The 54,053-nt window shown below is 60.3% G+C and overlaps 5 protein-coding genes across 7 annotated transcripts; 4 read left to right on the top strand and 1 right to left on the bottom strand.

Moving 5' to 3' along the window:
* Nucleotides 1–2,967: 2,967 nt before the first annotated feature.
* On the bottom strand, nucleotides 2,968–5,173 carry LY6H (lymphocyte antigen 6 family member H). Its single transcript, XM_036281302.1, has 4 exons — nucleotides 5,047–5,173; nucleotides 4,415–4,542; nucleotides 3,614–3,733; nucleotides 2,968–3,403 (listed from the first exon to the last, which is right to left on the bottom strand). Coding segments are annotated over exons 1-4 (486 nt in total). The 5' UTR covers nucleotides 5,049–5,173; the 3' UTR covers nucleotides 2,968–3,167.
* Nucleotides 5,174–14,495: 9,322 nt separating this feature from the next.
* On the top strand, nucleotides 14,496–16,558 carry GPIHBP1 (glycosylphosphatidylinositol anchored high density lipoprotein binding protein 1). Its single transcript, XM_036281311.1, has 4 exons — nucleotides 14,496–14,582; nucleotides 15,097–15,240; nucleotides 16,016–16,129; nucleotides 16,232–16,558. The coding sequence occupies exons 1-4, from the start codon at nucleotides 14,531–14,533 to the stop codon at nucleotides 16,456–16,458; spliced, it is 537 nt and encodes a 178-aa protein (XP_036137204.1). The 5' UTR covers nucleotides 14,496–14,530; the 3' UTR covers nucleotides 16,459–16,558.
* Nucleotides 16,559–19,459: 2,901 nt separating this feature from the next.
* ZFP41 (ZFP41 zinc finger protein) lies at nucleotides 19,460–27,218 on the top strand. The gene is made up of 4 exons (XM_036281241.1): nucleotides 19,460–20,291; nucleotides 20,575–21,889; nucleotides 23,470–23,585; nucleotides 25,232–27,218. Exon 2 carries the CDS (start codon nucleotides 20,752–20,754, stop codon nucleotides 21,346–21,348), a length of 597 nt encoding a protein of 198 aa, XP_036137134.1. The 5' UTR covers nucleotides 19,460–20,291; nucleotides 20,575–20,751; the 3' UTR covers nucleotides 21,349–21,889; nucleotides 23,470–23,585; nucleotides 25,232–27,218.
* Nucleotides 27,219–28,361: 1,143 nt separating this feature from the next.
* GLI4 (GLI family zinc finger 4) lies at nucleotides 28,362–33,224 on the top strand. 3 transcript variants are annotated; one of them, XM_036281237.1, is made up of 5 exons: nucleotides 28,362–28,392; nucleotides 29,466–29,534; nucleotides 29,657–29,815; nucleotides 31,243–31,362; nucleotides 32,223–33,224. In XM_036281237.1, the coding sequence occupies exons 3-5, from the start codon at nucleotides 29,695–29,697 to the stop codon at nucleotides 33,116–33,118; spliced, it is 1,137 nt and encodes a 378-aa protein (XP_036137130.1). In that variant the 5' UTR covers nucleotides 28,362–28,392; nucleotides 29,466–29,534; nucleotides 29,657–29,694; the 3' UTR covers nucleotides 33,119–33,224. The 3 variants fall into 3 exon arrangements, with proteins under 3 accessions (XP_036137130.1, XP_036137131.1, XP_036137132.1); XM_036281238.1 differs by lacking the exon at nucleotides 29,466–29,534 and having other exon boundaries at nucleotides 28,375–28,392; XM_036281239.1 differs by lacking the exons at nucleotides 28,362–28,392; nucleotides 31,243–31,362 and having other exon boundaries at nucleotides 28,816–29,534.
* A 4,390-nt stretch (nucleotides 33,225–37,614) lies between these two features.
* ZNF696 (zinc finger protein 696) lies at nucleotides 37,615–41,495 on the top strand. Its single transcript, XM_036281240.1, has 3 exons — nucleotides 37,615–37,668; nucleotides 38,971–39,063; nucleotides 40,326–41,495. Exons 2-3 carry the CDS (start codon nucleotides 39,048–39,050, stop codon nucleotides 41,393–41,395), a joined length of 1,086 nt encoding a protein of 361 aa, XP_036137133.1. The 5' UTR covers nucleotides 37,615–37,668; nucleotides 38,971–39,047; the 3' UTR covers nucleotides 41,396–41,495.
* Nucleotides 41,496–54,053: the final 12,558 nt, after the last annotated feature.

The raw sequence follows: 54,053 nt of genomic DNA, 5'->3' as shown, positions 1-54,053 counted from the left end.
GCATTGAGTTTCTAAGAGGGAGACTTAAAACAGTGAAGACACCATCCTTTCCCAACTTCATATCCAGGCAAGTGAACTTCCCATCAAAGTTCTGAGAGCGTTATTCTGGAACTAGACAAAGGGATTCTAAAAGTCATCTGTAAGAATGAATTGTGAGAAGTAGCAAGAAGCTTTTAAAAAGAAGAGCAGCCCTGGCCAGTTTGGCTCAGCGGTTAGAGCGTCGGCCTGCGGTCCTGAGAGACCCGGGTTCGGTTCCCACTAAGGGCACGTACCTCGGTTGCAGTTTGTCCCCGGCCCTGGTCGGTCGTGCGGGTGGCAGCCACTCGATGTGTCCCTTCACGTCGATGTTTCTCTCTCTCTCTCTGTTCCTCTCTCTCCCTCCCACTCTACCTGAATAAAAAAAAAAAAAATGGAAAAATGTCCTCGGGTGAGGATAAAAAAAAAAGAAGAGCAAGGAGGGGCACTTGCCTAACAGTTGTTGAACCTGCTGACTCAACCAGAATCAAAACGGCAGGAACCCGGTGGCAAAGTGCGCGTGGGATTCCAACAGGCTGCAGGTCAGAAACATGCAGACCCTCGAGGGAGTACATGCTAGGATCACGGTGGCACTTTAAGCCAATGGGGAAATGACTGCTTACACAAAGAAAAATCGGCCATTTCTTTGGAAGAAGTCTCTGCTTCCTGCCACATCATAAACTCCAGGTGGACTGGATGTCCGAATGTACTCACCACCTTTGTAACAATCTTAGAAGAAAATAGAGACTACTTTCATAAGGGCAGAGGTGTTTCTCCGAAGATTTGACACCCAGAAACTAGGAAAGAACAGTTAGATTCTGCCACGTGGAACTGGAGAACATGCGTGTACATACAGAGAAGACACCGAAACAAAGACACATGGGAATATTTGCAAAGCACACACCATGGGAAAGACTGTGCCCCTAACATACAGCAAGGTCTATAGCTCAGTAAGAAAAGGGGAACCCCACAACGGAAGGATGAGCTGAGGAGACTGGGCTGCTGCAGACGAGATGCAGTAGCTGACAGACACACAACATGGGCAAGCTCACGAATAATTTTTTAATTAAAAAAATTTCTTTTCTTTATTGATTTTTAGAGAGGAAGGGAAAAGGAGAGAGATAGCAACATTGATGAGAGAGAGAACATCGATGGGCTGCCTCCTGCACGCCTCCCACTGGGGATCTGGCCCACAACCTGGGCCTGGGCCCTGACCGGGAATTGAACCGGCGACCTCTTGGTGCAGGGTAGACACTCAACCACTGAGCCACACCAGCCAGGCTCACTAGTAATTTTTTTTTTTTTTTTTATCCTCACCCGAGGACATTTTTCCATTTTTTGTACAGATAGAGTGGGAGGGAGAGAGAGGAAGGGAGAGAGAGAGAGAAACATCGACGTGAAGGGACACATCGAGTGGTTGCCACCCGCACGACCAACCAGGGCCGGGGACAAACTGCAACCGAAGTACGTGCCCTTAGCGGGAACCGAACCCGGGTCTCTCCGGACCGCAGGCCGACGCTCTAACCGCTGAGCCAAACTGGCCAGAGCTCACTAGTAATTTTTTAAATGGCAATTTGGTAAGATTCTAGTTTTTGTCTAGCAGACTGGCCAACATTGCTAGACTTGGAGCACATCCACCGCTAGTGAGGGTGGGGTGCGCCAGCTCAGCTCCCACTTCCACGCTGCCAGGTCTGTGTCCCCCACTCTCACAGCATTGGAGTGCCCAGGTCACCGCCAGCAGCGCTGTCCCTGCAGTCCCCAAGCACCAGACACAAGCGGTGGGCAGCACACTTGACTGAGGTTCCGAGGGCGGAGGGGGCACGCGGCGGACAGAGCATTGGAGCCGACTGCAGACGGGGCGGACAACCCGGCCAAGTCCTCGGCCATTTCCAACAGCAGGAAGTTGACACCAGTCTCCAGTGACCTTACTCTCCTCTGCTTCACTCACCCTGGACCCCCAGACCCCTCTCCATGGCTCACAGTGGAACCATTGTCTTTTCCAAGGAGCCCGACTCAGAAGTGACCAGGGCCTGGGTCAGCTACACGGGGACGAGGAAGAACTGGTCAAGGACCTGATCCCAGAGGAAGCCTGGCGTGGCCGCCGAGTGTTACGTGGTAAGCTGGACCACAAGATGAGCCACGTGGCCAGTGGATGCAGAAGGCTGGGCTGGGCTTGGGTGCAGGGATGGGACCACAGGCCCAGGGCTGGAGCAGAAAGGTCCAGGATAAGTGGCACCCTAAGACTTACCTCCAGGGGTCCTCCCCTGCCTCCTCCCACCTGAAGTGCCCAGTCTGCCTGTGCCATCCCACACAGGGGGTGGGCTCCTCAGCCCCTGCTCAGGGGACTGGCCTTCAGGACACTGCCCACAGTGGCACCCACATGGGGTGGCTGGGAATCTGAACAGTTCGCCTGTGAGAGTAAGCATGTGAACACGTGAGCATGGGTGTGGATGCGGGTGTCTCAGGGGCTGTGTGCACAGCACTGTATTTGTGTATATGTACTGCTGTATTTGTGTGTGCACACTAATTACTGCATTTGCGTGTGTGTACACTACTATATTTGTGTGCACACCACTGTACTTGGTGTGCTGGGGTGAGTCTACGCGTCTGTGCAAGGCTGGTGTCCAGTGCGCACTCACGGTCATGAGGTTTCACCGTCAGGCCCACCCTGTGACCTTGTTCATCTCAGCTCTAACCCTCCCCCACCCCCTTGCTCCTAAACCTCACCAGTCCCACAGTCCCCCAGACAGCCCAGCACCCACAGCCCACCTGTTCTTCCTCAGCCCCTCAGCCCCGCTCTCTGCTGGTAGCCCCGCCCCCACAGCCAAGCCCAGACCCAGGTGTCCAGACTCAGAAGTACTTTATTTTTGTAGAAGACACTCACAGCGGGGCTGCTGAGCTGGGCCTGGCTCAGCACGGCTTCCCCTCAGAGACCTAGAGGTCCCAGCCCCCTGACCTCACTCCCAGCCCTCCTGCCCACCCGACAGACGCCAGTGTCCTGGAGATGTCCTGATGGCTGGGACTCAGAGCTGGTGGAGAGATGGGGTGGGGCCAGGCCTAGGCTGCCCCAGCCCCAGCCAAGCCAGGCTGAGGAGGGGGCAGCCACAGGCCCCAGAAAACAAGCTCAGAAGCCCTTTAGGAGGGAGGGGACCTCAGGGCCCAGCCCGGAGGAGGGTGGGCCCCAGGCTGAGCAGGAGGCCCCCAGCCAGGGCCCAGGGGCTGCCCCCCGCCCCAGATGCCCTGTTGCACAGATCCTTCTCGCAGCAGTCCACGTCTACTTTTAAGATCCCAGAGTTAATGAAGCCCATCAGATAATCTGAGAAAAAGTGACGCTTAACGAAGTCACAGGATGAGGCACACATTCTGTTCACCGAATGGTCCTTCCTGCCTGGGGAAGAGGAGGAGGAACCTGGAATGGGGGCCCAGGACCCGGCCCAGGACCCCAGAACAGCAGAGCCGAGGCTCTCCACCCACCCCCGGGTCCCCCGGTGACATGGAAAGGACCACGGAGGGGCCGGCCGGCACCCCCGCTGTCGCTCAGCAGGCCAGAGGGCTCAGACCACCCCAGCTCTCCCACTGGGGCCTGGGCCTGGCTTACTGCTGCTGGGGTCGGTGATGCGGACGCTGGCACACACCGTGTCAGACGGCTGGCACTGCTTCGCGGTGCAGTGGCTGGAGTTGGTGGTCAGGGTGCAGTCCTGGCACCGCAGGCCATGAGCTGGGCAGGCCCGAGGAGGAGGATGACCAGAGGAACTGAGGCCAGTCCGGCCGCCCCTGCACCCTCCCCACCTGCCGGCCGCAGGCACTCCGGGAGAACTGTGTGGCTCTGAGAGGGCAGGCGCCCGCTGGCCAGCAGTGACCAGGTCAGACTGGCACCTGGAGGGCAGGTCCTGGAAGAACCTGTGTCGCTTTCGAACAGTTTACGGGGAGGATCCGGCCACTGGGACTCTGGAAGCCCCTATGCCCTCCCCTCCCCGTGCATGTGCACCTACACCCCCACACCCATGCTGCCCTCAGGCACACTCCCACCCCTCACACAAAACTCGCCCCCTCCCAGAGTTCAGTTGGCTCTAAGCTTCCAAGGGCCAAAGAGGACTTGACGGGCATCCAGATGGGGCTCTGAGGTGAGGAGCCAGACCCCCTGCACTGAGCGAGGGGTCCATGCGGGACCAGCCTGCAAAGCCCAGGGGAGGATCGCTGGGAGCCCCCAGGGGGCGCGGGACCCTGTGCTGGAGGTGGAGCAGCGCCATCAAGGGCCACATGGGTGAGGGCTGGGCTGGGGTCGCAGGGCCCAGAGGGGGTGGGGCTTGATGGGCACCACTGAGGAGGATAGAGGATGGTGCTGCAGCCCGGCTGTCCCGGCGACCTGGACCACCCCGGGGGCTGCCCCCAGACTCACCCGGTGCGGAGCACAGCAGGGCGGCCAGCAGCACCAGGCCGAGGCCCTTCATGGCTGCAGGCAGCATGCTCCGGGCGGGCCTCGCGAAGACGCGGGGACTGCGGGCGGGGGTCCTCTGGGGCGCGGGCCTGGCGGGGAGAAGCTTCGGTCAGCAGACACAGCCCCTGGCCGGCCCGAAGAACCCTCTCCTCTGCTGGTCTCCAAACGCAGCCTCCTGCCGGGGATCCGCCGCCGGGTCGCCCTGGAGCTCGCGGCGCCCCACCCCCAGCCCATCCCCCAGAGCGCCCACCGCCACAGCAGCCTCTCCAGCGAGAACAGGTCTGCCCTCTGGACGAGGCGACCAGCCGAGATGCACCACCCCGTGCCCAGCACCTGTGGGATGGGGGTGGTATCGGGGGCGCGTCTTCTCCTCCCTAGGGAGTCGTAGGTGCGTCCGGAGAGCAAAGGGCAGGGCAAGGTGCGAGCCAACTGTACCTGCCGATAGGGGGAGGGGCGCACTCCATGTCCCCACCCCCACCCCTGGGCTGGGGGGCCGGGAACCCCGCGCTGAGCCCCCTCCCGTCGCACGCTTCAGCGGTCACCGCGGATCGGAGCGTGGAGCGCAGGCCACGGGTTGGGGGGGGCGCACTCACATCCCTGGGGTGTCCGCACTCCGATGCTCCGGGCAGCACGGGCGGCGCGGGGAGCGGTGTCCTTCGGTCTCCCTGCGGACCGGAACCCGGGCGCAGCCTCGTCTTTCGGGGAACGCAGCCGCAGACGCGGACCCCGCGCGAGGGGCGGGGCGGCGCTGGGGCGGGGGCGCGAGGGGCGGGGGCGGCGGGAGATTCTCAGCGGGGGCGCTGGGGGCTCTAGGGTCCGATCCCGGTCGCTGTCCAGGGCCGTCCTGTGCCCAAAGCCAGCGGGCGCTGCCTCGCCCCCGCGCGCCCGCCCTCTCCAGTTCCAGCTCCCTCCACCGCCTCCACTTACCCCTTCCCCGGCGTGGGCAGGATCCCTTCCCCCTCTGCTTGGCTGAGATCCCCTTAGAATTTCTCGGAAGAACGTTTATTGCCAAAGGAAGCAAAACGCACAAAGACGCAGAGAGGGAGGGAGGTAACGAGCGAAGGTGCTGGTGCAGGTTCTGTGTGTGTACAGTTCACAGACTCGCAGCCCTGGGGCCCCTCCCCTCCCCAGCCAGATCCTGGGTTCCAAAAGATGGTTCGGGGCTGTTCTCCCCTGAGCACACCTGACGCAGCAGCCCCGAGTCCAACCACACACACACACACACACACACACACACACACGAAGGGCAAGTTTCACATCCTGAGCAGGACATCGAGGCCGTCTGCCTGTGGGCTGCGGTGTCAGCGTTGTCTCTCACCTTCCCGCCCCACAAAGCTTTTGACACGCTCTGCCTCTGCACCTGCGTCCCCTGGGCCTGGACTCCGTCTCTGCTGGCCCTGGATAAGCCACAGCTACGGTGCAAATGTGGGGGGTCGTTCCTTCGTCCTGCCCTCATTTATCATTATGGACTAGGTACTGTTGGCCGAGCGCCGCCCTAGGGCCCCACAACAAGAAGAGAAGAAGGTTTCTGCTACCCTGAATCTTACACTAGACAAATGATTATCACTAATATGTTGTTGTGAGACGGGCAAAGCACAGCGTTCATTGAGCACATACTATGTGCTCTAAACCCTTGATATATAGCTCATCATAGCCTCACAGCACCCCTACTGGCAGGTGAGAAAACCCTGCCCAAGGTCCCACAGTGACACAGTGATTAGTGACACAGCTGGCGTCAGAAGCTAAGCACTTGGCTCCAGAGCCTGTGCACCTCACCACCCGCTGCTGCTCCGGAAGGATGAAGGCCAAGGAGCAGACAGACAAGTGCAGAGTCAAAACTCAGCAAACATCCAAAGGAAATAAGCCTTCAAAGTGAGACGCCGCAGAAATAGTGACGAGTGACAGTTACACTCCCACAAACTTTCTAAATTAAAGGTATCACAGAGAGGAGATAAAATCCATTTGTTTTACAGGGTTACGCTATTTTAAAGGAACACTTATCAAAACTGACCGTGCTCACCCGAAAACAAACAGAACCTCGAGGAATGAAAAACTTTTCTTTGAAATGAAAAGGTCAGCAGAAACTTTGCAAGAATTATGCTAAGTGAAGATAACAGTCATTAAGAAGCATGTGATTTCCTTTATATGAAATGTCCAGGATAGAAAAATCCAAAAGAGACAGAAAGTAGGTTAGTGGTTGCCTGGGGAGAAGGAAAGAATAGGTAGTTTCTGCTACTGGTTTCTTTTCCAGTGATGAACATGTCTAAAGTAGGTATGGTGATGGTTGCACAAGTCTGTGAATAGGCTAAAAACCACTGAATTGAATACTTTAAACGGGTGAGTTTTACAGTATGTGGATTATATTTCAATAAACTGGCTGTAAAAAACACTCAGCAAATGTGTTAGGAATCAAATTAGATACAGTCAAAGAGGGAATTTGTGAACTGGAATATAAATCTGAAGACATTAGTAAGAATATAGCACAAGGGATAAAGAGATGGAAAATAAAAAAGAGAAGTTAAGATATAAAAGATAGTGTGGCAAGAGCTAGTAAGTCTGGATGAAGTCCCAAAAGACAGAGAGTCAATATTTGAAAATATTATGCCTGAGAATATTCCAGAACTCATGAAAGATAAGTATTTATAGAGAAGCACAATGTATACTAAATAGAATAAACAAACAAAAAATTCACACCTAGGTACAACATAGTGTAATTACAAGCCACCAAAGATAAAAGATCTTTAAATCAGCCAAAAAGGAAGGAAGATCAACTCTAAAGAAATAGCTGCTAGACTTACAGCAGAATTTCAATAGCAACAATGAAAGCCAAAACACAGTGAAACGGTATCTTTAAAGTACTCAGTGGTGGTGGTGGGGGTAACTGAAAGTAACATTTACATCAGTGGACTTTCAGTGAAGCAGATTGCCCTCCATGGTGTTGGTGGGCCTCACTCAATTAGTTGAAGGCCTGAATGGAACCAAAGACTGACCTCCCCTGAGCAAGAGGGAATTCTGCCAGCAAATGGCCTTTGAACTTGAACTGAAACATTGGCTGTTCCTGACTCTCCTGCCTGCTGGCCCACCCTGCAGATCTGCAGATTGTGGACTTGCCAACCTCCATAATTACACGAGACAATTCATGTGTGTGTGTGTGTGTGTGTGTGTGTGTGTATGAGAGAGAGATTAAAGATATATATACCACAAGGATCTTTTTAAATGTAAGTCAATGGTGTCCGTCCACGGCCTTAACCCTTTCCATTCCCATTTCTGCAGATAACCTTGATCACTGACCTTGAAGCCATTCCCAAGTTCTCTTTTCTTTGTCCAAGACACTGTGAGGCCATAAATGGTGTCGTTTTAAGTCCCTACACTTTGGGGTAATTTGTTATGCAGCAAAAGATAATACAGGTGGGTGGGGCCTGGCATGGGCATGATGGGGGTAGTGAGGGCAGAAGCCCAGTGTCCAAAGAGTCGTGTCCAAGGAGTTGGGATCAGCACTTGCGGAACAAAGCTCTGGGCCTGCTCCCCAGAGAACAGAGACCTGAGCTCTCCCACGCTGGGCTTGGTTGCCAGGGAAACAGAGATTCCTATCCTGGTTACCAAGTTACTCTGCCTTCCTCCCAATTCACGTGGGTCAGTTTCACCCTATCAGGATTTTGCAAACAAGAATAACAATCCCCCATGATTAGCAAAAAAAGGGGAGGGGGCTTTCTTTAAGGTCATAAGAGCAGAACAAGTCACCATGTGGCCCCTTCCGTCTGGACAGTTCCTGCAGGGAGCTGGTGACAGCTGGCCTTGACCTCCTTCTTCCCAACCTGTCCTCCGTCTTCCCGACCTGTCCTGGTCCAGATGCCCAGATCCCGGGGAGAAGGCAGTGGGATCTTGCCCTGCTAGGTGACACTGGAAGTTCCCTGCAGCCTGGGGCAACTATATGGCTGTGGCCCATGTCTGAAGTTGTGCTCAGGGTCAAGGATGATGGGCGAGCGTGTCCACAGCACAGCCACCTCCCAGGTGGTCAGAGCCAGGGACAGTGTCAGAGGCCACCGGTCTCCAGCCATTGGTCAGCTCAGAAGCGGAGGGAACTAGCCTCCGGGTCAGGCCCTAGCGGGGGAAAGGGGCGGGGTTGAAAGGTGTGCAGCTGAGCTTCCTACCTGATATTTCAGTGACACCATCAGACTCCCTTCAGGCCTTGGCAAGTGTGGATGTGGCCACTGGCTGTGTTACAGAGAGGGGTCGTTCTCAAAAGGCACCTGCCTGGCCTCACTGAGCGGGCCAGCCAAGGGTCAACGCTCTGTAATTCACATGGCGTGTCTTAAAGTGCTGCTGAACTCTGAGATGGAAGCCATCCCTGACCTCCAGGGGCCCCCAGAATAGGGAGGGGACAGGGCTTGTGCTGGGCTGAATGGTGGCCTCCAAAAGGATGTCCAACCCTGGCCGATTTGGCTCAGCGGTTAGAGCGTTGGCCTGCAGTCTGGAGAGACCCTGGTTCGGTTCCCGCTAAGGGCATGTACCTTGGTTGCAGTTTTTCCCCGGCCCTGGTTGGGTCGTGTGGGTGGTGACCACTCGATGTGTCCCTTTCATGTGGATGTTTCTCTCTCTCCCTCCCTCCCACTCTATCTGAACGAAATATTTAAAAATGTCTTCGGGTGAGGATAAAAAAAAAAAAGATGTCCAAATCCTAACCCCAGACCTGTGATTGTGACCTTATTTGGAAAAAGGGTCTTTGTGGATGGGATTAACTGAAACATCTGGAGGTGAAGCCCTCCTGGTGTCCTTAGACAGAGACTGGAGCGGAGTAGCCACAGCTGAGGACCACCTGGAGCCACCAGGAAGGGCAGGAAGGACTCTCCCTGAGAGCTTTTTTGTCGCTTTAAGCCACCAAGTTTGTGATTTGTTGCAGGGAGAGGAGCAGGTAGGAGAGAGGGGAAAAGACACCCCAGAACAGGCAGGAAGTGGGACGTGGGCAGGAAGAACCCCCCAGCGGCTGGCGCCTGTGTACACACTGCAGAGAAGGGCGTGTGAGGCCAGGGAGCAGGTGCCCAGGGAAGAAAGTTTTTTGTTTTTTTGTTTTTTTCTTTTTTATCCTCACCCGAGGACATTCTTCCATTTTTTGTTCAGATAGAGCGGGAGGGAGAGAGAGGGAGAGAGAGGAAGAGAGAGAGAGAGAAACATCGAAGTGAAGGGACACATCAAGTGGCTGCCACCCACACGACCAACCAGGGCCAGGGACAAACTGCAACCAAGGTACGTGCCCTTAGCGGCAACCGAACCCGGGTCTCTCTGTACCGCAGGTCCACGCTCCAACCGCTGAGCCACACCGGCCAGGGCCAGGGAAGAAAGTTTTGGAGAAGAAAAGGGAGGAGGAACAGGACTGGTGTCTGCGGGTAGCAGAGGAACCTTCTCCATGGCAACGGGCATACCAGGAGGGGCTGAGGAGGGGCTGGTGGGGGAGGGGTCGGCACTGGCGAGGAGCATCTCTTCGGATGGGATGGCCCAGGGTGGCATCTGAGGGCAGAACAAGTGAGAAGAGGCATAAAGAGACTGCTAGACCGCAGGAGGGAGCAAGGGAAGGAGCTGATCACAGCCTGGCCTGCTGGGAGGGTTACAGGGCCATTACCCTCAACCCTCAGAGGTTTGAGGCCAGGCGGCTGGGTCTATAATGTTCCTGGGGCTGCAGAAAAGGGTTGGGGTGGGGCTGGGGGTGCTGTTCACCAGGAAGAGAAGCGGGGATGGCGAGGAGAGAGTGGGTGGTGAGGGACACCGGGGCAAGGCGTCTCCTGAGATCCAAGAAGGCAGTTGGGGGTACATGTCTTTATACGTTGGTCGGAACCCACAGAGCGTTTACCACCAGGAGCCTGATGTAAGCTGTGGGCTCTGGGTCGTTACAATGTGTCGGTGCAGACTCATCGGTTCTAACAAACGTATCACTCAGGCAGGCTCTGCCAGCGGCTGGTATACAGGAAGTATCTGTACCTTCCTCTTAGTTTTGCTGGGAATGTCAAACTGCTCTAAAAAAAGAAATGTGGTTTTTATGTTTTGTTTTAAGTTTAAGAACTGGAAAAATATCATTGCTGGCCTGGGCATCTGGGGCTGGGTCAAGGGCACCTCTGAGCCGGGCGCTCCTCACCTGGGCACTGTCCGATGGCCTGGGGGACTGGCGCCAGGCAAAGTGCTCGACCATTGTCTCCTTGCTCAGCCTTGTCTCCCACCCTGAACGGCCTGCCTCTAGGCTATAGATTAACTCCCATCTTGCTCTTATAGATTCACATTCCAGAGGCTCCATGCATAGCCCCGCAGGGCCAAACCCTAAGGGACAAATTCCAGCTGCAACAGGCAGATATAAAAGACACGAGCCCCTACATTGAGCGCGGCTTCTAGGACTCGACCCCCGGAGTCTGTGAACCCGCCCGGAGTGTACCCAATAAAGCCTGATCCCTGTTGATTCGGCTGATTGGCTCTCCAGTCTCTTCTCTGTTTTATTTGGCGGCGCCCCCGATTCCTTACAGGCACCAAATCTCGCCATGAAAGGAGGCGCTGGGACTCTCTCCCCCATGAGGTCCACCAGCTTTAACATCCTAGAACTCCAGACATGCTTCCACCGACTGAGCAGCCTGTCTGCCCGTCGGCACGCTTCCGCCTCGCTGACCTGCTGGACCAGTGTGGCCACCCTAAGGCTGCGTTCTCTCCCGTACCTCCCGTTCTCTCCAGTGGCCAGTGGGGACGCAGCCGTGGACAAGGCCAGGCTGCCCTCAGGGGGCTCCAGCCTGCTTGGAGAGAGAGGGGGGCAACAGTTCTCCCCAGCTCAGCGGGGAGACCCACAAGCTGAGGGTCAGGGTGCGGGGCATGGAAGGACCAGCCACCTGGATTGTGCTGGAGAAAGAGAACAGGGCCTAGGTGTGGGGTTGGGGAGTTGGAAGATGGACGTTTTTTAACCTTGTGTTAAGCACTCTCAACCTTGTGTTCATGCATTCTCGGAATCCTAGCCGCAGGAAAGGGGGGAGCAAGCCTGGCCCACCCAGGTGTATTGGGTGCTTCATTTGCATGTAATAAGGGTTTGTTTTATCGTTTGGCTTCAAGGTCTCTTCTCTTAAAAAGCAAGAGACAAAGCTAGGGAGTATGCAGTAATGCCATACAAGGAAATGCTTTACTTAAGTCCACTTGCGACCTAGGGGTACCGATTTGCAAATAAATGGGACTGCATCCAGAGATCTGGGACATTTGCTACCTTGCAAAGCTCCCCTCACTCCAAGCAGCGTGTGCTTGTAGTTTCATTGCGTTGCACCGATCCCAGCAGGCTGAGAGATGGCACCTAGGGTGTCAGCAGAAGGGTCTGTCCAGCTCAGAGGCAGGACCTGTGGGGCCGGAGGTAGAGTCTCCTTTGAGCCTCACCGGCCCAGGGCTGCAGCTGGATCCAGGCCGAGACCCCAGCCCGGGGTTGGGACTTGCAAGGTGCTGCCCAGCGGCCCGCCTCCAGCCACCCACCAGTGCTGCCTGTCACACAGCTGAGGACAGGACAGTGTGGCTCGAGGTGGACAGCCCAAATGTCCTGCCATCTCCGGAGAAGGGGCCTGGTGGGCAGCCAGGAGGCCGCAGACCTGAGCAGGAGACGGCGCGCTGCACACAGCGCCAGATCCCCACGTGGAGCCTGCTTCCCCCCTTTCCACACAGACTAGCACAAGCACACTCTCCAGTGCCAGCTTCACCCACGGAGTGTTTTTCTGGCTCAGGACACGAGCCACTTCCTTCCTCTCCGTGGCTGCGCAGATCCCCACAGTCACTCTGAGGTTTTTTTAACTGTCAGTTGAAGACATGTGGGATATGCCTTTGTTGTGCCCCAGACAGCTGGGGGCCCACCTGGGCACCCCTGAGTGAAGGGGTGATAGAGGGTGGTGCCAGTGGGCGGGCAGGAGGTGGAGCTCAGGCCAGTCCTTGGGCGCTCTGACCTGAGTTTCCACATGCGAAGCCCAGGGCTGGTGGCGGGGAGATGGGTCGCCAGGGGAGGGGAGCCTGGCTCCTGGCACAGGGACATGTGCCACAAGGAAGGAAATGGGGAGGATGTTTTGGTAGAAAACTAAGGAAAGGGGGGCTTTTCAAGAGTTTCTTTTAATTTTTTTAGTGGGACTCTCGACTTTGTTTACACGCAGGAGGAGAGGACCTGGTCCAAAACCTGACGTGGACTCGCTGTGCGATCCCGGCAAGTTCCCTGGGTCCCCACCCAGAGACCAGAGCAGGGGCCGATGAGCTCCTTGCACACCCGTGTTCACAGCAGCCACAGTGCCCATTGGCTGATGGATGGATAGAAGAATGTGGCCCAGCCCTGGCCAGTTTGGCTCAGCTGTTAGAGCGTCGGCCTGTGGACCAGAGAGTCTCGGGTTCGGTTCCTGCTAAGGGCATGTACCCCCGCCCCGGTTGGGGTCATGTGGGTGGCAGCCACTGGATGAGTCTCTCTCACATCGATGTTTTTATCTCTCTCTCCCTCCCTCTCTCCCTCAGGCTCTATCTGAAGATAAATGCAAAAATGTCCTCGGGTGAGGATGATAAAAAATATATACAAATAAAGAAATGAAAATGTGGCCTGGCCAAGCCGTGGAACAGTCTTGTCCAGCCTTGTAACGGAGGGAAGTTCTGACATCACCACACGGTGAGCCTTGCGGACATGATGCTCAGGGAAAGGAGCCAGTCCCGAAGGGATGAGCCCCTCTGCTTTCTCGTATGGAAGGTCCCTGGAGTAGTCGGGTTCAGAGACGGGCTGGGGGAGGGGCGGGGGTCAGTGTTCAATGCGACAGTTTCAGTGTGCAGAGATGACAAAGCCCTGGAGACGATGGTGGTGATGGTGTTAGGACAGTGTGACTGTGCTTTGCCACTGACCTGGACATGTGAAATTGGTAAAGATGGCAGATTTTATGTTATGTACATTTTACCACAACTTTTTAAAAAATTTTCTATCCTCACCGGAGGACATTTTTGCATGTATCTTCAGATAGAGCAGGAGGGAGAGAGGGAGGAAGAGACACATTGAGTGGTCGCCACCCCACACGACCCCAACCGGGGCAGGAAACAAACTGCAACCAAGGCACATGCCCTTAGAGGAAACTGAACCCGGGGCTTTCTGGTCCGTGGGCCGATGCTCTGACCGCTGAGCCAAATTTAGAGGGGGAAATTCAGGAGGCAGAGAGAGGGAGCAGCCCAGGCCTCTCCCACCGTCCGTCAAGAGTCACGGGTGCCCAGAGGGAGGGAGGCTCTCCCAGACGGCCGGCTCTGACAGCTCCCTGGCAGGGGCCCTGGAGGGCAGGGGAGAGCAGGGTGTGGAGTGGGTGGTGGTGGGAAGGCCCTCTCTGAGGAGGTGACAGCTGAGCAGGTGAGGGACAAAACTCCAGGCAGTGGGTGAGCCATGGGAAGGGGCAGGGTGGGCCGCAGTGGGCGGACCTTTATTGTGTCTTTTTTAAAAATACTCTTCAGCTCTGGTCGGTGTGGCTCAGTGGATTGAGCGTCTTTCCATGGACTGAGAGGTCCCGGTTGGATTCCTGTCAGGGCACATGCCTAGTTGTGAGCTTGATCCCCAGTAGGGGGCGTGCAGGGGGCAGCAGATCAATGTTTCTATGTTTCTCTCTCCCTTCTTCTCTCTCTCTCTAAAAAAAAATTATATGCTCTTCAGGAGTCCATGGGATGTCAGTGAGCTGACTCAAAGTCGAAAGGGCCTGGTCACCAGTCTGCGGCTGGAGGGCCCAGGCCCAGACCGCATGGCGTCCAGACACAGGGCAAGGGGTGGGCAGAGGCTGCCCCAGCCGGGGCCAGGCTCACAGGCTGCACTGCAGGGCTGAGGCACCAAGGCCAGCGAGCCAGGCCAGGGCAGAGCTGCACAGATGTCAGGACTCCCCAAGGCCAAACACGAGGACTTCCCTTTCCCTGGATCCCTGGGGTCCTGGAGGGAAACTGTCCAATTGTTTGCGACTGGAGCTGGGGTGGGGGGTGGGGCAGGGCCCAGAGGCCTCCAGGAAGCCCCCAGCAATGCTCTTTGTCACACTTCCCACGGACCCAGGGCCCCAGCAGGACAGAGCACAGACCACGGCCCCGAGGATGAAGACACTCGCCACTGTCCTGCTGGCCCTGCTGTTGTGCAGACAGCCAGGTACTCGGGCGAGGGGCGACCCTGCAGCAAGGCATGCCGCGTGGTCCGGGCCTCTGGGGACCTCCAGCCTGGGGACAAGACAGGGCTTGGGAAGAAAGGGCATGAGGCTGGAATCCGAGGCCAGAGGGAGGTGGACGCGGGGTGTCCTGGGCTCTCACCAGTCTCCAAACCTTCCCAGCCCCAGTCAGTCCCTGGGGGCATGGGCTCCCCTCTTCTCAGCCCCAGGCTCAGCCTCTCTGAAATGCAAGTTTTGGGTTTCCCTCTCCTCTCCCGGCCTCAGTTTCCTTTTCTGTACAATGGGCAAGCCATCCTGAGGGTGGGGGCGGGGCTGCTGGAAAGGGCTAGCCCCAGCAGCTGGCGTTGAGGATAGTGCCAGCTGCACAGGGACAGGGCAAGTGGAGAACCAGAGACCTCACCTGCTGCGGAGATGGCGGAGGAAAGGACAGATCTGGGGTGGGGGTGCCACACCGGCCCCGAGCATGTGTCTCTGTACCCAAGTCCTGGAGGTTTACAGGTGTCCCTGCGCAGCCAGGGAGAGGACAGGCGTGGGACGAGCTGGACGACGGTGAGGACACTGGGCAGGAGGACTATGAAGACGAGGACGAGGAGGACGAGGAGGACGAGGAGGCCGGCAGGATGGCAGGCAGCAGGGACAGAGGTACATGTCCACTAACCCCACGGGCACACGCTTCTCTCTCTGCCCTTCTTTTGGGTGCCCCTGAGCTCCAGGCGGTGTGGGCGGGAGTGATGTGGACAGACGGGCTAATGAAGGCTGCCTGTGACCCTGCCTGACCATGACCCTCAACTGCCAGCCAGAGCAGAGAGCCCAGAGGAGCCACCACGGGGAGGGTGATGGTGCTGGGGTGGAGGTTGAACAGTTCACCAAGCAGAGGGGCGCAGCGGAGCCCAGGATGGAGAGGCCCTGGGCGTTGAGTCCAGTCAGTAAGACAAGAGAGGTTGCTTGTAGGTAGGGTGAGGGGGGAAGGTGGGACAACCCTGGGACCAGGGCTTGGATAGGCTTCTGCAGGGAACAGAGAGCCTAAGGCTTAGAACAGAGCATGGAGTCAGAGGTGAGACCCACTCCGCCCCCCAACCTGACACACCACCCTGAATGGCTGGGGGCACCCCTGCTCTGTCCAGCCTGAAAGGATAAAGCCCAGGGCATCCCCAGCATCCAACCTGCATGGCCTGGGCTCCCAGCACCCCCCCAGCATGTCTGTCCTTACACCAGACCCCGCCCCGCATCCCCCATGGGCTCACGCGCCCCAGGTCCTTGCCCGGGTGGGCCGCTGGCCAGTCAGCAGGAGGGCCCAGGGAGGCTTGGCGGCTCTAAGTGAGACACAGGTGGGAGTGTTGAGGGGCCTGGAGGGAGAGGCTGGACCAGGTGTGCTCGGGGCTGGGGGATGGTGCGGCCTGAGCCCGCCTGTCCCCAGGGCTGCAGTGCTACTCCTGCCAGTCCCTGCGCCGGGAGGACCGCTGCCACCAGACCAGCCACTGCCCCCTCAGCCAGCCTTTCTGCAAGACCCTCACCTCCCAAGGGGACACCGGTGAGTAGCCACGCTGGCACCCACGAGGCACACTGCCCAGAGGGGCCTGGTCCCTGTTCCCCAACGTCCAGTGTGATCAATTCTTTCTCCACTGCCCCCCAGAATCGGGTCCTCTGACGACCTACTCGGCGTGGTGTGCAGACACGTGTAAATTCAGCACCAGGACCGTAGAGGAGACCCTGGTGACAGTGACCTGCTGCCAGACCACCTTGTGCAACATCCCACCCTGGCAGGGCGGTGGGGCAGGGGGTCCCCAGGGCAGCCCCCAAACTGTGGCTGCTGCCCTCCTGCTCAGTCTCCTCCTTGGCCTCGGGGCAATGGGGTCCTGAATGGAGTCGGCCCCTCCCCGCCGGCTCATCCCTGGGGGGTCAGCACCCTGTCCAGTCGTCCTCTCCTGACCCCAGCCCCCACCAGCTTTGGAGAATAAACTTGGAGGCCAGCACTGGCCTCCCCCAGCCCATCTGCATTTCCTCAGTTTCCCCGTTTGCCCTCTTCTCCCACTGTTTGTGCGCAGTGGGGTGGCCAGCACATGGGCCTCAGGTCAGGCCTCAGCCACTCACCACATGCCTGGGGGAGACCGTCCCATTCTACCAGGCTGGGAGGGAAACGAACTTCTGCCCTGCTGAAGCTCGTCAGTTTGCGCTTCTCTGTCACGTGCATTTTCACACACTCTCACACACACCCATGCATGTACACACACTCACAGCTCAAGGGTCACGCTCCCTGGGTTCAAATGTTAGGCCCCCACCCTCCAGCTCACACTCCAGGTGAACCTCTTCACCTCCCCAGGTGGCTTCCTTGTCTGTCAGGTGGGAGGGTAGGTGAGCCCCGCAGCAGGGCCACAGCGAGAGTAAGCGCTTAGCAAACAGGGCCTATTGCTGTCATTATGAATCCAGTGACCCTGGGTGCCACTTGTGTGCATGTTGATTGGGAGACCCTTGTGATCAAAAACCTCATTAGCCCTACCAGCTCACCTTAGAAATACGGGGCACTGTCACCTGCATTCACAGAAATCCCCCCGTCACCCCTGCAGAGGTCTGAGTGCACATACCTACCTGCTACACCCCGGAGCCAGCCCCCTCAAAGCCCTCAGGGGAGATGCAGGCTGTCCAAGCCTCAGGTGCTGCCTGGCCTGGGACTCCTACTTTGGTGACAGCCTCCTCTGCAGGGTCCTGGGGTCCTGCCCACAGCTGGGAAGCAGAGAACGAAGCCCTCACTCCTCACTTGGCTCTAACCATCCCCTGTCCGAGGGCGCAGAGGAGACAGGCTCAGGCCCTGGTGACCTTCCAGAGCACACCTCAGCCAGGGCACTTGCAGGTGCTTAGCCCTCAAGAGGCTGATGCTGGAAACTTCTGGAGCCTGGTGGCTTTGGGTAACGGCTCTGCCCTGCAGCTCAGATGTTGGTGAGGCTTCTTATCCTTCCTCAGTGTGACTTGGGGACCCCAGGACTCCACAGGAGCCCACAAGGGCCCAGGGCTGAGATGCTGGCCAGGCCTGGAGTCTGAATCAGCCACGTCCTGGCTGTGTGATCTTGGCAAGCCGTCAGCCTCTCTGTGCTCAGGTCCCAGCTCTGGCCCGGGGGCTGCCCGTGGCCGAGGGCTCAGGCTCTTGTGCTCTCTCCGGAGGAGATGCCCTTTCATCCCTCTGTCCCTCTTTGGGCACTGGGTCAGCCGGCTGGCCCTGTTGCCTTCAGCACCCCCCAGCCCCACCGCTCCCAATGAGGAGGAAATAAATGAGCCCTTAGAACTGAAGTGTCCCTTCCCTGCCTCACCACCCCCACCCTGAAAACAGCCCCTGGGGCCATATTAGGGCCCGTGTTCCCCACCCAGCCCTGGTCCTGGGAGTGAGCTCAGGGAGGACACTGTGTTCCCTTCTTTTCTGGCCCCACATGACCTGCCAGCTGGAGCCAGTGGCCTCCGGGGTCTTCCTGGGCAACAGACCCTCCTTAGGCACCCCTCCCATGCAGTTTCCGTCTTCCCCAAAGACTCTGGGTTCCCTTCCCTCGTCCCACCCCACCCAGATCCACTTTGTCCTGTGTGCCCCCCTTGGGTCACCTGCCACCCTTCCTCAGCCCACCCCACCCAGTCTTGGCTCCTCCGGAGTTCTTTCTGATAGCACAGGAAGCAGGTGGCTGCAGTCGCATTTCCTGCCCTTGTTTTCAACCCTGAGAATGGGGTGAGGATGAGGCAGTGACCCAAAGCAGGACATTCCTGAGGACGGAGCTTCCCAGTGGTGCCCCCACTCTCCGTGACAGGGGCCTGCAGGGGCCGATGGACCAGGACAGGTCAGCGCGCCCAGGTCCTAGCGGGACCTTCCCGGGGCAGAGGCGCGACCTCAGGCTGTGCGCCACAGGGCTCCCGACGGCAGAGGCGGTCCCCGGGGGCAGCGCGCTCCACCGGCCGGCGCTGGCTTCCCGCGGCAGAGGAGGCGCCGCCCGAGAAGCGCACGCCCAAGGGGCCAGGGCTGCGTCCCCGGCCTCGGAGAATGGGGAGGGCGGGCGCCATGGATGGAATACGGTGGGAAAAGCCTCCACTCGTGGTCCCGCCTTGCTCAGCGTTATCATTCCAGCCAGAGGGGAGCCCGAGAGGAGCGGGGCGCAGGGGTGCGGGAGGGACACAGAATGAAGGAGGGGCGCAGGGGTGAGGAGCGGGTCTCCGGGGGAAGCCCGCAGGGGTGCGCTGGGGGCCTGCGGGGAGTGGGAGGGGCCGGCTCGGGGGCGGAGCCCTCGGCGCACCACCGAGAGCCCCGAGCCCCGCGTCCTAGAGCGGCACCGGAAGAGGCGTGGCCCGTGCAGGCTCTTCCGGCAGGCGGCGCGGCTCCGCTGGGCAGCCAGAGGGCCGGCTCGGGGGCCGGTATACGGCCGGGCTCCGGGAGCGTGGCGCGCCTTCGCCGCCCCACTTTTGTCGGGGGACTCCCCGCGTCTCTCCGGGGGCCCCGGCCCAGGGCGGCGGCTTCCCCTCGGGCTCCAGGCGCCGCGGGCGGAGAGCGAGGCTGCGCGCGGCTGGAGGGGGAGGCGTCGCCCCGCGCCCTGCAGGCGCGGCCGGCGAGGCTCTGGTTGGCGGGGCGCTGCCCGGCTCGGGGCCCCTCGTGTCGGCCTCAGCACGGCCGCTGGCCGCTGCAGGCCAGGCCACAGGCGGGTGCGCGGTTGCTCCTGCGTCTCACACCCGCGGGTGGTGCGGTCTCTCGCCGAGACCCCGGCTCCTGCAGGCAGCGGAGTGGGGGTGAGCGAGGTTTCCGGGGAGCCCAGAGCCGCGGGTTCCGAGAGCAGAAGAGCGACGCCGAGGTTGCGCAGCAGGTAGCAGCACCCAGCCTTCGGCCGGCGCGCCCGTCGGCTCTGGCGGTGTGGACGGAGGGCTCTGTCGCCGTGGCGGCCCCTTGTGCCCACAGGCCTGCCCGTGACGGGACTGAGACGGTGACCTCCGGTCTCCGAGTTTTTGTTTGTTTGTTTGGTTGGTTTTTGTTATGTTCTTAACGATTTTTTTAGCGAGAGAGGAAGGGAGAGATAGAAACAACGATGTGAAAGAGAGTCATCCAACGTCTGCCCCCTGCTGCACGCCCCCTACTGGGGGTCAAGCCCGAAACCCCGGCCTGGGCCCTGACAGGGAATCCCACCGGGACCTCGCAGTCCCTGGGGCGACGCTCAGTGCACTGAGCCACACCGACGGGGCTGGTCTCCATTTTAACAATGATTTTATTCCTTGGTGTGCACAGCATATAGAGAGTAAGTAAATCCATTTGCCAACTTGAGTTGGGCAGATGATGATCTAGAATGTTTCCTGGGGGTTTAGGCAAGGGTATGATGGGGTTCACCAGCTGCAGTGTGGAATGGACCATGAAGGGACCGCTGGAGCAAGGGCAGCCCCGAGGGAGCCTGCCCCAAGTTTCCTGCAGCGTAGAATCCAGGCCTGAGGGGATGGGTGGTACCTTCCGCAGGGGGCAGGCGGCTTCTTCTGCCTGTGGCTCCAAAGGCACGTTGTCCGGTCCCAAATACAGGAAGTGGAGAAGGATCAAGAAACTCGAGTTTGGGGACCACAAAGTAGGCAGTGGTCCATGGTACCTGACACTGGCGTGGAGACCTGTCCCCCAGCAGAGGAAGAAGGTTCCTTGTTTAGCGACTGAGTAAATACCGACACTGTTTACAGAAATGAGGAAACCAGCCAGGGTGAGTGTCTCAGGGTCCGGGGAAATCGAGTGTTCTGTTTGGTCGTGTGCCGTTTGGGACACTTGTTAGATGTCCAGGTGGTAGTATAGGAGCAGGGGAGGAAAGGGGCTGTGTCCCCATGGGCCCCGTCCCTCCTTCCCTTCCCACATGCCCCCACCCACCCCTCAGTCCCTCAGCCCCTCAGCGCAGAAAGAGCCCACGTGTCTTTACAGAGCTCATTCAGTGCCAGTGGTCTTGCTTCTCCAGCCGCTGAGGCATGGTGCTGCTCTTCCTTCTGTTACAGATCTTCGGTTGGGGCTTTAATTGCAAGCTCAGAAAAGCAAAGAGCTGAGCCCGAAGCCAGAGCTCTGAAGAAGTGGTTACATAGAGAAGTTTGTTAGGCCGGAGGACTGTGCCTCAGCCTTTCTCCTTGGCCCTTACAGGAAGCTTCCCTGACCCCTGTTCTCCTGGGAACAGAGAGATGGAAAAGCCTACAGGCAAAAAAAAGAAGACACAGAGCCCAAAGGAGGACACGGTGGTGCAGAGGGACACTACCAAGGACGAGAAGGTGTCTGGGGGGAGAGGGCCCAGCAGGAGAGGCACTCTGGCTAGAAAGCACAGTAAGGAGCCCGGCCTGAGTCCTGAGGATGAAGCCCACATCTTCGATGCCTTCGATGCTTCATTTAAAGATGACTTCGAGGGGGTTCCTGTGTTCATCCCTTTTCAGAGAAAGAAACCCTACGAGTGCAGTGAATGTGGGCGCATTTTCAAGCACAAGACGGATCACATCCGCCATCAGAGGGTTCACACCGGAGAGAAGCCCTTCCAATGTGATCAGTGTGGGAAGACCTTTCGGCACAGCTCTGACGTCACCAAGCACCAGAGAATCCACACGGGAGAGAAGCCCTTTAAATGCGGTGAGTGTGGGAAAGCCTTTAACTGTGGCTCAAATCTCCTGAAACATCAGAAAACTCACACTGGAGAGAAGCCGTACGAGTGTAAGGAATGCGGGAAAACCTTCGCCTACAGCTCATGTCTCATTCGCCACCGGAAACGGCACCCCCGGAAGAAGCACTGAGCGCCGGGAAGCTGTTCGATCAGCACCTCCCATTGCCACCTCTGCTGTGGCATCCACTCTGGCGGCGGCCTGCCCACCTGCTCCTTTGAGGATGTTGTCTGCAGACTCTTGGCCACTGGGTCCTGAGCCTGTCCCCATGCAGCCTGGTGGGGGCCTGTGGCCCTGAGCTACACAGCAGTGCTTCTGCAGGAACTGGGCACCCTCTGGACAGAACCAGACCCCTGCTTTCCCCACTCAGCCAGCTGCGGTGACCGTCCTTCTCGGGCTGGAGCACCAGCCCTTGAACTCAGTGCCCTGTCCCCAGGAACCAGAACCCCTATGTGTCCCCTGGGCCAGCCATCATGCCAGACCAGCGGCCTGACTTACCCAGATGGACCACTTGGGACACAGCTCGTTGGGCCTCCGTGCTGCCATGTGGAAGCGCTTCTTGCCCGGCCATGTGCCGGGTCCCAGAGCGCTGAGGGTACCTTTCATCCAGCCACACAGGAGGCCTTCAGATGGGCTGTGTGCCCTGCCCCCCAGGGCCCAGCTCTCCATCCAGGTTAGTTCTACTCTGTCTGGCCGCCAGGTTCCATGCTGCCCCCATCAAGTCCATACACTGGACCCGCCTGGGTCTCCCTCCAGGAACGGTCTGCACAGGGCTCTGTGCTCTCCAGGGCTCTGCCGTTTCTCCCAGAATCTCTAGACAGTATGAGTGACTGTCAGCCAGGAGATAATGTGGCTTTTTGTTAGGAAAGTATTGGTACCTACATTTTCACCTGTTTGGAGACAAGAAAACTAGTAGTGGCCTGTCTTGGGGATTCTGTCTTGCAAGAAGCCAGAGCTCAGGTGGAGACAGGCTCCCCCAGCGGGCAGCTGTAGAGGGTGTGGAGGTGCTCCAAGCAGACTAGTTCTACTCGCTCTTTCTAGGAGCTGAGATGTTATCACACCTCTGCCTGAGCTGCGCCCCCACCCCTGGGCCAGGCCCCAGGTGTGCCAGGGAGTCAACAGCCTCCCAGAACCTTCCTGCAGGGTCCCAGAAATGAGACCTGATGAGGCAAAGTTGTCCTAAAGCAGGTGCCATAGCTGGTTTAGGGGAGACAGACGTGTGACCCTAAGTCAGAAAGAACGGCCCTGGGGGTTGGCAAACCTGGGTCCAGACCGTCCACTAGGTGGCAGGGCCGCGTGGATTTCAAACTGGTCAAGCCAGAACTAAATGTTGGCAGGGAAAGCTGACGCAGGAAGCTGAAAGAGGTGGTGGTGAGGGGCTTGGGGATGCTCAGAGCAAGTGTGCTCTGCTGCTTGTCCCAGTGAGCTGGGGAGACGGGTGTGGACAGTCTGAGCTTAGCGCAGCCACCACGATCACACATCCTGGGGAGTCTGCACCACTTTGTTGTCGTTTTAGTATGATTTGATTGGCTTTAGAGAGGAATGGAGAGGGAGAGAGAAGCATTGATGAGAGAGAAACACATCGATTAGTTGCCTCCACACAACCTGGACCAGGTCTGGGGATTGAACCTGCAACCCAGGTACGTGCCCTTGACCGGAATTGAACCCTTGACCCTTTAGTCCGCGGAGCTGATGCTGTAACTGCTGAGCCAAACCAGCCAGGGCACTTTGGTTTTTATTTGTTGCAATGTTATACCATGATATATATAATTATATGTAACATTGTTACAGGTTACATATTGTATCTTACAATATCCCACGTATACTATGGGAAAATGGTCATTTCCTATATTATCATGTTCCATGTTGTTACCCATGGGAAGTAATGGTTTTGTTTTTTTTTAATATATTTTATTGTGTGTTTTTTTTTCTTTTAGAGAGGAAGGGAGAGGGAGGGGTAGAAGCAGCCATGAGAGAACTTGGATCGGCTGCCTCCTGCATGCCCCCTAGTGGGGGTTGAGCCTGCAACTCAGGCATGTGCCCTGACTGGGAATTGAACCAGCAACCTTTCGGTGCATGGGACAATGCCCAACCAACTGAGCCACACCAGCTGGTGGAAGTAATATTTTAATGGCTGCGTGATGATCCGTTGACTAGAAGAGTTGGTTTAGCCATGTCCTGGCAAGGGCACATTGGCTGTGTCTGGTTTCAGTCGTTATAAATAAGCTGCGATAAATATCTGTCTGTGTTTAGGGCCGACGGGCCACAGAAGGAGTGACAGGCGGAGGTGATCCTGACAAACACTGCCCTCCTGTGTAGTGCCCAGCACCGCCCCAGGCAGCTTCCCAAGGCTCTCCGGCCGTGGGCAGGTGGGTCCTGGCCTTTGCCAGTTCGTTAGGAGAGAATGCACACACGCTAATCTGATGTCTTTGACTTCTGGAGAGGAAGCAGGTTGTCGAGAGCATAGTTCTCAGGCCAGGAGCTACCAACCCAACCCCGCGCTCTGGAGATGTGGGACCTTGGGTGTGTCGCCTCACATCCTGTGCCTCGGTTTGCTCAGGTGTGAAATGGGGTACTTACCCTCCTTCAGTGACCTCACGTGTGAAGTCCTCAGTGCAGTGCTGGCTCACCCCGCTTACCCGACGACCGTCCATGCTCTCGGGGCAGTGGGCACTGCCCAGGGGCACGAGAGGTGGCCGTGTGGGCTGAGGGCCTTCGGTGCCCCTCCCAGGAGGAGACAGCAGCTCCCATCCACTAAGTCAGCCTAGGAAACGACAGCAGACACTTTATCACAATAACATACCTGGGAATTTCTTTAAAAATACAGTTCACAGTAACGAGAGAGATTTTCAGCTAAAGCAGTGAGCGGTCCCTTTGGCCTCCTGTCGTTTGGGGCAGACAGGCGGCTCACTTGCTGATGCTTCTGAGTTCGCCGCGGTGGTGTCACAGACGGCCGAGGCCAGGGACCCGGAACCGAGTTCTGCTCCTGCCCAGCGCCCAAGCCTGACCTTCCAGGTTCGCCTCCGCGTCCGTGTTTCTTGTTGTTCAAATGGAGCTCACTCGCGTTCCAGGAAAAAGAAAACCTTCTAAATAATCCAACTCAAAAACCCCTGCTGGCTGTTACAAAGTGCTTAAGGCTCAGCCACAGTGAAAATAGCACTCGCGGAGCTGCTTCCAGACCGGAGGCGGTCACCCTCCACCCGGTCAGCGGGAAGCTGGGGTCAGGAGGCCAAGCGGCCGACTCTGACTTACAGAGAGAACAGGTGTGAAATAGGGTACTTACCCTTCTTCAGTGACCTCACGTGTGAAGTCCTCAGTGCAGTGCTGGCTCACCCTGCTTACCCGACGACTGTCAGCGCCAGTCACCTGTCCATGCTCTCGGGCAGTGGGCACTGCCCAGGGTTTGACTCTAACTTACAGAGAGAACTCTGACTTGCAGGAGTACTCGGAGGGGAAGGGAGAGATGGTAGAACAGATGTCAGTCGTGGGAACAGGACCGCTGGGGAATTAACATGACAGGTTGGTTCTTGGAAAGGACTGTCAAGGCTGCGCACAGTATGTCACGGGAGACCCACAGTCCGACTAATTTTATCAAGCGCAGAACCAGGCAAAACCGAACAATGTGTGTGACACACATGTAGTAGGGCTAGTGGGTGAGCAGGCCCCCAGCGGGTCGGGTGTGGGGCGTCAGCCTCCTAAACTGGATGGAGTGTAAGCGGGCGTTGGATCCTTCGCTGTCACTTCCGCCATGTACACCCTAAGTTTGTGTGTTTGATCTTTCCCAACTTTCTTAAGTGAATGAAAAGGAAGCGCTTGCCTGGCGACCTCCTGCCATCCGGGCGCGGGGTCCAAGCGGAGCCTCGCACTGCTCCCCTCCCCCGCAGCACCGTCAGCCAGGACCAGGCCTCGTGATCAAAGCCACTTCCTGGCTTTCATGGCTGGCTTTTGCCAACAAGGAACAAGGTAATAACTGCGCTTCTTTCTTTATTCAAGAGGCATCTCTCATCCTTTCCAGGTTGTGAGAGCAGACCACCCCGAAGCAAGACATTCCCAATGAAATATGCATAAAAAGGAACCTCAGAACTAACAAAGTTCCCACATTCCTGAACTCTGAGGAGGACCAGAGGTCAAGAAGGAAGCGAGGAAAGGAAACCTCTAGTCCAGCCCCCGAGGCTGCAGGACAGGTGGGGACACCGGTGTGGGGAGGGCTGTCCCTGCAGGCAGGTGAGCAGGGCGGTGCTTCATCGGAGTCCGTCGGGAGTGCAGTGACAGGAAACTGGAAATAACTGGGCCCTCACGTGACTCCCAGACCTTTCAGAGGTGAAAAGGTTCACAGTGGGCAGACGTGGATGTGTGCCCGCCCTGGCCGGGAGGCACCCCTGACTCCTTTGACCCGGCCTTCTGGGAATGGGCTCCACATGGGAACACTGCAGGCTGAGAATGTCCCAGATCTCGGGCACCTCCCCACTGTCACAGGAAGATGTACAGCAGCGACCCAGACCCACCTCGGTGCCTCGACACACCGCCGGCTCCACCACAGTCCATGGAGAGTGCAGGGATGGCTCCAGGCGACCCAGCATCTGGGTGAAGGCCACAGAGGACCCTGAACATATGTGGTGATGCCCGTGGATGCCCCAGGGACTTGATGTTGGTGTGCTCCTGCTGGCGTCCTGTGAGCCATGCCAGCGTCTGCCCCTCTGAGGGAAGGTGGGGAGACAGCGCCGTGGGGCAGTGGGCAGTGAGGGCCACAGAGCAGGGCCTGATCAGTGACTTTGGCTTCTGGCCGCTCTTGCACTGGGGTCCACTGCACTCCTGTGGGCAGCAGGGTATCGCCTGGGCTTTCTTTCTACTCTCATATCTGACCCAGTTTGGGCACCAAGAGGTGATCATTTGTTACCTCTGCAAGTGAGCTAGACTCCAACTCGTGCTGTAGAGTGGACAGGACTAGGCTGGGCCACGTGGCCTCAGCCCCAGGAAGGAAGTTCATGGCACTGGGGGCACTTGGACATTTGCTCTGGAGCAGGTCAGAGAGCATTCTCAGTGAGCCAGGATGGAGGGGTAAAGCGGGGTGTCTCCGAGGCGCAGGGAAGGAACAGGCTGGCGCCAGGGTGGTCTCCAGGTCCGCTGCCCAGGGACCTTTGTGTGCTAAGCTTGGAGTCTGCTGTCTCCAGGATTCCTCCCCGCAAACTCCTGCCACCTGCTGGGTGACCTGCAGGGTCCCGTCAGGATCCAGGCTTGGCCTGGGGACAGGGCTGGTGCTGCCCAAAGCCATCTGCAGACATGGTTTCTGAGGCCCGAAGTCACCATCCCCTCAGGGCAAGCACCCAGTGGCCTCGGCTCCGAAGCACGCCTTGGTCTCGGCACTGGGTGTGCCTGCTACACCATGTGTGCCCGCTCACTGCAGCCTCCCCATGGGGCATCTGGTTCTCTGTTCTTTGTGTCCATGCCTCTTGGTGTGAATGTGTTTCCTGGTGAGCTTGCGCACTCGGTGTACTGGCCTTCTCCTTACATCCCCCAGGAAGTGTGTCCGTGCACACATACCTAGTGGCTCGAGGTGGCCGTGGGCCATGAACCCTCTGGCACACAGCTGGTGGTCTCGGGCCCGTGGTGGTGCGGACACTCGCTAGCCTGGTGTTTTTCACTTAATTTAGTGTCCAGAAATTTAACTCTCCGACTAGTCAACATTGAAATTTTACTCTGAAATCCCTTCACTCCTCAGTCCTTATTAAGCAAGTGTGCTCTGCCTGGGGTGGATGTTCTCTGCTTTTGTGGTTCCTGTGTCCACGTGGTCTCCTGACACAGATGGAGCCACACTGGCTCCCACCTGCTCCCTGCGGTCTCCACACTCATCACAGAGCCTCCTGTGCTGGGACCTGCTGGGGCCTGCTTTCTCCTACAATAAACATCTGTCCTGACCTCTTCGCCGCATTCTGTTGATCTCTGCAGCTTGTGGGTGCAGTTGGGACTCCCCAGAGAGGCAATGCTGCCTCCCCCAGAGAACGTGGCACAGACCAGAGAGCCAGCAGCCTTTCACGGGTGTCTTGAGGGCGACTCACATTAACCAAACTCCTCAGAGACCACACATAAACCAGAAAAGGTGCTTGCTCACTTAGGATGGGAGCGACCCCTGCAGTGACAAGATGCTGTGCCCTCTGCAGACACCACCTTTGTGGCCCTCCGTACCTGGGAGACTAAGTTTGGGTTTGCCGGGTGCTTAGTGCCTGCAGTCCTAACCCCTGGTGGAGTCTGGGAGGCGCTGGGCTTGCTTCCTGGGCCCCTGGGACTGCCAGCGTTAGAGCCGCTGCCCTCGGGAGGAGCGGACCCCAGAAGGGACGCAGACGATGTCTAGGGGCATGTTTGGTCGTCACAACTGGGGAAGTGCTCCTGGCACCTGGGTGGGGCAGGGAAGCTGCCAGGCATCCAGGTTTCAGCAGCTGAAATCCAGGGTGCACTTTCTTTTTTTTTTATTTTTATTATTTATTTATTTATTTATTTATCCTCACCCAAGGACATTTTTCCATTTTTTGTTCAGGTAGAGTGGGAGGGAGAGAGAGGAACAGAGAGAGAGAGAAACGATGTGAAAGGGACACATCGAGTGGCTGCCACCCGCACAACCGACCAAGGCTGGGGACAAACTGCAACCAAGGTACATGCCCTTAGCGGGAACCGACCCCCGGTTTCTCAGGACCGCAGGCCGACACTCTAACCGCTGAGCCAAACCGGCCAGGGCTCCAGGGTGCACTTTTGGCAGGAGCCTGAGCACTTGCTTGAGGAGATGCCCGTGGAGGCCGAGGAGCCCGGCAGGGCCCGGGACAGCGCTGGGGTCCAAAGGTGGGCGGGAGACCCGGGGTGGCCAAGTCTCTGCAGGGAGTCCCCAGAACCCCCAGAAATCCTCCCCCCCCCCCCCCCCGCAGACACAAATCCCCGGGGCGACACAGGGCGGCGGAGCACGGGGAGGGACAGGACGGAAAAGCGGAGGCGGTGAAGGTCAGGCTCCACCGTCCTTGTCCTCGGGAACGGCACATCCCAAACCACTTGTGAGCGCGCCCATCGCAAGCCTGGGGCCACCGAGGCGGCAGTCCTCCAGGCGTCCAGAGGGGCCCGGAAGTGCGGGCGGGGCGGGGCGCGGGTTGACTTCCGGCCGGCGCGGCACGGCGTCCACCTCCGGCTGGGAAGGTGAGTGGGCTCCGGGTGGGGGCGGCGACTGCGGGGGCGCCCGGCTCGGCCTGCGCTAGTGCGTCCTGGCGAACCGGCCGTGGCTGCCGCGTGACCCTGACCCCGGCCAGGGGCTTCGGGGGCGCCCAGGGCGGAGAGGCCGTGTGTTTGCGGGGCGCCTCCCCACGCGCCCGAACCCGAGGGGCGGGAACCGGCATGCCGACTTTGCAGATGGTAAACCGAGGCCGAGAAACGCATGTCCGAGGTCCCGGCCAGCGAGTGTCCGCCGCGCGCTCCAGGCTGGAAGACGCGGGCCGAGGAAGGTCGCTCCTGCGCCGGTGGCGTTGGCTCGCGTGCGCGGCTGCAGCCGGGGGGCCTGCGCCCAGAGCTTGTGCTCGTCCCTGCGGGCGTCCTGCGTGGTCGCCACCCCGCCCGGGCGGCCGGGAAGGGCTGAGCATGCCCTTTCCCAGGGCGCCCCGGGAAGTTAACGCAGTGCTTCAGGTGTGGCTCCGGGGCCAAGGACCTGCGCCCAGATGTCGTGACTGTAGCCCCACCTTGTGTCCACGCACCGGGCTGCCGTGACCTTCCCGCCGTTAGGGATGAGGCCCGTGGAGGCCCGGGGCACGGGCGAGGCCCTGCAGGTCTGTCTGCTGGCACTGCAGAGTCGGCACTGACTCTTCCTAGCCCCGGCCCCTTGCTTCACCCCCACGTTAGGAGCCCGCTCATCGGGGTGCACAGGAACGTCCTCACTGCACAAGCCACCCCTGCAGATCAAAGTAAACAAGAGTACCCGTGGCCCCCAAAGAGGCCCAGCACCCTGGGCAGGGATGGGGGAGCACCGCCCGCAGCTTCCACGGGCCTCTGCGGGATCTGAGGGAGGAGAGGTTTCCCTCCTTGGGAACTTCGCGTCAGGGTCTAGCCTAGCATGTTCACGCTCCGGGAGACAGGCCCAGCTTGTCCGCCTCCCCCAGGGCCAGCGGCTCCTGTTGTGGTGCAGGAGGTTTACCTGGGAGAACCAGTCTGCTTTTTTCTCTGGGTTGGGTGGACTTTCCTGGCCATTTTCGGGACAGAGCTTTTTGGTTTGGTTTCGGCAGGTTGCTGTGCTGATCACATGGAGTAACGTCCCAGGAACCGGAATCACCTCGCACCCCAGGCCCCACACGGTACCTCTAGGCATTCTTGTGTTCTCCCCTAGCTCGCCTGCGGCTGATGTATAGCTGGCGCTGCCCGCCCCGCACCATGCCACCCTCTGACCCCTCATCCTGCCATGGTTTTCATTTCCCAGGTCCCAGGTGTGCACATCTTCGTCAGGCCTTGGGGAAGATGGCAGCTCTGGGGGACGGTCAGGAGCCCCCTCGTGTCCCATCCCCTGTCAGTCTCGAGTCACCGGGGACACTTGGAACCCACCACCAGGAGGCCCGGCTTCACTCCCACAACCAACACGGTACTGGCCCGGCACCACCGACCCTGTGGGCAGGACCAAGGCAGCTCACCGTGGCTGGGGCTCCTGCACCCTCAGGTTCCGGTTGGGACTTGGGCAGCGTCGGTTGAGGCTGGGGGCCAAGCTTTGTGAGCAGCAGTTCCTCAGGGACAGTCCCCTGGGACTGTCGGGCAAAGAGAGAAGCTGCCCCAGAGCCTGGCTCCTGTGACGGGAGCCATCTCGCCCCCCTCTCCGAGCCTTTGAAAAGGATGTCCAAGCCCCAAGCGCATGGTGCCCTGGGCCCTGCTCATGCTCAGACGTCAGGGAGCCCCAGGGTCCTGTCCATGCCTCACGTCCCACAGGAGGCCTGCCCACACCTCTCAGCTGAGGACACAAGTAAGCTGAGATTCGGGGGGAGCAGCTACGCTAAGTACTGGGCTCTGGGCAGATCACGACGCCAGGGGCAGCCCTGTCAGGCGGGCACTAACAGATGAGAGGTCGGGTGGCATGAGGTCACACACAGCTGAGGAACTTGGGTCATCACTAGGCCGGCCCAGACCACAGCGGGAGCCCCGGGACCCTGCCAGCACCCTGCTCCTGTGGTGGCCAGGCTGGGGGGGTGGGGTGGGATGGACGGGTGCGGCCTGGAGGGAGCCCAGGCACCACCCAGCACACACGCTGCTCAAGTCTCTGCTGGACCCGCCGCCTCTCCCTGTGCAGTGGTGCTGGGACCTTGCCCGGGGCTCTCGGCCCCAAGCCTCTGGGGGCCTCGCTCCCTGCCCCTTATGCAGGTGGCACTTTGAGGCCCAGGCTTTACCTCCAGTTTTTCATGACACCCTCAAAACAGCCTGGCGAGTTAGGACCCCCTGTCCCCACGTGTGCGATGGGGACACGGAAACCCCGAAGCGAGCCAGTGGAGGCCGGCAGGACAGACCACGTCAGTCTGACTCCACGTGCCCTTGACCCCCTGGGCCCAGCAAGCCACGGCTCCTGCCGGGAGGGGACAGGCGGGGCGAAGGACTGGAGAGAGGCTGTCCTGCAGGGTGTGCCGGCTGAGCCAGCCCTGAGGGATGCGAAGGCTGGTGCTCAGGACGGAGTCCCAGCGCCCATGCAGGGGGCTCTCCTTGACCCAGGCTGCGCCAGCAGAGCCCGGCAGGTCCTGGGCCACGTCCAAGTGTGCCGGGACTTTGCCCAGTGGGAGGCAGCTTCGGCCCTCCTTATGCTGTATCAGAAACAGAAGTGGGGGCCATGCCTGTGAGGAAACCGCCAGGGTTGACCCTAAAGGAGAGATGTGGGCCGCCAGGCAGGCCCTTCCACCTGGCCCTGCAGGCCCTGCAGGGGTGCTGTGTGTGGAGGGCACTGTCCCAGGAAGCAGGTGGCTTCCTGCAGGCTGTGGAAAGAGCCCTGGGCTTGAGGGGACTGGGAGATGAGCGCAGCCCCCGTACCCTCAGGCTCCCCTGGCCGCAGCCCTGAGGCGCCACCCCAACCACCCAGGGAGGAAGCTCCGCTGGACCTGGATGTGCAGGAGGTGGAGGAGTCCCCCATCCTCAGGGCCACCTGCTGGCCAGGTGGTGAGCAGAGTCTGCCCGGGACCAGCCCAGGAGCACCTTTGCCCGTGGCTGCTGCATGCCAGGCTCTGCGCAGCCTCGCCCGCCTCGCCGCTCTGGGCACCACCACTGCCAGGACCCCGCCCAGAGCCCACTTCTGCCCCCGCCCCTTCCCCATCAGTCCCGCTCTCCCCATGACACTTCCCGCGTCTGTAAGTGCAGCCAGACCCCTCCCCTGAGCCCCAGACCCCCACAGCCACCTGCCTGTTGGATTGGGGTCTCTAACTCACCACCACTGCCCCCCCCAGACCAGCACCTAGGGAGTCCCTGGGCCCCTCTCCTGCTGTGCAGTGCCCTCGGCCTCCAACCCCTTCTCCCCACAGCCTGGCTAGGGCGGGGCTAATCCAGGCCCCCATCCCCTCAATCACCCCCCCATGCCCCCCTGCCCACGAGAAGGCCTGGGGATGTCCACTCAGCACAGCTCTCCGTGCCACCTGGAGGTCCTGCAGGTGTCTGAGGTCAGGTTCCTGGGATGGGGAGCTGGGCCGAGAGGCAGTTGCCACCCGACCTTGGCCACGCCCCCCCCCCCCCCCAGGAGCAGTGGAGCCACAGGCCTACGAGCCTCGGGAGAGGCACCTGGGTGGGGACGGCCACAGCGTTCTGGCTCCTGCAGGGGTCTGGGCAGCACCCTCTGGCTCAGGGGGCTTTGTGTTTTTTCCGAGTCTGACCCGCCAGGTCCTTGCCCGGTCAGCTCTCAGCCTGGCCCCAGCACAGTGGCCCCCCTGCTGGTCAGGTGACCTGGACTGGCGCAGTAGGGCCCCAGGGCAGATGGGCTGGTGGGTGCGTGGGTGGGTGCTGGCTACCTCTCCCACTTGTCATTTCAGGTTCCCAGCCGGAGCTGGGCCCGGCTCTGCCATCTCCCCAGCCGCAGGGCCCTGTGCGTGAGATGGCCTGGAGTGGCGGGGCGCTGGGGACCCTCCTGAGGAGCCTCCCCCGTCGGCGCGCGTGTGCCGACCGCTCTGGGCAGGAGGCCAGCTTGGAGCAGCCAGTGGGCCAGGCAGGGGCCGTGTCCTGCCCTCAGAAGAGGGGCGCCTGGCACGTGCCCCTCGTGCCGCAGGGAGCCTCTGGGGCGGAGGCCGGCCCGGAGCCGGGGGACAGCTTTGGCCGGGGCGCAGGCCCGCGGAGCGGGAAGCCGCACCGCTGCGAGGCCTGCGGCAAGAGCTTCAAGTACAACTCGCTCCTGCTGAAGCACCAGCGCGCGCACACGGGCGAGAAGCCCTACGCCTGTCACGAGTGCGACAAGCGCTTCCGCGGCTGGTCCGGCTTCATCCAGCACCACCGCGTGCACACGGGCGAGAAGCCCTACGAGTGCGGCCAGTGCGGCCGCGCCTTCAGCCACAGCTCGCACTTCACGCAGCACCTGCGCGTGCACAACGGCGAGAAGCCGTACGCGTGCGGCCAGTGCGGCCAGGCCTTCAGCCAGAGCTCCAACCTGGTGCGGCACCAGCGGCTGCACACGGGCGAGAAGCCGTACGCCTGCAGCCAGTGCGGCAAGGCCTTCGTCTGGAGCTCCGTGCTCATCGAGCACCAGCGCATCCACACGGGCGAGAAGCCCTACGAGTGCGGCGCCTGCGGCAAGGCCTTCCGCGGCCGCTCGCACTTCTTCCGCCACCTGCGGACCCACACGGGCGAGAAGCCCTTCGCCTGCGGCGCCTGCGGCAAGGCCTTCGGCCAGAGCTCGCAGCTCATCCAGCACCAGCGGGTCCACTACCGGGAGTAGCGGCCCGTCAGGCCTCCGGGGGCCTGCAGAGGGCTCCGGCCTTCTCGCCCTTTCCGGCGGGCCGCACATCCGAGTGTCCCGAATAAATTCTTTTTAAGTGATGGAAACCAGAGCCACTCATACCTGGATGAGGCCGGGGGCTGCTCTCTGTCCCCCAAGGGCCGATCGGGGGAGGGGTGAAGTGGGGTCCTAACGGCCCCTTTAGTCTCCTGGGGCCTCGGGTCTGAGCTCGCCAGGGGCTGAGGCCTGGAGGTGTCATGACACCCAGAGCCACACGCAGGGTGTGGGCAGGCTCCTCAAGATGGGTGTTTCCAGAGGCCGCAGCCCCCACTCCTGGTAACAGTCCCCTCGGGTGTCTGGGAGACGCATGGGGCTCCTTCTCCATGCAGCAGGCGCCAGGCCCCCCGCTGCCTTCTCACCTCCACACCGCCCCGGGAGGAGCGGCCCAGGCTGTTCCCTCTTACCAGCTGTGGGCTGTCTTCAGATCTGCTGGATCTGCCTTGGAGTGACCAGACTTGAGTTCTGGGGAGAGCTCAGCAGCACGGGGTGGCCCAAGTGCCAACAGTGTGTGCCCACTCCCTGTCCTGCCTGCTCCCTCCTGGACAGGGTGGCACCACCCCATGTTGAGTGCCTGGCCCCTCCCAAGGCTGCAACTCTGAGCCTCACCTCAGTATTGTTTTTCCTGCTAGGACCCTACGGTTGAGCCACCCCCCTTTTCCACCACCCTCCTGGGGCTCGAGGACCATCAAGCACTTAGGTCTTCCCTGCCCTTGGGAAGAGAAGGCGAGAGCCACTCCAGAGGAGAGGGCTGGAGGCCAGGCTCTCTGGACATCAGCTTCAAGGTGGTGGTGCCCTGGAATGTAGTCCTTTTGGCCTGGAAGAGGCAACCATAATGGTCCATCGGCCCCCTCGTCTCCCCGGGACAGCCTGGTAGGGCCTCCCGGGCTTCACAGATAATGACAGAGTCCATCCGTGCTCCTGGAGGGTCATCTGCAGCCTCAGTGCCAAGGCTGGGCTCGATGCCTGGGCCTCATGCCCCTTCTCGTGCCCGCACCAAAGCCCTGTGTCCCCACAGGTGTTTGGAGGTCCCCTGCTGATCTCAGTCCTGGGAAGCACTGGCCTCTGGCCTGCATTTTCCAGGACCGCATTTCGTGGCTGTGAGAATCCACTAAAGGACCACCCAGTCTGCGCTAGCGTCCACCATCCTTCCCCCAGACCTCAACTCCCTGGGACCAGAGGAGGCTCACTCAGTAGGCCTGCTGTGTGACCCGGGAATCTGGATTTCACCCCACATCCCACTGACGTGGACAGTGTGCCAGGTTTGGGGACTTCTGGTCTTATCCAGCCCCTCAAAGCAGGTGCTCCTGCCCAGGCAGTTGTCCTGGCCCTACTCAGACAACTGGAACTGTGGGGTGACTGGCGTGGGCTGGGACCTGCCCTTTCACCTCTGCTTGTCCCCAGCTCGGTCCTCTCGGCCTGTCACAGCCTGCTGCCCTGGTCACTGAAAGGGCCCGTCAGATCTGAAGGTAGCGGTCACACCCAGGTCCATCTCTTGCCCCTCCAGTTATTTTCTTTTGTTTTTCTTTATTGATTTTAGAGAGAGAGGAAGGGAGAGGGAGAGAGACAGAAACATCGATGAGGAAGAACATCTGGTGGTCACCCCCTGCAGGCCCCCACTGGGGATCGGGCCCACAACCTGGGTATGTGCCCTGACTGGGAATCGAACCGGCGACCTCCTGGTGCAGGGGTCGACGCTCAACTGCTGAGCAACACCGCCGGGCTCATGTCATGTTCGAATCGATCAATTCCTTCAGCTGGGCGCCGTCGACTTGCCTCGGCAGTGGACGGTGCGCTTCTTACCCTAGTGCGAGCGGGTGGTCGCTATCCCTGCCCAGGGCCACCCAGCCCCCCGGACCTCGCCTCCCCGTTTTCTCGCCCACCGTACACCCAGAGGCCTTCTAGGTTGTGAGTTGGAGGCCCTGCAGCCTCAGAGCCCCGCAAGCCTGGCGGTCCCCTTGCGCGGTCCCTTCCTGAGGGGCCTCGGGGCAACCTGCAGAGGCCATCGGCCCGTCCAGCACCGCGGACAGCTCCAGGCACGCGCCTTGCCCGGGCTGGCCCTCCCGGCTGCTCTTCCGCCCCAGCGGGTCTTCCCGACCAGGAGCTGGTCCCCCAGGTCGGTCCCCAGCCGCTACCCCAGTTTTCCAGCGGGTCCTCCGAGCTTCTAGAGCGGCCGGAAGTGCCGGCGGGGCGGGGCGGGGCCGAGAGGCGAGCGCAGGGTGAGCCCAGATGGGCACCTCGCCCGGTTCTGCGGTGGAAGAGGCCGGGGAGGCCGGTGCGTGGGGCCGTCCACCGGCTGCGTGTTGAATGTCTTGTGGGCGGAGCAGCCCTGCAGACCAGGGCAAAACCGATGCGGGGAAAACCCATTTCTACTTTTTAGATCACCCTTTCAAAATGTGTTTATTTTAGCCCGGCCGCTGCGGTTGAGCCTTGACCTATGCACCAAGCGGTCCCAGTTCGATTCCGGTCAGGACACATGTCCAGGTTGTGGACCCAAATCCCAGTGGGGGGGCGTGCAGGAGGCGGCCAATCGATATCCTCTCTCGTTGATGTTTCTATCGCCCTCTCCCTTCCTCTCTCTAAAATCAATACAGGAAAAAAATATATATCAAAATTTTTTATTTATTTTTTACAGATAACTTTTTAATATGGCGTTTTTAAAATTGATTTTTGGGAGAGAGAGAGAAACATCGATGTGAGAGAAGCATCAATCGGCTGCCTCCTGCTCGCCCCCTCCTGGGGATCCAGTGCACAGCCGGCATGTGCCCCGACCGGGAACCAAAGCCCGACCTCAGTGCGTGGGACGACGCTCCATCCAGAGTCACACTGGCCAGGCATATGTTTGTATTTTTACATGTTTTGTATACTTTGCAGTATACTTTGTTACAAATAAGTAAGACAGTATGTGGTGGGTGTGCACACAACTGTTTACTGATGGAGAGCAGGGATGCGAGGCTGGGCTGGGGAAGCTGCGGGCTTGTAGCAGAGGCTACAGGGTCCCGAGAAAGTGGGGCTGCTCCTGCCTTCTGCCCTCACGGGAGGGCGGCCTCCAGCACGCAGCGCGGTGTCCTGCCCGCAGCCCCCCTTGCACCTCGGGCTGCGGGCAGTCTGTGGTCTGCATCCCCCACTCCTACGTCGGAAGCTATTTCTAGGCCAAAAGAGGTAACTGCTCTGGCACTGGGTGGAGACTCAAACTGCGTCCTTCCCTCCTGGCTCCACTGTTGACCACCAGCCTAAGGGTCTATCCACTGCGGTCTGGTGCTCTCATCTTTTCCCCGGAACTGCACCCCCGTCCTCGAAACACGGATGCCTCAGGCGCCGGTAAGGTCCCCGCCGACGGCACCAGCGCTGACCGTCAGAGAACGTGGGGCTCTGTGGACTCAGGTTGTCCGTCAGCACAGCGCAGCCTGGCCGGGGAGGCGCCTTGCTTCCCGAACCAGTTCCTTTCCCTGGAAACGGTCTCGGGCGTGTTAATGTCAGACCAGGTGAATCCCGCGGTGCGGGGCTCACGGTGCGGGTGCAGGTAGTAGACATGAGGGCGGAGGGCTCCTGGGAGGCTCCTGTGCGCGGGTCTGTGGTCCGCGCCCCGTGCCCCGTCCCCACGCGCGCCGATTTTCTCCTCTTCTCCACCGAAAGGTTCCGGAGTCTGTAGCCTCCTTCCTCCCGGCGCTCCCCTTCCTCCACTACCCCCCCCCCTCCACTGGCCCCTCTTCCTCCACTAGACCCGACTTCGTTCATTCGTCCACTCGGCAGTCAGCTCGGTCACCAAAGCCAGACCTACTTCCCTGACCTCATCCCTGACCTGGCTGGACGCGGGGAGCCAGGTGGGAGACCGCAGAGATGCCTGAGGCAGGTGCGTGGGGAGTGGAGGCTGGCAGAGGGTCGCGGAGGCTGGCAGGCCGTGGTGGGCGGGGTTGCCGTGAAGATGGGTTGGACAACAGCTGGGGGGGGCCTTGCGCTCGAGCTATGAAACCCGCTTTTGAAAAATCTCAGGGAAGAAAAGCGCGGTGGCAGCAGCACGCCTGCCCAGCGGCCTCCCAGGGCCACTGAGCGCACACTCCTCCTGCGGCCTAGGACGTCGCCGGAAGTGCCCGCGCCACGGCCTCCAGGGCAGCTGAGCAAACAGTCCTTCGCACGCCTAGAGCGCCGCCGGAAGTGCCCGCGCCGCGGCTTCCAGGCAGCTGAGCGAAGTTTTGGTGTTTTCTTCTCGGTGTTCACAGAGAGTGTCTGAGCGGCAGCCTCCAGAGTAGCTGAAAGCACAATTCTTTCGTCGTTCTAGAGCGTCACCGGAAGTGCTCGCGTCGCGGTCCGGAGGGCAGCCGAGCGCTCCCACACCACCCCCGGCGGCCTAGAGCGTCGCAGGAAGTGCTCGCGCCGCGGCCTCCAGGGCAGATGAGCGCCAGTTTCCCCCTGCAGCCTAGAGAGTTGCCGGAAGTAGCCTCTTCGCGTATGAAGAGGTCGGAGTTGCTTCGGGTGTGCCCGGGGGACAGCGGGTGAGTGGCGGCCGGCCGGGTTGGGGGTGGCTGAGGTTGGGCCGGGCGGGGCGCGATCGTGAGGTCGGGGTGCAGGGCCGCGAGTCCGTCCTGGGTTCTCGAGGGAGAGCCGCCCGCCGGCCGAGGAGAGGGGAAGCGGGAGACGGCGCTGCGGCCGCGGCCGCGAGCAGCCTCCCCCGGAGCACGAGGCGGCCGCCAGGGGTCGCTGCGCCCCAGGCGCTGGCGCGCGTTGGCCGAGCCGTCCTGTATCCAGGTTACGGAATTCAGGTTTCTCCCTGGGGGGAGGCGACGTTTCCGCGTGGGTGAGTCCCGGCGTGGGTGGGAGGTCGCCGGGGGTGGAATCGGCGTGACTTCGGGGCCCTTGTAAGCGGCCCCGCGACGCCGGGCGAGGCGCGGTGAACCGGGCGCAGCCTTGCTCGCCGGGCTCCGTCTTTAAGGCTTTGCCGCTTGCAGAGTAAAGAAAGGGTGTTTTAAATTCCTTTAAAAAAAATCTTCACCCGGATATTTTTCCGTTTATTTTTTATTTTAGATGGAGTGGGAGGGGGGGAGACAGAGACACATGCATTGAGACACGTCCACTGGCTGCCCCCCGCTTGCAGACGGCGGATCACACCTGCCCCCAGTGCGCGCTCCTGACCGGGATCCACCGCGACCCTTCGGCCGCAGGTCTAACCACTGGGCTGCACCGGCCAGGGCCCGGGTTTTGGTTTAGCACATTTCTTGTGCCGGTAAGTCAGACTTTGGTGTGGAGCCTAACAACTTCATCCGTCAGCCCAAAGTGTGCCCTTCGCCCGGCCCGTGTGGCTCAGTGGTTGAGCGTCGACCCTGCACCAAGAGGTCGCTGGTTGGATTCCTGGTCAGGGCACAGGCCCAGGTTGTGGGCCCCATCCCCAGTGGGGGATATGCAAGAGGCGGCTAATCGATGTTCGAAAAACCAATAAAGAAAGAAAAAAGATTTTTTAAACAAAATTGTGCTGTTCGTGTAATATCTTATTCTTGTATCCAAATGGTCATAACTATCAAGAGAATGGAGTCTGTGGATATCTCATTGGACATCTGAGGACTGGTTGAAGGTGCTGGGCCAGGTCCTCGTGGAGTAAGGGGCCGGCAGGGCCAGCAGGGGCCACACACTCGTCTTGGCTGTGTCCAAGTGGCCGGGGAGCCACCACCATGGACACTGGCCCCGGGTGTCTGTTCAGGCAGGACGGGCCCGCGGTGAGGTAGCTTCTTCAGGACTCCAGGTGCTCTAACCTCTCCCCACTCTTTGTCACTCTCTCCCCTTTCTTCCTTCTGCCCCATCAGGTGTCCCCACTCCTGGTGTGTCTGCAGGGAGGGGAGCCCGGGCCTGGGGTTCCAGGACACGGTGAGAGGCCACCCTGATGGACACACGTGCAGGTGAGGGGCGGGCAGCCAGGCCCGACAGCTGTCCTGGGGTAGGGAATGGGGACAGCTCAAGAGCCAGGGCTCCCCAAGGCCAGCCACACGGGACATAGCTGCCCCGCTTCACTCCCACCAGAGCACCCGTGGTCCTCACCTCTCCACTGCTCCCGACTCCTGCCACACCCTGCGCCCCTCTCTCGGGTCCCCCGCCCAGAGACTCTGAGAACGAGAAGACTGGTTCTGGGCTGTTTGCCGGGCCCAGCAGTGTCGGCTCGGAGCCGGTGACGAGACGAGCTGCAGTCTGAGGCCATCTCGGGCTGTCAGGTCTGAGGACTCGCACTCGGTTTTCCATTTGCTAGTGTACACAACCGCGTGACCAGAGTGAGGGCGCCGCCACCTTCCCTCCCAGACCACCCCTTGGACGTGTGCCCACGGCCCTGCTCACTCCTCCACCTCACAGCCTCCTTGTTAGAGGCCGATGGAGAGTTCCCGTGGGCACCTGCCCCCCAGTGCCCAGGAACCTCATCCTGGCCAGCCCCCTGCGGGAGCCTTGGTCACATCTGCCACCCAGCTCCTGAGGGTGCGGCCAGTGAGGTCCTGCCTGTGGGCAGGTGCTGTGCCCTGGTGGCCCTGCCTTGTCCTGACCAGCTTCCCAGGGTCCTCTCCCTTAGGAGGACCCCCCGTGCTGAGACTGCCCGCCTCCCGACACCCCACTGCACTGCCATGTCCCTGACCTCCTGTCCAAAGGGGCACCAGCTCTGTGCCGTGAGCCCGGGGACCTGGTTAACCAGCCGCTTCCCTGTGGCAGCCAGGACCCAGCGGCCCTGCCGTCCCCCACGGGCTGCTGCTGTGGTGTTGATGGCTGAGAAGGGCCCTCGACACGGGGACAGAGCCCTTTGAGGTTGGCAGGTTGGGGGGATTGTGAAGGACAGTGGTCTGGGGGAGTCCAGAGTCAGTGATCAGTGGGGACCAGGGCTGCCGTCAGCCCTCATCCCCAGGCCTCCTGGCCGAGCCGCCGCAGCAGAGCCGTCCTGTCCCCTCCGCTCCTGCAGTCCCAGGGAGGAGCCTGACTCCCCGCCCTCTGGTCCCTCGTCCACTCCAGGCCACACAGAGGTTAGAAGGGAGGGAGAACGGGGCGGGAACCATGGATGGGGTCCAGTACACGCCGACGTACATCGTCACTCCTGTGTGGGTCACCCCGCCACCTCCAGCCCCCTCATGGCTGAGTGTGGTTAGTAGTCTGGTGTCTAAACCACCTCCCTGACCCTCTTTTCCAGCTCTCCGCACACAGGTGTCAAGGGGCCGCCAGGCTGCTGAGCAGGGGGCTCAGAGCACAGGGCTGACACCACAGCAGGAAGAAGGGGAACACCATGGAGAGAGGGTCCCAAGCCTGTGCCAGGGACCTCCCCTGGCTCCGGGGTTCCTGGACCTTTGTGGGAATGAGGAAGCTGGAGAGAGGCCCAGAGAGGCCCTTCAGGGACCAGTTGTTTATGAGAAAACTGGAGAGCAGAGTGACCACGAGGACAGTGTGCCAGGGCCAGGTGTCACCCTGAACACAGGCTCCACAACGGATGGCAGAGGCCACTGGCGGCCGTATCAGTGCAGCACCTGTGAACGGAGCTTCAAGTGCTACTCGGACATGGCCAAGCACCAGAGCATCCATTCCGGGGAGAAGCCCTACGTGTGCAGCGACTGTGGGAAAGCCTTCAGCCACAGCTCCCACGTCGTTCGGCACCAGCGGGTGCACAACGGGGAGAGGCCCTACGTCTGTAAGGAGTGTGGGAAAGCCTTCAGCCAGAGCTTCAACCTCATCAGACACCAGCGAGTTCACACTGGAGAAAAACCTTATGAGTGTGCTGAGTGTGGCAAGACCTTCAGCCAGAGGTCAGACGCCATTAAGCACCGGAGAATTCACACTGGGGAGAGGCTGTACGAGTGTCAGGAATGTGGGAAAACCTTCATCCACGGGTCGAACGTGGCCCGGCACCAGAGGACCCACCACGGAGAGAACCCCTACGAGTGTAAAGAGTGTGGGAAGGCCTTCAGCCAGAGCTCCAATCTCATCCAGCACCAGAGGGTGCACACGGGCGAGAAGCCGTTCGCCTGCCAGCAGTGCGGGCGCGCCTTCAGCCGCAGCTCCTTCCTCAGCGAGCACCGGCGCATCCACACGGGCGAGAAGCCCCACGAGTGCGGGGAGTGTGGGCGCTCCTTCAGGGCCCTGTCGGGCTTCTTCCGGCACCAGCGGGTGCACACGGGCGAGAAGCCTTTCCGCTGCGCCGAGTGCGGACGCGCCTTCCGCCTGAGCTTCCATCTCATCCAGCACCAGAGGGTCCACAGCCGAGCGTGAGCCGGCGCGTGTGCACGCGGGTGGAGGGGTGGGTGCAGCCCCCTCACATTGCTGCCGGCCCCATCCAGGTGGTTGCCTTCGGTCTGTCAGGAGAGCGGCTCCCAGGGCGGCACCTTCTGCATGGAGACCGCGCTTCCCCGGACCGGACCGGTCGCGGTCCGCTGAAATCAGTGTTAGTTTCATAGCACTGCCCCCCCATATAATTTACACGTGCTGAAGTGTATAGATCTTAAGTATTTGGTTTTATAAGCTTGACAAATATAACCTCTTTCAACCTTTGTAAGCACCACACTTTTGAGATAGTCTGTTTCCATCACCCAAGGATGCTCCTACACCCCCTCCCCAGAGGCAGTAAGTGAGCTCGCGCCTATCACTGTAGTGCTGCTTATTCTAGAATTTTACGCCTTCGTCCCCTGTGCTTGTTTCTGAGGTTCATCCACGTGGCGGCAGTCTCTGCACACGAGGCTTTTGCAGGTTAGAGGGTGAGACAGGCAAAGCGATCGCAGTAACACCCCGAACAGTCCCACAGAGCTGACCGGCAGCTGGGAGCACAGAGGTAGCAGGAGGGCTGGGGAGGGCGATTGGGAGGTGGTTCCTGAGCAGGATCTTTGGGAGACAGGCGGGCACAGCGTGTGCAAAGCCAAGCCGCCGTGCACCAGGGCTGGGAGTCAGGAAACACCCGCTCACAGGCTCCGCCGTTCGCAGCTGGAGAGACGAGGGAAAGTTCCGTGAAAGCCACGGTCTGGGCTGCACATCCCAGTGGTGGTGACGGACATCTGTGTGTCTGCCAGACAGGAAGGGAGAGGCATCTGTGCTGGGAAATAGTTTGGTGCGGGTTGTACACTTGTCCGTTACTGAGTGAGGTCGTGTTATTGAAGTTTATCTTAATGACTGAAACAAATCTGACCAGTTGCCTGGCCCTGAGTCCTGGGTCCAGTGACATGGTCCCAGTCTGTCCTGGTCAGGATGTGGTTTGGGGCCACTCCAGCTGAATTAATGACTGAATTATTTTAGGTCCTGAAGCTGCTGGGACCCCCAAACAGCTGCACAGTCCTAGGGTTCTGTTTGGGTCTTAGCCCACAGGTTGTCCTGCATGCAGGGGCATAGTAGCCCTCAGCGTTGGCCCTGGTGAGGAGGGAGACAGCCTGAGGCCTCCATGCTGAGCCGGGACCCTCAGGCTGCCAGGTTCATGGTGCCTCCTCGGCACCAGGAGCAGCAGGGCACTTGCTCTTTGGAGGAGAGCTCCCTGTACTGGGGCCGTGCAGCGCTCCCGCTCACAGATACTGCACTGCCAGAGGACGCAGACAGGAAGACAGTTACGTCTGAGGTGTGTGAAGAAGACAGTCACAGCGACGAGAAGGCAACAGAGACTGTCAGCACAAGTACGCAGGGTTTTAAAGGATTTTCAGAAATGAAAATAAATTCTCGAAGTAGAACTCAACGCAGTAGGTTTACAGCAGACTGAACACGGCCGGAGAAAGCAACATGTAGGATACGTCCAGGAGGTCCAGACCACACAGGCAAGGGCATGGGAACAAGTCGGCCGAGACCTGACCAGAGTCCCGGGACGCGGTGCGCGGAGAGGAAGGTAGGAAAGCCTGCAGCGAACCCCATGCCGATGCACACTCAGACGAGATCGGGCGCGTTCAGGGTGCTGTGGCTGTAGACTGGATGCACATTCAAACTTGACTGGCTGCCAGCTCCCACACCCCAGCCCTGTTCTCCAGCAGGGCCCAGGCTCCGATCTTCTGCAGGGGTGAGAGGTGAGGGCAGGGAATGGCAGCCAGCCCCATCTGCGGAAGGTGGGCGTCTACACCCCTCGTTTTAACCTGGCTCAGTCTCCCCATAACCAGGCCAACGAAAGAAGCGCTTAAAGGACACGATAGTGAAACTCGATGTTCTGGAGGGTCCACACGTCCTCAAGGCCAGAATTGTCACCTTCAGTGTTGAAGCCCAAACCGGCAGCTTGCAGACACGTCCACAGCTGAGGCTGCTGCATGGGGCCCGACCACTTGGGTCAGGCAGCTTCCGCACATCTGGCTGCATCTGTGTGGCCTCATCTCGTACTCTCAGTGGGGTTTGGCACTTCACAGCCATTGTCCCAGCAAGGCTCTGCTCCGATTAATAGCAAATTCACAGGCCCAGGAAGTACAGTGCACGTGAAGCCGCATGAGGGAAACCCACACCATGAAGCACAGACCAGCCAGCAGGATGGAACCTCAGGATGGCCGGCCCGGCCACACGGACAGCGCGTCACCAGCAGCAGGCTTCTCAAAGCAGAGACGGACGGCGGACTCGAGTCTTCGGTGTGCTGAGAAGACACCTGTCACCCAGAAGGGGGCACCTGTCGCCACGAAGGGGGCACCCAGCCACGTGACTTCTCTGGGACTAAGGCAAAGTGTGACATTTATAGGTAAATTAAGACAAAGTTTGACATTACAAATAAATAAAACTTGAGCTACTTTGTCCTGAAAGGACTTTCACTGAAAACGGCTTAGGTTCGTGCCAATTGGACGGAGATGGTCTCACACGGGACAAGAAGGGGAGGAGATGAAATGGTCCATGTGAACGTATGTCCTCACGCTGTGCTGGAACAGTGTCCCCACGGGCTGGACAAGAGCATGTGAGCCCAGAGGAGATTCAGATGTTCTGAGATCTTCCTGATGCTGAGAAGGGATTTGGACACTTGACCTCTTGGTGCAGGGTCAATGCTCAACCACTGAGCATACCACCGGGCTACTTTCAGACTTGAGAAAGTTAAATATGCACAGTATAATTTAATGTTCATTACTAAATATAAACTATACATTTCCAATTCAGTAGGAAGAAAAATGCAATAATTTAAAATGAACAAAAGGTATCCGTGGGGAGAAAAACACTTGGGTAAATAATCAGAGTAAGATGCTGGAAACCCCAGAATGCCCGTAATCGCAGTAAACCGAACTAGACGAAAGTCCAGTTAAGCTGTCAGAATCTGGAGGAGGGATCTGTAACCACCGCCCGCCGCCCAGGCGGAGGACAGGCGGAGGACAGGCGTCCGGGTGCTGGCAGAGATGAGAACAGCTGTGCACACTGAGCCCAGGAGAGGGCGCTCAGAGGGTCCGTCCCTCCTGGAGAGGAGGCGGACCAGCAGCTGCTCCGCAGTCACAACCTCGGGACGCACAGCTTGTCGCCTTCGCGTGTGGATGGAAAGCCGGCGTCAGCAGGAGCTTGAGGACCACTTCTAATACACTAGTGAGAAGTCAAACCACAGAAGTTTTTTACAAACAAAGGAAATAGTGCAGGACGTGTAGAAAGGCAAATGAAATGACGTTAACTCAGCAACATTAAGAAGTAACTATCCATTAAAAAAGACAAGGGTGTTTTAAGAGGAACAATTTACAAGAAAGTAACACATCTTAGAGGTGAAACATGATAGCCAAAATTAAAAATAAATTAGCAAGAGGTTGAGAGTACAGTTGAGTAAATGTTTTAAAAATAAAAAGACGAGGTGGATGATAAAACGGATGGAGACTAAGCTATTGGGGTGGGGGATGGTGGGGATGCAATTACCAGAAATACCTTTAAGGATCACCCGCGTGAAAGCTCCCAGCGAGACCCTCCGCAGTAATGAGGGACCCACACTGAGGCTCAGCGATTGAGGCATCCAGGCGCTGACACAGATTTGAGAGGCCGAGCGGATCCTGGGACCCCTGGGGACTTCTCGACAGCAGAGCCACGAGTTAGAAGACTCGGAACGATGCTTTGAAATGACAACTGAGAAAATAATTTGCAGCCTAAAGGTCTGCACAGATTTAATTGTCAAGTGCCGAGGTGTGGCAGCACTTCCAGAGAACCCCCAGGTTGTCCTCACCTTTCACGGGACTGCTTTTCAGGAGGCGACTCCGCCAGGGCCCCCCCCAAACAAAGGGCCCGCAAGGACCGCCCAGTGCGCAGGGCTAGGGGCTGCTCGCAGGGCCGGGGAGGGGAGCCGGGGCGGACACACTCCCTTTCCTGTGGGAGGGGCTGCAGACATGTGCCCGGTTTCCATGGGTTTTTGTTTGAGAGAAACATCAGCTTGTTGTCCCACTTATCTGTGCACTCATTGGCCAGTTCTTGTATGTGCCCTGACCGGCAGTGAACCTGCAAACTCGGTGTGTTGGGGCGACACTGACCAGCTGAGCCACCTGGCCAGGCCCCGTGTGTGACCAGTTCTAATTTCCTGCAGTCCACCCGAGCTCCTTCGGCACAGCGCTCACCCTCGGGGCTCCAGAGCACCCAGTGGCTGTGGCGACTGAAGGCTGCACAGCCCTCTGCTCGGGCCTCCAGACCAGGAAGGAGTCATCTGCCCCAACAGAGAATTTTAAGACACCTCCCAAAATGCACCCCTGCAGCTCCAGGAGCTGTGGGCAAGCAGTGGGCACCCGACAGGGACATCCCTTCCACCCTGCACGTTGGTGATGGTGCCAGTCCACCCATGGCCAGACCTGTGTGCCAGCCTTTGGGTGCCGTGCACTCGGGACCTTGCCTGAGTGACCTTCTGCCAAGACTGGCCTCCAGGCTCCGTGCCCCACGCCAAACCAGGTCCTCAAGGCCAGTGTCCTCACCTGCACTCGGGATGCCCAGCTGCTGTCACTTTTGCCCTAGCACAGGTGGACTGCCCATCCCCTCTGGCCACCACCTCCCTGCCCCAGGACAGCCTGGAGGGAGAGCCTGGCTGTGGACACTCGGTGAGCTTCCCTAGGGGACGCGGGCTCGGACACTCGGTGAGCATCCCTAGGGGACGCGGGCTCGGACACTCGGTGAGCTTCCCTAGGGGACGCGGGCTCGGACACTCGGTGAGCTTCCCTAGGGGACGCGGGCTCGGACACTCGGTGAGCTTCCCTAGGGGACGCGGGCTCGGACACTCGGTGAGCTTCCCTAGGGGACGCAGGCTGTGGACACTCGGTGAGCTTCCCTAGGGGACGCGGGCTCGGACACTCGGTGAGCTTCCCTAGGGGACGCGGGCTCGGACACTCGGTGAGCATCCCTAGGGGACGCGGGCTCGGACACTCGGTGAGCTTCCCTAGGGGACGCGGGCTCGGACACTCGGTGAGCTTCCCTAGGGGACGCGGGCTCGGACACTCGGTGAGCTTTCCTAGGGGACGCGGGCTCGGACACTCGGTGAGCTTCCCTAGGGGACGCGGGCTCGGACACTCGGTGAGCTTCCCTAGGGGACGCGGGCTCGGACACTCGGTGAGCTTCCCTAGGGGACGCGGGCTCGGACACTCGGTGAGCTTTCCTAGGGGACGCGGGCTCGGACACTCGGTGAGCTTCCCTAGGGGACGCGGGCTCGGACACTCGGTGAGCTTCCCTAGGGGACGCGGGCTCGGACACTCGGTGAGCTTCCCTAGGGGACGCGGGCTCGGAAGGGCACTTGGCCCCACTGTCCCATCTGTTCACAGAGGCGGTGCAGTTGTCTTAGGGGTCCCAGCCCCAAATGTACCACCTGCTCTAGCCAGGCCCGGCCCCCTGCTTGCTGACCTCCTTCCTGGACCAGAGGCCTTTCCCCACCAGAGGCCACACAGACAGCTGCCGGCCTCCCCTGGCGGGTTCTCCCCTCAGCGCCTGGCCCTGAGTGGCCCCGATTCACAGGAGCACGCAGGGCCCAGGGTGAGCTGCTGTGTCCATGCTCACCCTCGACCGGAGATTCTGCACTGGCCTCTCGAAGGTCTTGGGAGTTGCCCGCTGGTGGTTACAGGGCGCGGCCACGGCTCGGTTTGGCGGTTGTGGGACAGAACGTGAGCAGCCACGCTGTCTTGCGCTGAAACACGGGCGTGGCCACAGGCCCACATGGGTGACCCCTGCTCCCACCAGCACTTCACATGCAGCCCCTGCCCTCACGGGAGCCTGCCCAGGGGCCCATAAGCCAGGGCAGAGCTGGGTGAGCTGGAGACCACCCCCCACCAGGCGTCCGAGCCTCCACTGAGGGGCGCAGGGTGCGGCTGGGCTGGGCTGTGGCAGGTGCTTCAAGTCTGACCCCCGAGCAGAAACTGGGCTGATGCAGGGAGGAGGGGGTGCTGGGCAGAGGTGGCCCTGGGAGGCCTGGCCACAGCCGGGAGCAGTGGGCCCTGAGTATGCCTGGGTCCCAAGGACACGCTCCTGACCCCACTCGGCCCCGAGCTGCACAGTCCCCTCAGGCTGGGTGGGCTGCACCCCTCTCCTGGACACCAGCCACGCGGCCCACGACCGGGGGGCAGGTGCCCACCTCTGGTGAGGCGCGCAGCCGCTCCTGCAGGGTGACGCTGGCGTGGGTCCGGAGCACCGTGGCAGTCAGGCCGGCCACCAGTGCTGGTGCCTGTTCAGGCTGGGAGTCTAGACGCGAGGAGGTGGCTCGAGAACCGGGGTTCCTGCAGGGGCGTCTCCCAGGAGCCCCCGCCTTCGCCTGCGTCCAGGAGGAAAGGGGGGCTTCAGCAGGGGTGGGGACAAGGACGGCCTCCACCTGGCGCAACAGGACGCGCTAGAGTCAGGGCTGGGGCTCGTCCTGGCCGTCTGGACACAGACAGGCTGAGCTGCCCTGGGGTCCCTCCCTGCGTCACCCCGATGCACATGCTCTAGGGAGCACAGGCTCACAGTCTGAAAGAGGGCGTCGCCGGGGTCCTCGTTCTCCACGAAGAGCTGCAAGTTCCTGTACACCTGGGACCACAGGCGGGGGACACGTGAACAGCAGGCTCCCGGGACCCAGATATGTTCGCACAACGGAGCCCGGAGGCCCCTGCACTGTTTGCTCTCAGGGAGGCAGTCTGAGTACACAGCCTCCCACGGGGTCACTCCGCCCAATCGCGCCACCGGTCCGGGTCACGAGGCTGGCACTGGCTCCTGCCGTCCACCCTCCCACTGTGCCCTGGCCCCTCCCTCACCGTCCCCACAGGGCTTCCTCCAGGCGCCCCAGTCCACGGCCTGTGCTCACGACTCGGTCAGACTCCTGACACCTTTGTGGTGCCCCCTGTGTCCCTCCTTCCTGGAGAGAGGCCAGCCCCGCGTGAGAGCCCTTCCTGCCTGCACCCTCTTCCCTTCAGTCCTCTGGCGCCACGGCTCCAGGTGCGTCGGTCCGGGCCTGTCTCCAGCGGGGACACGTCCCGCGCAGTGCGCCCCTTGTGCCTCACTTGGCTAGGCGCCAGGGGACCAGCGACGAAGGGACCGGGATGGCCTTCACTCGGCAGACGTGGCGGGGGCCCCGCACCAGGTCCTCCCGTTCCCCGCAACTGACAGGTGGCCGACAGGTGACGGCACTGCTGCCTAAGGACCCAGAGCACTCCCTCCCACCCCCCGAGGATGGAGGGCCCCTCACCGGTGACCACATGGCCTCCAGACTGCAGGGCGTGCATAGGACAGCAGCCGGCTGCCACCTGAGCTTCCTGCCAGCACTTGACGCGCTGCCCGACAGCCACCTGCCAGGACCCACCCGGCCCACCCCTGTGGCACAGGCCCGTGACTGGGTGATGCTGTCTCGAGCCCTTTCCTTCCGGGCTCCTAGTGACCAATGCCCAGGGCCACCAGCAGGGCCAGGCACCGGAGGTCTGGGCTGGCCCTGCTGAGCGGGTGTTCCCAGCCCGTGTGCTCAGTGGGCGCGGATGGGGTGGCTGCCATTCTGCCCGGTATTCCTCAAGGAGAGGACGTCCTCACGTGATGTCCCTTCACTCAGACCCCTCAGAGACCAGGACGTGCCCACCCTCCTGCACTTTGTCCCTCCATCAACACGGGCCAGGCACAGCTGGGGGCACAGAGGTCAGCCAGCAGGAGCGACCCCGAACCCAGTCGTGTGTGGAGGGGCGGCAGGGACACAGTGCTCACCACAGCTCGCTGCATGCCCAAAGGGCCAGGAGGCCCTTCCCTGGGTGCTGGGTGAGCAGTGTCCCCTCGCATGCAGGCCCTTCCCAGAGCCGCCGGGTAGGGCCTTGTCGGGGAACCGCATGTCGTCGTTACGATGGGCCCTGACCCAACACGACTGTCCTCCCAGAAGAGGACAGACACGGAGGGGCAGCCACGTGACCACGGAGCAGCTGCTGGAGTGACAGGGCTGTGAGCCCAGATGCCGAGCGCGGGACGTGCCTCCAGACGCTGGGGGTGGGTGGAAGGGCTCGGTCCTGGGTCCAGGGAGCCCGGCTCTGCCAACACCCCCATCTCAGAACCCCGCCTCGGGACTGTGCCCATCACGGTGGCCCCGGCAGGGCCGCAAGCACCCGTCCCTCCTTGGGGAGCCCTGGCCCGACGGGGCAACAGGCCCTGCCACCTCCAGGCCCGATTCAGGCCAGCAGAGGAAGAACGCCCAGAGCCTCAGGGCAAAGTGCCCAGGCCCGAGACCCAGGCCTCCCCCAGCCCCGGGCCACGCGGCCCCACGAGAGCACTCGGGCTTCCCGCGGGCACGCGGCTGCAGCAGCGGATGGAGCCCTTTCCCAGGAAGTCGAGTTCCCCGTGCCAGCCGGCGGCCTGGTGCAGCCACGCGCTCCAGCGGAGGGGGCAGCACCCCAGGGGTCCACGGTCTCGCCTTCCTCCTCCTCCTTCCTGGCCCTCAGCGCCAGCTGGTGAGGGGGGCCAGCCCGGGCCTGGTGTGTGTGTACTCAGGCGCACACGCGTGCATACACAGGCACACACATGTGCACTCGGGCACACACACATGCATACACATGTGCACTCAGGCACACGTGTGCACTCAGGTGCACACACATGTGCACTCGGGCACACACACATGCATACACAGGTGCACTCAGGCACACACACGTGCATACACAGGCACACACGTGTGCACTCGGGTGCACACACACAGGCACACGCCCTTCCATCAGCCCAAGGCTCCAGCTCAGGACACAGACGTCCCGCTGTCCTCACAGCTGCCCGTCCAGCTGGGTCTCTGACGAGAGTCTCTCCAGGACAGCAGCCAGCACAGCCTGGGGACCCCCTTGTCGACGAGGTGCAGAGCCATGGCATGCTGCCGCTTCACCACGTGACTTCAGTCGGCCCCATACGGAGCGCGGATCTGGCCTGTGGCCCCTTTCGAGCGCCGAGCTACTGTGTGTTTCTGTCAGTCTCTCTCGGCCCGAACACAAGAGCAAAGAAAACCCTTCACACTCCTGCTGATCAGAGGAGCTGTCCACCCCAGCCCCCCAGGAGTGGGGGTCACGGAACCACTGCCATCTGCACCCCTGCGGGGTGGGGTCGGGGGCTGGGGGCAGAGTCACTGTGAGTATAAAATTAAAACCCTGTTTTAAGAAAAGTGGCTCTGGGCACAACACAACTTCAGAGCTGTTACTTCCCACCCAGCCCCAGGGCAGCCCCGCCACAGGCCCTCAGAGCGCACCTCCTTCCCCCGGGGGCCTGCCGGGGCTCGGGGATCTTTGAGTCCCTGCGGCAGAGGGACCCGAGCACAGCGACGTCAGGACTTGTTCTCTGCGACGGAGAGCCGCCCTCTTGGGTGGCCAGTGTGCACACCTGTCACCAGGCAGATCTGCCTGAGTCAGCCTGGCCGCCCGCCTGGCTTCTCAGACCACACCCCGGTGTCGCCACCTCTTCCTCCCTCAGCTCTGTACCGCCAGGCGAGTGGCAGGTCATTCAGAACTGTCCCCGTGCAGGAAGACCAGGGCGGCCACCTGAGGCCTGGCAGTCGCCGTGCACACAGGCCCAGCCTGGAGGGCGGCTCGGCCACGCCGCCAGCAGCCACAGCGCAGACACCCCACGGAGCGTGGCCCTGCACTCACCGGGACTTGCCTCCAGTAAGTTGCAAACGCTCACGTTACACTATCTTGAAAACTTGGAACATGGAAAAACACGTTGGGAACATGCAGACAGCACCCTGGGGGACCTCACCCGTGAGCCACACGCACGGCGCCGCGACCCCCTGGGTGGCCCGGATCAAACGGACGGGCGCATGCCTGCTGCAGTGATGGTCACGTCCTCGGGCATGACTCCTCTCAGCACCCCCATCGTGGGGTGGTCACCGTGGCCCCGGAACAAGCCAGGGGGCTCAGTCTTGACGCTGCCTCTTTTCTCGCGATGCCCATCCAGCATGCAGGAGCCGAGCTCCTGCGGAAGCTTTTCTATCTCATCCTTCAGTTTCTGAGTGAAGAGAACGTTGCACAGACAGACACCAGTGGTGGAGACCTTGTGCCTGGGGGCTGACCTGGCCCTGGCCCACAGGCTGGACTGGCTGGGCCACCTAGGCCCCGAGGCCAGGACGCCTGTGGCCGCCCTGAACCCACATCCACCACACAGACATGTATGAGGCCCCGTAACCACAGCGGACGCCCACACTTAGCGGCTTTGTGAGACGAGGGTGGGTCCCTCGGCCGGCATGTGTGGCTCTCACATCCACAGGGGCCCCCCCGGGGCCCACAGCAGCTGCCCTCCTCCTTGGGCAGGGCCTTCTGGGCTGCGGCTTTGTCCCCAAAGTGTCTGTGGACTTCCGTGAAGTCCCACTTGCCCAGGTGCTCGATCACTGTCCTCTCTTCTGTTGTCATTTCCTGCACGAAAACCAGGCACATGCGCTCCTGGTACCTAATCAGGAACAGTCGTGACAGGGACCCCCTGGGCTGGGACCCCATTCCACAGGGACCGTCATGCCATCCCAGAGGCAGGGGACATGGCGTCTGGGCAGAGCGCAGGTAGGCCGCCCCAGCCGACCAGCAGCTGTCCCGCCAAGAGCGGCATTTCAGCAGGTAGCCCAGGCGGACGAGGTGAGTGAGGTCCTGGTGCCGCCTGTGGCTTTCTGAGCGGGGCCACGTGGCCAAGTCTGAAGAACAGCCCCCAGGCTACCGTGTGGACGGGCACGTGGTCAGGACTGAGGACGGGGTCCCTGGCTCGCTAGGCCTGGCCACCTCTGCGCCACCGCTCCACCTCTTCAGAGCGGCAGCCAAGGTGGATTCGGACCCGCACGTGGATGACTGGACGCCATGTGCAGAAGAGGACCTTGGGCCTCACCTCCTGTCAACCACACATCACACCCAAACGCACACACACCTAAAGGCAAAGCCCAAACCGTAAAACTCCAGAAAAACTTAGAAAAATCTTTGGGTCTTAGGTTAGGCAGAGGTTTCTTTTCTTTTCTTTTTTTTTTTTTTATCCTCACCCGAGGACATTTTTTCTATTTTTTGTTCAGATAGAGTGTGGGAGGGAGAGAGAGAAACATCGACGTGAAAGGGACACGTCGAGTGGTTGCCACCCACACGACCCAACCAGGGCCGGGGACAAACTGCAACCGAGGTACGTGCCCTTAGCGGGAACCGAACCCGGGTCTCTCAGGACTGCAGGCCGACGTTCTAACCGCTGAGCCAAACTGGCCAGGGCTAGGCAGAGGTTTCTTAGCCATGACACCGGAAGCACGGCCCACTGAGAAGCTCAGTGCTGGGCATCACCCACACGGAAGCTCTGACCTTCAAAAGACTGTCAGGAGAATGGAGAACACAAGCCACAGACTGGCAGTGCCCACAAATCACACCTCTGAGCCAGGCCCGAGACTGGACACAAAAGTCTTAAGCATGAAAGAAAAGCTGGTCAGGTGAGTAACTGACCAATCACACCTCCCGTGCGCCCAGAGCGCAGGCCCAGAGTCAGAGACGACGCCCACCGTGCGGGGCAGCAGCAGGCTGTCTGCGTGGAACAGAACACAGTAAGATGCCCGGTGCCTTTAGTCACGAGGGACATGCAAAGTCCAGCCCCCAAGAGACCACCTGTCGCTCCTGGCCAGGCCCACCGAGTCCAGCTCCACCGGCGAGCGTGGGAACGCTGGACAGTTCCCAGCACAGCCCCACGCAGCCCCGCGCCCGGCCACTGCACCCGAGGTCCCTGCAGAGAGGTGAGTGCTCCTCAGCAGACCCCTCCAGACGCCCAGGCCCCTCGAGCCCCGGGGCCCCAGCAGGGAGACCGACCGTGGTGCTGCTGACAGAGCCCAGGGGGTGGAGTCCCAGGGGGGCCTGTGGAAAACCCCGTGGAGCCGTTACTCAGACTCCTACGGATGCAAGTGGAACTCAAGGTTGTTTATTTTTAAATATGTTTTTATTGATTTTTTTAGAGAGAGAGGAAGGGAAATAGAAACATCAATGTGAGAGACACACCCGTCGGCTGCCTCCTGCACGCCCCCCACTGGGGATCGAGCCCATAACCCGGTACGAGCCCTGACGGGAATTGAGCCTGGTACGGTCCCTGACAGGACCTCTCAGTCCCTGGGAAGATGCTCAGTCCACGGAGCCACACTGAGGGCCGAACTCAAGTGTTTTAAATGACAAAAGAAAATAAACTTCCTGGTCTTCCGAGAGCTTGCCACCAAATGTTTCTGCTGCCTGGCCCCCCACCCTCCCCTCTGAGCCACAGGGGACTGGGGACCCTCCAGAGCACAAGGCATCTTGACCAAAAGGCCGCCAGGAGAGCGGGCGCTTCAAAGGTGCGAGACAGCAGCCTGTGGCGCCGGGCCTGGCTCAGGGTCCAGGGCGGCTGCCCGAGCACCAGTACCTTTCGCCAGTCACTGAAGTTGTTCTGGGAAACAATCCAACGTTTTCCCACAGAACGTGGCAGCCTCCTCGGCTAAGCTCAGCGTCGGGCTGTCCTGTGGGCAGAGGACACCTGAGGTGGCCGCACATCAGGCGCCGGGCTGCCCCCACCCTGCTCTGGACACACCGGTCCTTCTGTTTCTGCGCTTTGTTTTCCTGCC

The sequence above is a fragment of the Molossus molossus genome, unplaced genomic scaffold (assembly GCF_014108415.1).
Source record: "Molossus molossus isolate mMolMol1 unplaced genomic scaffold, mMolMol1.p scaffold_m16_p_33, whole genome shotgun sequence".
Lineage (NCBI taxonomy): Eukaryota > Metazoa > Chordata > Mammalia > Chiroptera > Molossidae > Molossus > Molossus molossus.
Note: the sequence above shows the minus strand (reverse complement) of the source record. Positions and strands in the feature narration are given on the sequence as shown.

Excerpts from the sequence above, each read along its gene's own strand:
- LY6H (XM_036281302.1), bottom strand. Across the intron at positions 3,734-4,414 it reads CCTGCTGTGCTCCGCACCGG|CTCATGGCCTGCGGTGCCAG; the intron begins GTGAGTCTGGGG and ends GGGCCTGCCCAG. Across the intron at positions 3,404-3,613 it reads CATCACCGACCCCAGCAGCA|GCAGGAAGGACCATTCGGTG; the intron begins GTAAGCCAGGCC and ends CCTCTTCCCCAG.
- GPIHBP1 (XM_036281311.1), top strand. The coding sequence starts at position 14,531 with ATGAAGACACTCGCCACTGTCCTGCTGGCCCTGCTGTTGTGCAGACAG. Across the intron at positions 15,241-16,015 it reads GGCAGGCAGCAGGGACAGAG|GGCTGCAGTGCTACTCCTGC; the intron begins GTACATGTCCAC and ends GCCTGTCCCCAG. Across the intron at positions 16,130-16,231 it reads CACCTCCCAAGGGGACACCG|AATCGGGTCCTCTGACGACC; the intron begins GTGAGTAGCCAC and ends ACTGCCCCCCAG.
- ZFP41 (XM_036281241.1), top strand. The coding sequence starts at position 20,752 with ATGGAAAAGCCTACAGGCAAAAAAAAGAAGACACAGAGCCCAAAGGAG.
- GLI4 (XM_036281237.1), top strand. The coding sequence starts at position 29,695 with ATGGCAGCTCTGGGGGACGGTCAGGAGCCCCCTCGTGTCCCATCCCCT. Across the intron at positions 29,816-31,242 it reads TCACTCCCACAACCAACACG|GCTCCCCTGGCCGCAGCCCT; the intron begins GTACTGGCCCGG and ends CCGTACCCTCAG. Across the intron at positions 31,363-32,222 it reads GGCCACCTGCTGGCCAGGTG|GTTCCCAGCCGGAGCTGGGC; the intron begins GTGAGCAGAGTC and ends TTGTCATTTCAG.